The sequence below is a fragment of the Phyllobates terribilis genome, unplaced genomic scaffold (assembly GCF_046119375.1).
Source record: "Phyllobates terribilis strain yellow unplaced genomic scaffold, ASM4611937v1 Scaffold_1__5_contigs__length_1240528914, whole genome shotgun sequence".
NCBI lineage: Eukaryota > Metazoa > Chordata > Amphibia > Anura > Dendrobatidae > Phyllobates > Phyllobates terribilis.
In genome coordinates this window covers 313,319,144-313,391,232 of record NW_027362761.1, presented here as the reverse complement: position 1 = coordinate 313,391,232, position 72,089 = coordinate 313,319,144, and the positions used below count along the sequence as shown (strand labels likewise).

The window sequence follows — 72,089 nt, the reverse complement described above, 5'->3', positions numbered from 1 at the left end:
CATAAATAAATAATAAAACAAAAATGACATAGCGCTCCGCAGAATTTTTGATTCTCAGCGCAGATAAAGCAGACAGCTACGGGCTGCCACCTCCAGCTGCCTGGCTTTACCGTGGCTGCTGATCAAAAGTCAGGAAAGCCCAATGTTTTTTTAAATGTAAAAAAAAAAATGCGTGGGCTCCCGCTATATTTTGATCATCAGCCAGGTAAAACAAGGCAGCTGGGGGCTGGGATTCTCAGCATGGTAAGGCCCAAGCATTCTGGGCCCCCCACGCTGAAAACGGCAGCCCGCAGCCATCCCTGGAATTGCCGCATTTATCGTAGCGCCATTTCCAGGTGCTTTATCTGGCTCTTCCAATGGCCCTGGTGGGGGGTGGCACACTGGGTAATAATGGGGGTAGTACCAGCTTTGTATTATCAGCTGGCACTAAGCCTGAAATTCATCTCGTCACGCCAAATTAGCCATGGCCACCATGAATTTCTAGTAAACAGAAAAAAAAACACAAGAGAAATTTTTTTTTAAATAAAAATAAGACACAAAACACATGTAGGGACTCCATCTTTAATAAAAAACAAAATCCTCGCTCCGACGTAATCCACGGGTCTTCTGTCTTCAGCTCTGCTACATCTTTGTCATCAGACAAATATGCCTGCTGACAGAGATGAGCAGGCACAGAATAACACTAGAACACAGTTGAGAGAGAAGTGCTCAGCTGGCCTCCAGCCGCCGACCATGTTTTCCTGTGCGTTGCAAATTATGCATACTTTCAAACGCATGCCTATTTTTGCAATGCAAGTCTACAGTACATTGCGTCTGTGCTGATATACAACAGATCCGTTGTAACGCACAGCATAAACGCAATGTTAACCCAGCCTAACAGCAGCGAGAAGGGGAGACGGAGCCCTGGAGATCGCCTAGTCAGTCTACTGGTGGTACTATCATGCCCATTACCCAGTATGTCCTCCCAGCCTTTGTGGTACTATTATGCCCATTGCCCAATATGTACTGCCAGCCTCTGTGGTACTATCATTCATGCTCACCCGGCATGTCCTGCCAGCCAGCCACTAGTGTTAGTACTAGCATGATAGTACCACACCACCAGTGGCTGGCAGAACATACTGAGCAATGGGCATGCATGATGGTACCACCAGTGGCAGGCAGGACATGCTGGGCATGATAGTACCACAGAGGCTGGCAGGACATACTAGGCATGATTCATGCCTAGTATGTCCTGCCAGCCTCTGTGGTACTATCATGCCCCCCCCAACATGTCCTGCCAGCCAATGGTGGTGTGGTACTATCATGCTAGTGCTAACACCAGTGGCTGGCAGGACATGCTGGGTTGGCATGATAGTACCACAGACACTGGCAGGACATACTGGGCAATGGGCATGCATGATGGTACCACCAATGGCTGGCAGGACATGCTAGGCATGATAGTACGACAGAGGCTGGCAGGACATACTAGGCATGATTCATGCCTAGTATGTCCTGCCAGCCTCCGTGGTACTATCATGCCCACCCAACATGCCCTGCCAGCCAATGGTGGTGTGGTACTATCATGCAAGTACTACCACCACTGGCTGGCAGGACATGCTGGGCATGATGGTACCACAGAGGCTGGCAGGACATACTAGGTATGATTCATGCCTAGTATGTCCTACCAGCCTCTGTGGTACTTTCATGCCCAGCATGTCCTGCCAGCCAGTGGTGGTACCATCATGCATACTCATTGCCCAGTATGTCCTGCCAGCCACTAGTGTTAGCACTAGCATGATAGTACCACACCACCAGTGGCTGGCAGGACATGCTGAGTGGGCATGATAGTACCACGGAAGCTGGCAGGACATACTAGGCATGAATCATGCTGCCGATATGATTAGCGAACCGGGGAGCCCTCTGTTCTCTGTTCTCTGTACAGGACCCAGCGGGGGCTAGGGGGGCATGGCCATCGGGACCCGGGGCCCACCAGGGGTTTTCCCGATCCTCCGGTGGGCCAGTCCGCCCCTGCCCTTTAACATAAAAGGGAATTTATTTGATTCATACCACCTGAACCAAGGTACGATTGCAAAGAGGTATTTTTATTCTGAAACATCATTTGAAAAGCCAGTCGGGATCTATAGGAAGAAACTTGACTAGTCCAGCATCTCCCAACCCTGCACACATGGGAGAGACCTATCAATCAACTAATCAACTAGAGTGGGGAGCTTATAAAACTATGGCCAATTTATTAAGACTTGCATTTTGCACACCAATCTTAATGAAAGGTGTGCTAGAATAAGAAATGCCAAGTTCATTAAAAGCTACATGCCTCTTAATGAATTTGGCACATCTTACAACAGCCATGCACCGCCACCAAAAATGGTACTGCAGTCACGGGCTGGCGCACATTTCTAGCATAATTTACACCTTTTTTGAGTCAGGTGTGTACCACTAAAAGCAGCAGATCACAAGGCCATTACCCCCCTCCCCATGCATCCTGGATGCAGATATAGTTAAAACAATAATGGATCATGGTGCCAGTAGCTTCCTATTCCGTCATTTTCCTTGTGCATTTGAGCTCTCAGTGGAATGTAGAGTTTAACAACACACCCCGTAGACAACGGAGCAGCAGTGGAACGGGCAGAGGTGAGTCGTTTTTCTTTCTTTATTTTATTAATGAATGTGGAGCTGTCATTCTCTGTGTAGGGATGTACTGTGTGAAGGTGCTGTGAGGGACATTTTATTGTGTGTGGGTGCTGTAGAGATGAGAAGGACTGGGGAAGCAAGGTGTCACGGGTATGTCGGAGGTGACACACAGTCGCCCTGCAGTGGCCTGTAGGAGATCTCCACGTTTGACATTGCAGTCAGCTTCCTAGATAGGAGGCTGTCTTTAGGACCCAGCGACTACCTCCCTCTGGCCTGGGTGTATATATACCTGGTCTCTCTAGGTGGGCGTCGCCGGTTATACTCATTCCTACTTGGATCTTGGCTGAAGTAGCATCACTTCCTCTTTGGAGTCTTGAGGCCGTGTGCCCTGTTGGAGTTTCTTCTAAGGCTGTGTGCCCACGATGCGTTTTTTAAGCATTTCCGCAGTGGCAAAAACGCTGCAGAAATGCTTAAAAAACGCTTGGTAGAAGGCCTGCCATGTTCCCCAATGATAATCCGCATGTGCTGTGCACATGCTGCGGAAATTTCCGCTGCGGATTATCATTGCGGAAAAAAACGCAGCACTACCAATTATTTTGCGGAAGTGCTGCGTTTTTGCCGCCTTTGACTTGCATTAGATCGCATGGATTACGCATCACTGTATATGTAGATGCGCATTCCATGCGTTCTAATGTGCGGATGGTACCCGGGTGTGGAGGAGAGGAGACTCTCCTCCGGACCTGGGTACCATAGAAAACTGTAAAAAAAAAAGAATAAAATAAAAAATAAATATATACTTACCTTCTGGCGGCCCCCGATGCGCTCCTCCTCGCATGCTGGCAGTTCGCGATGGACTGAAGGACCTGCGCTGACATCATAGTCATGTGACGGGTCACGCGACGCTGACATCGGCAGGTCCTTCAGTGTACCGCTGCCAGCAAGGGAGAACGGAGGGAAGCAGGACACCGGGGGCCATCAGAGGGTAAGTATATATTTATTTTTTACATTCTTTCGGTCACAGTATATAAATCCATGCCGTTTGCATGGATTTATATAGTGTGACCAAGTTGACAAGCACTTTCCAAGTGATGCTAAAATCGCTTGGAAAGCGCTTGTCAACCAGCATGCGGAAATGCAAGTGAAGAACGCTTCACTTCCGCATGTCCCTGGCAGGAAAACGCAAGTACAATCCGCATGCGTTTTTTTCTGCCAGGGAGATGCAGAAACGCTCAGGAAAAAATCCTGAGCATTTCTGCATCGTGGGCACATAGACTAAAGCTAAGTTGTAATTCCCCTGTGTTGTCTTCCCCTTTTGTCTTTAGAGTGCTAGCAGAGGTTGACTAGTGCTCATCTCCTTCAACCCTCAGCTATAGCCTTATGCCAGGGATAGTAGGGCGAGGCACGTGATCGGCGACAGCTGCAGAGGCTGTATAGGGACGGTAGGGGAAGACAGGGTGATGCTAGTTCAGTTTAGGAGGTCACCACTTCCCTGGTTCCCAGGCAAGAAATAAATTAGCACACGTAGATACATTGAGCATGCCCATTGTACCAACTGACTGGGTATACCGCTCATCACTGAACTGACAAGCATTATGGGAGTACGAAGATTACTCCATGACAGACAAAATCAATATGTTGGTTAGTTCAGTTAGTTTTTACAAGAGCGAAGTGGATCTACTCCATCCCCAAGGCATGAGGAATCAATGTACAGGGACTATCTAGATCTATGGCTTATAATATTGTTAAGAAGCTTCATTTTATGCTCTTAAAGACTTATTTGTATCGGTATATTAATTGTCACCTTGTGTTAAAGCCTATACCTGGGACAATGGGGATGCTTCATTGTCTTCCATATATTAGTGAGGAAATACCTCATTTTCATTTTTGGGTGCATGGGTATAGTCGTTCGGAACTCTTAGACAATCAATGAACCTTTTCTGCCCCATTTCACAAAAGAGATTGCAACCATTGCTGAAACTTACTAGTGGTATCATTAGTTCATTTTTGGTTGGAACAACATTCAGCTGCCTGATTCTGTAAGGTGATTTTATTTTGTCGTCAGGGTGTCATTCTTTCTCTTATCCGTCTGCATAATAATAATGAATGAAGACTGAAGTCATTGCAAAGCTTCTGCTGGTTTCAAATTAGGAGGACCAAGTAGATAAAGGAGGGTTTTGATGTCCGGCATGACCTTTGGAAAAAAAAATAAGTCCAAACTTCCTTTGGACTTATTTTTGTGCTCATGTGACCTTGGATAAAATTTTATTCAAACTTTTGGAGGTGAGGTGACCAATAAACAATTCCAGTTTTGTTTTATGCTTTGTTTATTTTTTATAACATTCACTGGTCAGGCTAAGTGACATGCTAGTTTTATAGGTTAGGTCATTATGGATGCAGAAATACCAAATATGTACAGCTTTTTTAAATTTTTTTTCCAGTAATATAGGATGTAAAAAGAGAGAAATTGTGATTTCCAATTTTATTTTTCCGTTTTCAAAGACTTTTTTTTTAAACTTTTTCTTATATGTTAATTTTTACACTGACACGATGCCTATCAGACTCAGCTGCTGGCAGGGCTTACTAGGGTTCCGTAGACTGCTAGCCTGGAGACCATGGTTAGGCCTCCATATGCTTTAACAACCACTGGTATCCCACGATCGCACAGATGGGATAAAGAGGAAGCTCACTCCTTTTGTGAAGTTTATAGATGCTGTAGTCACTATTGACTATGGCATCTAAAGGAAGTAAAGGGTCGGGATCAGCCATTGCAGCAGCGCATCAGCTGTATGAAACAGATGACACCTGCTGTCGATGGTGTGGTGGTGCGATGGTGACCAGAATTGCCAACCGTCCATGAATTCCTGGACAGTCCTTAAAAATTGGTCACTTCTTTGCCCTGCCCATAATTTTTTTTTAAGATGTCTGTGATTTTTTGAGGCTTAAGTAACTAATACAGATTATTTTGACTGTAATTATCATCATTTTACAGATTACAGTGACTGCAGTTGATGTCTTCATATCAGAATTATGGGCTGTAAACATGTACCACTTACAGTGGGGAAAAATAAGTATTTGATACAGTACCGATTTTGCAAGTTTTCCCACCTACAAAGAATGGAGAGGACTGTCATTTTTATTGCAGGTGCCCCGCAACTGTGAGAGACAGAATCTAGAAAAAAATCCAGAAAATCACATTGCATTATTTTTACATAATTTGTTTGCATTTTATTGCGTGAAATAAGTATTTGATCACCTACCAACCAGCAAAAATTCTGGCTCTCACAGATCTGTTAGTTTTTCTTTAAGAAGCCATCATACTCTGCACATATTACCTGTATTAATTGCACCTGTTTGAACTCGATACCTGTATAAACGAAACCTGTCCACACACTCAGTCAATCACACTCCAACCTCTCCACCATGGTCAAGACCAAAGAGTTGTCTAAGGACACCAGAGACAAAATTATAGACCTGCACAAGGCTGGGAAGGGCTACAGGACAATAGACAAGCTGTTTGTTGAGAAGGCAACAACTGTTGGTGCAATAATTACAGAATAGAAGAAACACAAGATGACTGTCAATCTTCCTCAGTCTGGGGCTCCATGTAAGATCTCACCTCGTGGGGTAAGGATGATTCTGAGAAAGGTCAGGAATCAGCCCAGAACTACACGGGAGGTCCTGGTAAATAACCTGAAGAGAGGTGGCACCACAGTCTCAAACATTACCATTAGTAACACACTACGCTGTTATAGATTAAAATCCTGTAGGGCACGTAGGGTCCCCCTGCTCACACCAGAACATGTCCAGGCCCATTTGAAGTTTGCCAATGACCTTCTGGATGATACAGAGGAGGTATTGGAGAAGGTGATGTGGTCAGATGAGACCAAAATAGAACGTTTTGCTATCAACTCCACTCGCTGTGTTTGAAGGAAGAAGAAGGATGAGTACAATCCCAAGAACACCGTCCCAATCGTGAAGCATGGTGGGGGAAACATCATACTTTATGGGTGCTTTTCTGCAAAGGGGACAGGGCGACTGCACCATATTGAAGGGTGGATGGATCTGGTCATGTATCACCAGATTTTGGCCAATAACCTCCTTCCCTCAGTAAGAGCATTGAAGATGGTAGTGGCTGGGTCTTCCAGCATGATGAAGACCCGAAAAACACAGCCATGGCAACTAAGGAGTGGCTCCGTAAGAAACATTTTGATGTACTGGAGTGGCCTAGCCAGTCTCCAGACCTGACCCCAATAGAAAATCTTTGGAGGAAGCTGAAACTCAACGTTACCCAGCAACAGCCCCAAAACCTGAAAGATCTGGAGAAGATCTGTATGGAGGAGTGGGCCAAAATCCTTGCTGCAGTGTTTGCAAACTTGGTCACAAACCCCAGGAAACGTCTGACTTCTGTAATTGCAAAGGTTTCTGTACCAAACATTAAGTTCTGTTTTTCTATTGTATCAAATACTTATTTCATGCAATAAAATGCAAATTAATTATGTAAAAACCATACAATGTGATTTCTGGATTTTACCTACGATAAAAATTACAGACCTCTCCATTCTTTGTAGGTGGGAAAACTTGCAAAAGTGTATCAAATACTTATTTTCCCCAATGTATAATAATAATGATTTACTATGGTTTTCCAATGTGTTTGTAAATAATATTGTCTGTCTGTGATTTTTTGATTAACTGTTCAGAAAAAAAAAAAAATCAACTTGGTGACCCAGCACCATACATGTATGCGTAGCTTACATATATGGAGCTTTGCATTGACTAACTTCTTGTTGCAATGTAATTATACAGGCAGGAAGGTGTTAATAGTTCCTCTTCTCTGCTCATTGCATGTGCTTATAGCAATGGAAGGATTATATTGCTAGGTCATTAAGGCTTGTACTGAAATCCTTACCTGGTATATAGTTACCTTTGTCTGCAATTACACCTTTAACTATTTTTTAACCATTTCTTTACAGTCATATTCAAATTTTTGGCAGCGAATCCAAATTCCATTATTGCTATTAATGTTTGTAGGAGATCGTGTGCTAAAAGCTTTAGCATTGCCAAGGGCTCTAATCCATTGACTTTAATGACAAATAGCTGACAGATAATTTCCATTTGACTATTATGGGTTAATGAGTCTTGTTGAAGAACTTCCGCATAGCCTTTTATTGTAAAGAAAACATCACAGTGCACATTGTCCAGCGTTTTTCCTTTCTATGAATGTACATTGAAATGGTGTGTGTTATTCTATACGGACATTGGATGCCTAGTTAAGTGATGCACATGTGTCTCTAACCAAATCCCACAAACATAGCATCTACAGAACCATCTGTATTTCTCCAGTTTATTTAATTGTTAAAGGAATTTCCATGACTTACATATAGATGACCAGTATATATGAGATTCTTCAGGGTCCAACACCCATCACAACTCACAAGTGAATGGGAGATAAACTGTAGTACTCATCAGTGGCCACAAAACAATGGATGGAGCTTAGAGGTCCTCTCCGTACACTGGTTACATCTGGTTACTGCCTGGTACTGGGTGTTGAACCCTACAATGCTGTGCTTGATGATAGGTTGTCAATATGTAAGTCAAGGTCAAACTTTTAAAGGGAACCTGTCAGCAGGTTTTAAGATCCCAAAGTAATGTCATCTCAGTAAAGTGCCTGTAATGATGGTTACTTCCAAGACTTTATCTTATAAGTCTGTATCTTCATTGTTTTGTAATCCATTGCCAAATTGTTATGCAGATGAGCTTGCATAGGGGCTCAGCCTGCACTTTCAGCTATCCAGCCTCTCTCCCTCTCTCTCTCTTTCTCTACCCAGCGCTGGCCTCCTGCCAGTGATTGACAGATCACTCTTCTCTGTGACCGGTTTCCGCGGCCGACATCTCATGCAGGCGCCATTATTCCCAGGTGGAGCATGCATAGATGGATAGTCCTGCTTGTCATCAGGATGGTACTGTGCATGCTCCTCCCCCAGGAATGACAGTGCTTGCATATGATGTCGGCCGAAGGAGCAAGTCACAAAGAAGAGTGATCTGTCAATTACTGTCAGGCAGTCAGCACCGGGAGTAGGAAGAGGGAGAGAGGCCGGAGAGCTAGGATTACAGATCATGTCAATGCATTTGTGAGCTCATTTGCATAAGGATTCGCCAATGGATTACAACACAATGGAGACATGGATTTATAATATAAGGAATGGAAGTAATCATCCTTACTTTGCTGTGATGATGTTAATTTGGGGTCTAAAAAACTGCTGACATGTTCTCTTTAATTATATTCCTTGAAGAATAAACCCAAGGCAGCATTTTATTTGATTATTACAACAATTTTATAAAGGAAAAGAAGTTTACAAAACAAAAAAATGTAGACTTGGTGACTACACATACAGTGGGATGTAAAAGGTTTGGCACCCCTGGTCAAAGTTACTGTTATTGTGAACAGTTAATCAAGTTGAAGATAAAATGATTTCTAAAAGGCCTAAAGTTAAAGATGACACATTTCCTTTGTATTTGAGGCAAAATATATATACACTGCTCAAAAAAATAAAGGGAACACTCAAATAACACATCCTAGATCTGAATGGATGAAATATTCTCATTGAATACTTTTGTTCTGTACAAAGTTGAATGTGCTGACAACAAAATCACACAAAAATGATCAATGGAAATCAAATTTATTAATCAATGGAGGCCTGGATTTGGAGTCACCCCCAAAATTAAAGTGGAAAAACACACTACAGGCTGATCCAACTTTGATGTAATGTCCTTGAAACAAGTCAAAATGAGGCTCAGTATTGTGTGTGGCCTCCACGTGCCTGTATGACCTCGCTACAACGCCTGGGCATGCTCCTGATGAGGTTGCGGATGGTCTCCTGTGGGATCTCCTCCCAGACCTGGACTATAGCATCCGCCAACTCCAGGAGAGTCTGTGGTGCAACGTGACGTTGGTGGATGGAGCGAGACATGATGTCCTGATGTGCTCAATCAGATTCAGGTCTGGGGAACGGGCGGGCCAGTCCATAGCTTCAATGCCTTCATCTTGCAGGAACTGCTGACACACTCCAGCCACATGAGGTCTGGCATTGTCCTGCATTAGGGGGAACCTAGGGCCAACCGCACCAGCATATGGTCTCACAAGGGGTTTGAGGATCTCATCTCGGTACCTAATGGCAGTCAGGCTACCTCTAGCGAGCACATGGAGGGCTGTGCGACCCTCCAAAGAAATGCCATCCCACACCATTACTGACCCACTGCCAAACCGGTCATGCTGAAGGATGTTGCAGGCAGCAGATCGCTCTCCACGGCGTCTCCAGACTCTGTCACGTCTGTCACATGTGCTCAGTGTGAACCTGCTTTCATCTGTGAAGAGCACAGGGTGCCAGTGGCAACTTTGCCAATCCTGGTGTTCTGAGGCAAATGCCAAGCGTCCTGCACGGTGTTGGGCTGTGAACACAACCCCCATCTGTGGACATCGGGCCCTCATACCACCCTTATGGAGTCGGTTTCTAACTGTTTGTGCAGACACATGCACATTTGTGGCCTGCTGGAGGTCATTTTGTTCCTCCTTGCACAAAGGAGGAGGTTACCGTCCTGCTGCTGGGTTGTTGCCCTCCTATGGCTCCCTCCACATCTCCTGGTATCTTCTCCATGCTCTGGACACTGTGCTGACAGACACAGCTACCCTTCTTGCCACAGCTCGCACTGATGTGCCATCCTGGATGAACTGCACTACCTGAGCAACTTCTGTGTGTTGTACTGTAGACACCGCCTCATGCTACTGTACCTCTAGGGGTGAGAGCAGTGGCAAATGAAAAAGTGACCAAAACAACAGCCAAAAAGGAAGGTATCTTGCTAATTGCCTATCTTTTATACCACTTGTCTGTTCCATTTGCTCAACAGCAGGAGTAATTGATTCACAATCAGTGTAGCTTCATAACTGGACAGGTAGATTTCACAGAAGTGTTATTGACTTGGAGTTACATTGTGTTGTTTAAGTGTTCCCTTTATTTTTTTGATCAGTGTATATATATTTTCATTTCTTATTTTAAAAATTACAAAAAGGAAAATGGGCTGATGCAAAAGTTTGGGCACCCTGCATGGTTAGTACCTAGTAGCCCCCCTTTTGAAAGTATCACAGCTTTGTAAACGCTTTTTGTAGCCAGCCAAGAGTTTTTCAATTCTTGTTTGAGGGATTTTCATCCATTCTTCCTTGGAAAATTCTTCCAATTCTGTGAGATTAGCCACAGATTTTCAATGATATTCAGATCAGAGGACTGTGAGGGCCTTTGTAAAACCTTCAGATTGTGCCTTTTGAGGTAGTCTATTGTGAATTTTGACGTGTGAATAGCTTTTCTGCAGCTAAATCTGCCATATGCACAAGGCTTATCTATAACTTTAACCGGTTCCCGACCGCCCACTGTAGATAAACGTCGGCGCTTGCCGGGCTCTGTGCAGTGCCGACGTTTAAAAACGGTGGGTGGTCTCGCAGTGCTCAGGACCCCCAGGGTCCTGCAAGCACTGCGATTCCGGTGCAGAGCGTTAGCTCTGACAGGGTACATCATCGGGACCTGATTAGATCAGGTCCCAGTGATGTTAACCCTTTGCTGTCTTCTATATGCTGTGATCTATAGTGATCGCGGCATATAGGAGACAGCAGGAAGAGAGGGGGTCGTCTTACTTACATCCGAAGACCTCCGTTTCGTTTGAGGACCTGGGGTTGCTATGGCAGCTGGAGGTCACATGACCGCCTCCAGCTCTGCCATATATGGTGTCCTTCCTGTCTGACTTCAGCCTGTATGTAGCTGAAGTCAGACAGGAGACTCTGACTGAAACAGTCCGTGAAGATCTCATATAATGTAATATATGTGTATTACATTACATGAGATCAGTGATCAGAAAAATAAAAATTAATGTCCCATACAGGGACTAAGTAAAAATGTAAAAAAAAGTAAAAAAAAAGTTTTTAAACTATTAAAAAAAAAATCACAAAATAAATAAAAATAAATAAATAAAATATTAAACCAATAAATCCGTAAATTATTACAAAACCAAAAAAAGTACACATATTTGGTATCGCCGCGTCCGAAACAACCCGAGCTATAAAACTGTCACACTAATTAACTCCTTCTGTGCACACCGTAATAAAAATAAATAAAAAACGGAGCAAAAAAATATGCTTTTTCATCATATCGCCAAACAAAAAGTGGAAAAAAATGCGATCAAAAAGCAGAATAGAAATAAAAATGGTACCACTGAAAACGTCATCTTGTTCCGCAAAAAAAAGCCGCCATACAGCTCCATCAGCCAAAAAATAAAAAAGTTATAGCGCTCAGAATAAAGCAATGCAAAAAAAATATTTTTTTTTCTATAAAATTGTTTTATTGTGTAAAAGCGCCAAAACATAAAAAAAATACAGTAAGTGTAGTATCGCTGTAAACGTACTGACCCGAAGAATAACGCTGCCTGATCACTTTTACCACACGCAGAACGGCATAAAGAAAAACTCAAAAAACAATTCCTGAAGTGTTTGTTTTTGTTAACTTTACCTCCCAAAAAACGGAATAGAAAGCGATCAAAAAATGTCACGTGCCCAAAAATGGTTCCAATAAAAATTTCAACTCGTCCCGCAAAAAACAAGCCGTCACATGACTCTATCGGCCGAAATATGGAAAAATTATAGCTCTCAAAATATGGTGATGCAAAAACTAGATTTTGCAAAAAAAGCGTATTTTAGTGTGTGACAGCTGTCAGTCATAAAAACCCGATATCAATCTGGTATCTCTGTAATCGCACCGACCCGAAGAATAAAGTAATCTAATCAGTTATATCACACTAGGAACGGCATAAAAAATAAATAAAACAAATATTATTCACCTGCTACTGATTTGTTTATTATGTCTCCCAAAGATCCCAGTAAGGCTCTGCTCACATTTATCCTGTGCTCTGCGCTGAGCACTTACACCAGAGTTTCCGTGTAAATCTCTGAAATACGTGATTCAGCCAGAACCCATGATGGAAGATTCCCTGTAATGAGGCAGATATAGGCCACTGTGGATGCCGTCTAGCCTGGGATCCCACGGTGTCATTTGTTTTAGGCGTGCATAAAAGTGCGGTTGGCCACAGTTTTGTGCACTTCTGAAAAAAAGGACACCACTAAACAGAGGCCAGACGGAGTCCAGAGTAACTCTGCTGCCTCATTACAGTGAATGGATCCTGCAGGGGTTTCATCTGAATTACATCACTTGGAAAATTAGATGGAAACCCCGATGTAAGTGCTCAGCCTAGAGCGCCGGATAAATGTTACGTAAAATGTTCCCAATAAAAGCTTCAACTCAGTCCTCAAAAAAAGCTAGTCCCCACTCAGGTCCATCATCTGTTAAAAATATAAGGGACTTCCAAGTTACTGGTAGCAGAAAGGCTCTGGAAAAGCAAAATGGTCCTTGCCCCCCAAAAGAAATTCAGAAAATTTTGTGCTCCCAAATCCAAATGCCTATTCTACAATAATTTGTTCTCCAATTGTCAAATAGCGCTCCTCCCCCCTCAAATCTCACCGTATGGCTAAGTGGTACGATACAGCCACATATGGGGTATTGACACTTTTAGAAGAAATTGTGTGACACATTTCGGCACCATTTTTACCCATTGCCCTGTGTGAAAATGTAAAATCTGAGGGTAAAACATTTTTTTGTGGTAAAAATATAATTATGCTTTTTTCACTGCCCAATGGTATAAATTTAAAAATTAAAAAATGCTCACTACTTCCCTAGATGAATTCCTTGAGAGGTGTAGTTTACAAAATGGGGTCACTTGTGGGGGTTTCTGCTGTTTTGGCATGTCAGCGACTCTTCAAATGTGACATGGTGTCTGCTGCCTATCCCAGCCAACATAGCGCTTCTTTCTCTTCCGAACCCTGCCGTACACCAAAGCAGTGGTTTTCCCCCACATATGGGGTATCGGCGTACTCAGGAGAAATTGTACAACAAATTTCATGGTGCAATTTATCCTGTTACCCTTATGATAATGCAAAATTAGGGAATGAAAAACATTTTTTATGGGAAAAATGTGAAAATTTTATTTTTACGGCTCAATATTATAAACTTCTGTGAAGCAGCTGGGGGTGCAAGGTGCTCACCACACATCTAGATAAGTTCCCTAAGGGGTATAGTTTCCAAAATGGTGGCACTTGTGGGGGGTTTCCACTGTTTAGGCACATTAGGGGCTCTCCAAACGCAACATGGCGTCCGCTAATTATTCAAACAAATTTTACATTCAAAAAGTCAAATGGCGCTCCTTCCCTTTCAAACCCTGCCATGTGCCCAAACAGTAATTTGCCTCCACATATGGGGTATCGGCGTGTTCAGGAGAAATTGCACAACAAATTTCATGGTGCAATTTTACCCTTATGATAATACAAAATTAGGGAATGAAAAACATTTTTTGAGGGAAAAATGTGAAAATTTTATTTTTACGGCTCAATATTATAAACTTCTGTGAAGCAGCTGGGGGTGCAAGGTGCTCACCACACATCTAGATAAGTTCCCTAAGGGGTCTAGTTTCCAAAATGGTGGCACTTGTGGGGGGTTTCCACTGTTTAGGCACATTAGGAGCTCCCCAAATGTGACATGGCGTCCGCTAATTATTCAAACAAATTTTACATTCAAAAAGTCAAATGGCGCTCCTTCCCTTTCAAACCCTGCCATGTGCCCAAACAGTAATTTGCCTCCACATATGGGGTATCAGCGTGTTCAGGAGAAATTGCATAACAAATTTCATGGTGCAATTTATCCTATTACCCTTATGATAATGCAAAATTAAGGGATGAAAAACGGTTTTGTGGGAAATATGTGAAAATTTTATTTTTACAGCTCAATATTATAAACTTCTGTGAAGCACCTTGGGGTTCAAGGTGCTCACCACACATCTAGATAAGTTCCCTAAGGGGTCTAGTTTCCAAAATGGTGTCACTTGTGGGGGGTTTCCATTGTTTAGGCACATCAGGAGCTCTCCAAACGCAACATGGCGTCCGCTAATTATTCAGACAAATTTTACATTCAAAAAGTCTAATGGCGCTCCTTCCCTTCCGAACCCTGCCGTGCGCCCAAACAGTGGTTTTCCCTCACATATGGGGTATCAGCACGCTCAAGAGAAATTGCACAAAAAAATTTGGGGTCCATTTTTTCATGTTACCCCTGTGAAAATAAAAAAATTGGGTCTAAAGTAACATTTTTGTGAAAAAAGTTAAATGTTAATTTTTTTCTTCCACATTCCAAAAATTCCTGTGAAGCACCTGAAGGGTTAATAAAGTTCTTGAATGTGGTTTTGAGCACCTTGAGGGGTGCAGTTTTTAGAATGGTGTCACTTTTGGGTATTTTCTGTCATAAAGACCCCTCAAAGTGACTTCAAATATGATGTGGTCCCTAAAAAAATGTTTTTGTAAATTTTGTTGGAAAAATGAGAAATCGCTGGTCAACTTTTAACCCTTATAGCTCCCTAACAAAAAAAAATTTGGGTTCCAAAATTGTGCTGATGTAAAGTAGACATGTGGGAAATGTTATTTATTAACTATTTTGTGTGACATATCTCTCTGATTTAAGGGCATGAAAATTCAAAGTTTGAAAATTGCAAAATTTTAAAAATTTTCGCCAAATTTCTGATTTTTTCACAAATAAAAGTGATATCGAAGAAATTTTACCACTATCATGAAGTACAATATGTCACGAAAAAACTATCTCAGAATCAGGGGAATACGTTGAAGCGTTCCAGGGTAATTACTTCATAAACTGGCAGTGGTCAGAATTGAAAAAATTGGCCAGGTCACGAAGGCAAAAACAGGCTCTGGCGCGAAGTGGTTAAAAAATGTTTTTACTTGAGGGCTTCAAGTATCTTAATTGCTAATTAATTCAATACTCCTAATTATTAATAAGAAATAGCTGCAAAAACTCCATTCAAAAAATATTTTAAAATATGGTAGCCATCCAATCTATGAATCCGGCAAATGTAAAATGGCTCAAAAAATCCTAGCCTCCTCCCACCCACTTTTCAAAAATTTGACCAGGATTGCCATAAAAACACCAAAAGTCGCAAACAACGAGTTGCATAAAAGATTGGAGATATTTCAAACTGTTTTATGCCAGAAATCTGGCAAAAGCTGTCTGAAGAATCGGACCCAATGTGTAACCCAGGTCTCATGCAAAAAGTCTTTTATAGAGAACTTTGGGCATATACACTGTGTGCAGAATTATTAGGGAAATTAGTATTTTGATCACATGATACTTTTTATACATGTTGTCCTACTCCAAGCTGTATAGGCTTGAGAGCCAACTACCAATTAAGTAAATCTGGTGATGTGCATCTCTGTAAGGAGGAGGGGTGTTGACTAATGACCTCAATAGGACCTCAATACCCTATATAAGGTGTGCTTAATTATTAGGCAACTTCCTTTCCTTTGGCAAAATGGGTCAGAAGAGAGATTTGACGGGCTCTGAAAAGTCCAAAATTGTGAGATGTCTTGCAGAGGGATGCAGCAGTCTTGAAATTTCCAAACTTTTGAAGCGTGATCACCGAACAATCAAGCGTTTCATGGCAAATAGCCAACAGGGTCGCAAGAAGCGTGTTGGCCAAAAAAGGCGCAAAATAACTGCCCATGAATTGAGGAAAATCAAGCGTGAAGCTGCCAAGATGCCATTCGCCACCAGTTTTGCCATATTTCAGAGCTGCAACGTTACTGGAGTATCAAAAAGCACAAGGTGTGCGATACTCAGGGACATGGCCAAGGTAAGGAAGGCTGAAAAATGACCACCTTTGAACAAGAAGCATAAGATAAAACATCAAGAATGGGCCAAGAAATATCTTAAGACTGATTTTTATGTACTGATGAAATGAGAGTGACTCTTGATGGGCCAGATGGATGGGCCAAAGGCTGCATTAGTAAAGGGCAGAGAGCTCCACTCCGACTCAGACGCCAGCAAGGTGGAGGTGGGGTACTGGTATGGGCTGGTATCATCAAAGATGAACTTGTGGGACCTTTTCGGGTTGAGGATGGAGTGAAGCTCAACTCCCAGACCTACTGCCAGTTTCTGGAAGACAACTTCTTCAAGCAGTGGTACAGGAAGAAGTCGGTATCGTTCAAGAAAAACATGATTTTCATGCAGGACAATGCTCCATCACATGCATCCAACTACTCCACAGCGTGACTGGCCAGTAAAGGTCTAAAAGAAGAAAAAATAATGACATGGCCCCCTTATTCACCTGATCTGAACCCCATAGAGAACCTGTAGTCCATCATAAAATGTGAGATCTACAGGGAGGGAAAACAGTACACCTCTCGAAACAGTGTCTGGGAGGCTGTGGTGGCTGCTGCACGCAATGTTGATCGAAAACAGATCAAGCAACTGACAGAATCTATGGATGGAAGGCTGTTGAGTATCATCATAAAGAAAGGTGGCTATATTGATCACTAATTTTTTTGTTTTTTGTTTTTTCATGTCACAAATGTTTATTTCTAAATTTTGTGCACTGATATTGGTTTACCTGGTGAAAATAAACAAGTGAGATGGGATTATATTTGGTTTTTATTAAGTTGCCTAATAATTCTGCCCAGTAATAGTTACCTGCACAAACAGATATCCTCCTAAGATAGCCAAATCTAAAAAAAACACTCCAACTTCCAAAAATATTAAGCTTGGATATTTATGAGCTTTTTGGGTTGATTGAGAACATAGTTGTTGATCAATAATAAAAATAATCCTCTAAAATACAACTTGCCTAATAATTCTGCACACAGTGTACAGTGGCATGTAAGTTTGGGCACCCCTGGTCAAAATTACTGTTATTGTGAACAGTTAAGCAAGTTGAAGATGAAGTGATCTATAAAAGGCTCCACAGTGCAGAAGAACAGGACAGGTGCTCTACTCCTGAAACACTCCTCACTATGGAACATATGGTTGAATTGGTTTGCCAGAGAATTAAATCTGTATACCTCCCTATGAAAGATACATAAGGGGGTTCAGTAGTGCATAGGGCCATACTATAAGTCTGTATTTTGTACATATCATGTCTAGTAAATACATCAATAGCAACTTAATTGGTCATAAGTGTTTGGTTATCATTAGCATCCCAAATAACTTTTAATTACTTGGCTGCTGCAGGGACATTGAGCTTTTTTTATTTTAATGATTATGTATCTACTTATCTCCCTAGTACACTACCAAAACTGGTGATTGCCATTGAGATTTTGGATCCTCATGCAGGGGACAATGTGCCCACTGCATACATAAGTGGTGAAGATGTTTCTATAGATGTTCTTCTAATAATGAAAAAGAAATGACTTATGACTGAATTTCTAAAATGTATTTTGGCTATTATCCTAAGTCATATTGCAAGACTCGTTCAAGGGTCGATTGTGACTTGTAGGATTGCTGCTTCCAATAGGTGGCGCTATAGAGTTCAAGTCCTCTTTCTCTCTGAAAAGGCAATTTGCATATAAAACATTGTATTCCTTCATAATAGGTATTAATGATGAATATTCCAATAAAGAACAATAGTATATGTAATATAGATGAAATAATATAATAGTATTTAGTAATAAATGATAATTGATGGATAATACGATGATAATACGTGCAAACTCAGAGCAATAATAACCTATACTGGAGCTGGTCAGACTGGAACAAGCAGCCTTTCAATCATTGTTCAACAATGGACAGTCCCAGGTAGAGTTACCTCAGCATCCCAGGAGGAGCCAGGCTTAATGTTCTGGAAAGAGTTAATTTAAAACTCAGCCCTGATCTTTACAGATATATATATATTGATGTCATAGCTGTATGGGACTGTCCAGTCTACCTGGTGGTGGGGTCAGTTCCTGCTCAGATCTGCTGCGTAACTTTCCAGAATCCAAAGTCAGCATGGACATCTTTCATCTCTGCGTGACCTTAATAACTTTTCCCGTCATTAGACAGGTGTCTGGAGGAGGTGAGAATAACTTAATATAACGATTGTGCTTTTATGTGACTATATCTACACATGGGCACTGCCGCTCTTTCTAACACTAGGTCATTCCCCAATGTACATAATGCATTGCTTTGCTCTTTAGTCCAGCTAGATGCTGTGTATGAAATACTTGTATTAATATTTTTCAACTACAAAGAGGAAAGTAACACCAAATGCCCTGTCAGCAGATGCATGTGAAATTCGCCTTTTTCTGTGTTAAATCAAATTTCTAATTATATAATTTATAGGGAAATCCTCAATGGATTTCTCAGTAAACTGATATTCTAAAAGAAAACCAATAAAACGTTATTAAAATTTTGTTAAAATTAATATTTACATACCTCCTATACAAAAAGGTAGGTAGCCAAGAATACATACAATACATACAATTGTAAATGTATATTTTTTGTATTCTTGTCCATCTACCTTTTTGTATAGGAGGTACAGTTTACTCACCTCCCCTTATGTCCCCATGTGGACTTTATCTATCTGCACGCTATCAATGTTATTGAAAATCTTTGATGCTTAGATGCTCATATTCTTTAGATACATTTAATATAGCATATAGTTTTATATACCTCACCAATGTAGGTTAGTGAAAAATTGATTTTCTTTTTTATTAAAGCTTCATACAGAAGTTTTCAATATCTCTGCTACTTTCAGTATAATAAGGCGTGCACTTGTGTGTCCATCACAAGAACAGCCTGTGAAAAAAATAAAGATCTTGGAATCTATATGGAATTCATTCAGAAATGTCATTGGAAAATTGGCCATTTAAAAGTGAACTGTGCTTTGAACAAACTTTTCATACATCAATAGAACAGGCGATTATAAAAAAACTTTGCAATGTATTCTATCAGAAAAATCAACTTCCTTGCCCACTTACCAGAAATATCTTCCCCTCCCCCTCCCTCGTGATCTTGCCATCCACTGGAAAAAAGCAGCTCAAGTCCATCTTGCTCAGATGAGAAGGATAGCAAGTCTCATGCAACACAGTCCATTATCCTCTGTGGAGAGGGGATGGAGAGTGAGGAGCAGGGAAAGGAACAGACAGAAGCAGAGCTCTATAACAAGTGTTTTACCTTTCCTAAGAGATTGACTTGGATAAAGCAGCTCAGCTCTACTGTATAATGTTCTCCATGCTGCTGCTGCTTGTCTCTGACCTAAAAAGTGAATGAAGGGCAAGCATTCCCCTCCATTATATGCTGTCTATGGGAAAAATCACTGCAAGCTCTTCTCCTCCAGTTCCCAGTGGATTGCAAGTTACTGACAGCATGCAGAAGGGGAAACTGGTGAGAATGCAGGATATAAATCATATAATGGCCAGAAATATTATCCCTCATGTACTCACACAGGAAACCTTATTCACTGAAAAGTTACTTGAAAGCACTGTTACCCTTTAAGAATAAGCTTTCTTTGCTAAAACCTGAATACAGCTATGTTCACATTATCAGTATTTGGTCAGTATTTTACATCAGTATTTGGAAGCCAAAATCAGGAGTGGGTAATAAATCCAGAAGTGGTGACGTGTTTCTATTATACTTTTCCTCTGATTGTTCCACTTCTGGTTTTGGCTTACAAATACTGATGTAAAATACTGACCAAATACTGATAGTGAGACCTAGCCTTAAAACATTATCCGTCACCAGATTTCACAACATAAACTACATACATTACTGAATAGGTGTCTCAGTCCTGATAAAGATGTTGTACTTACTTTCAATATCCATGTCAGAAGAGCTGTATATCTCTTTATGAAAGAACGGCCCCACTATCAGTATTTGGTCAGTTTTGGTCAGTAGTTTTTCTCAGGAGTGGGAGTCAAAACCAGGAGTGGGTGATAAATATAGCACTTATTTCTATTATACCTTTTCTCTGATCTGATTGTTCCTCACCTGGTTTTGGCTCCCACTTCTGAGAAAAAATGCTGACCGAATACTGACCAAATACTGAGAGTGGGGCCGTGAGCTAAAACTCAATTTCTGTCCACCTGGCCGGATTGACATCTTCTCAGTGTCCCTTTTCATAAAATGCTCATCTTAATATTAGAATTATACAGCCATTCTGACTTGCAAAGCAAATATATCAACCACATCAGGTCTATGATATCTATTTATTAACATATACAGTTTGTATTGTGAAATCCGGTGACAAATCCATTTTAATAACTTTCAAGACTCTTAAAAGGAACCTGACAGGTGATAGATGCTGCCCAAACCATGAGCTGCATGTGTCAGCCACTGGCTGTACGATCACAGCCATGTATGTTTGACTCTGAAACACTTCAGCTTTTAATACTTTAATAGCTGCCGGGGACCGAGCCCATTATTTAGAAGAATAAAATAAAAATGGCCCATTTGTCAAGAAGACATTATTCAGCAGAGGAGGCAAGTGCTTTCCTTGCCTCTGACACCGATTCAGGCAGTGAGAAAGGTGCCACATTCCTCTTTTATTTATTTTTGTCCTCCTCCTCATCTAGTGAGAAGGGACCCCAGCAAGGCGCCCTAAGACTGAGGCAATCCCTACAGCAATTGATCCCATATGGACTGCACTTCCGAAAATTATCAGCCTGTTATTCCGGATTTCATGGGCAGCTCAGGAATCTAATTTGATGCTATAGGCCTCACTGAAATTTACTTTTTCAATTTCTTCTTCAGTGAGGATATAATAAATCTTACAGTGGCCCAAACAAATGTATTTGCGCACCAACTTTTCACTCAAGATCAAACATCCTCATATTCCAGATCTAAATGCATCAGAAATTAAGACTTTTTGGGGCATTGTGCTGCTGGGATAGTGAAAAAAACAGCAATTCGGCAATACTGGAGTACTGATAACTATACAGCACACCGGTATTCCGTATGGCCATGACAAGGACACGATTTGAAGCAATTCAAAAAGTTTTGCATTATAATGATAATGCGCAGTGTCCTCCCCGAGACTATCCTAACTTTGTTAGTCTATATAAATTTTGGCTAGTAGTTGAACACTTCAGCAGAAATGTGCTGAGGCATACAACCCCCAAAGGGACATCTCTAGATGAATCTCTGGTTAATTTCAAAGGGAGGCGCTAGAATTCCGACAATGCCTGCCCAGTAAGAGTCCAGGTACGGAAGTAAACTGTACAAGCTTTGCGAGAGTACTTCAGAGTACACCCACAGATTTAGTGGAGCGGATGTTAGTGATGTCTGTTTTTCCATTGCAGAAAAAAAAAAAGTTATTACCGATTACCTTCATGGGTAGGGCATTAAGGGAGCGAACGTTGCAGTGTTAGTGATGTCCATTTTTCTTTTGCAGAAAAAAAATAATAGTACCAGGTAGCTTCATAGGTTTAGGTACATCAGGGACTCTGCAAATGCGACATGGAGTCCTCAATCTGTTACATCGAATTTTGCGCTGCAAAAGTCAAGTGGCGCTCCTTCCCTTCCAAGCCTTGCTGAGCGCCCAAACAGTAGTTTTCCACCATATGTAGGGTATCAGCTTACTCAGGAGAAATTGCAAAACAAACTTTGGGGTCCATTTTCTCCTGTTATCCTTGTGAAAATGAAAAATTTGGGGCTAAAACAACATTTTTTGGGGAAAATGTATTTGAATTTTTTCTTTCCACATTGCTTTAATTCCGGTGATGCACCTAGAGGGTTAATAAACTTCTTGACTGTAGTTTTGAGGACTTTCAAGGGTGCAGTTTTTAGAATGGTGTGACTTTTGGGTATTTTCTGTCATATAGACCCTTCAAAGTCACTTCAAATGTGATGTGGTCAAAAAAAAATGGTTTTGTAAATTTTGCTGGAAAAATGAGAAATTGCTGATAAACTTTTAACCCTTCTAACTTCCTAACAAAAATATATGTTTCAAAAATGATGCTGATATAAAGTAGAAATGTGGGAAATGTTATTTATTAACTATTTTGTGTGATATAACTATTTGGTTTAAGAGCAGAGAAATTATAAGTTTGAAAATTGCAAAATTTTAAAAATTTTCACTAAATTCACAATATTTTCACAAATAAATGCAAAAACTATAGAATTAAATTCACCACTACCATAAAGTACAATGTGTCATGAAAAAAGATTCTCAGAATCAGGGGGATCTGTTGAAGCGTTCCAGAGTAATTACCTCATAAAGTGACAGTGGTCAGAATTGGAAAATTCAGCTTGGTTGGGAAGGTAAAATAGACTTCGGGATGAAGGGATTAATGAACCTTTCTGATTGCCAGCAAGGCTTATGAGCAGCTCCTTACATGACTGTTGGACCAATGGCTGGAATAATCATAAAATCAAGCCACCTGTGACCAGCTTTTAGCATCAAAAGTCAAGTAAAAATATTGTGCTGACTTTTAAGCATTGACATTATACATAAGCAAAATACACAAAAAGTAATGACACATTATAGCTAAAACTTTTAGTACATTTTAACAAAGAAAATGTTTTTCACATATATATTTTTTAATACAGGCCAATGGTGTTACACCTCTCAAAACCCTGTGTGTGGTAAGTACAAAACAGTTATTTGGACAAAAAGATGATGCTATTTTTACCCCGATTATTGGACAGATGACTATATACTCAAGGTGTGAAGCTTTAGGATATACAGCAGAAACCTTCACACATTGGCATTGGTGCCTGAGGGGCCCCATGACCACTCTGCCACATCAGAGGACCTTGTTATACACTGTTACATTTACGTACAGGAGCTTCAAATTACAGCTACAAGGCCACTTTGGTCACAAAGTACTGTAGGTCGTGCAGCTAAATATTGCTGGGTGTTGCAACTACATTGAAGCACAATTTAAGTGAATGTGGTAGCATTGCGACTCCAAGGATACTATGACAAGTAAGTCGCAAAAATATCCAGCTGGATACAAGTTTTTGCGACTTGCTTGACGTGGTACCCCCTGGGTTGCAATGCGACCCCATTCACTTGTATCGTGCTGTGATTTAGCAAGGACACTCGTACCAATCTTTGGTTGCTTGACCGGTGTCGCAGCCAAAGTCACTGTGTAACCCCAGTCTACATCTCTGCTTTCTTTACTAGTTATTATTCTACAATACTTTATCATGAAATATAAATGTACTCCAGCACATCAATAACCTTTAGTGGGAATGGAGAATAGATGTCTATAGGAGGCTGACGTCAATGATCCAGGACTCTCCTCTTTCTCTTGGGCAGGACTATGGTGTGTAGGGGTGGACACTGACAGCTTGGGGCCCTTGTGAAAAAAATGTGTTTGGGCCCCCCTCCTTTTATGGCAACCAAGCTATAAATATATATATATATTGCATAGTCTCCTCTCATTATGCAAAATATATTACACGGTGCACTCTCTTGTTATGTACTGCACCGTTCCTTACATATCGGATTCTCATTATTTTAGTTATTTATAGTACGCTCTCTTTATTACATCTCTTGTTGGATATAAACTGAAATGACGGCTGATGGAGCATGGGAAAGCTCCTATTCTGATGGAGGAGCTGATGGACTGGTCTGGTCAGATGCTGCCCCATCAGCAGTCATTTTAAATCTAACAAGAGAGGACTCTATGTAATAAAGAGAGGGCGCTGTGACTAACAAAAATAACGAGAATACACTATGTGAGACACAGTGCTATATATAACAAAATATAATACTATGTAATACGGGACAGCACTGTACATAACAACAAAGGATGCTAGATAACAAGGGGCCGCACCATACATAACTGGCTAGGATGATATGTAATAGGGAAGGCCCTTTCCAGTAATAATGTCACCCATACTGGGCCCCTTCCTGGGATAAAGTCTCCCAACCTGGCTTTCTTCTTGGTATAATGTCCCCCATCCTTGTCTCCTTCCAGTTATAATGTGCCGTATCCTGGGCCCCTTCCTGGGATAATGTGCCCCATTCAGGTGTAATGTAGCTTATCCTGGTATATTTGTCCCCCATCCTGGTATACATGTCCCCCATCCTGGTATACATGTTCCCCACCAGCTGCAACAGCAATATGTTTGCCCATGATGGTGTGATTTCTGGAGAAGAACAGCATTTGTTTATTGTTTTTAGTGATAGGTATCCCTTTCCTTCTGATAACTAGAGCTGGTCATATGTAACATAGGCAGTTCTGCATATTTTAGAGAGCGTGTGAACTAACAGAAAGCTTAAAGGGGTTGTCCGGTCCAAATTGATAAGTCTGCAATTACTCTGTGTGACTGTACAGTGCACACTGTGCGCTGCGGGGTTTTGCCGGTTTCTGACCCAGGACCGGAGGGTATGTATGAGATATATATACTCCCGGCCAGGGCCCATCTAGCGGGCATGGGCTCGCTCTATACACTTGTATAGTGCAAAGCCGCTCCCCTTCTAGTGATGCGGTTGGCCAGTGGGCGTGGCCGAATAGATGGCGCAGCCTCTTTCCGTACAAGGGTATACATTGGCCGGGAGTATGTATAACGCATACATACCCTCCGGTCCTGGGTCAGAAACTGACGAATCCACGCAGCGCAGAGTGCATCTGCTGGGGGGGATTCATAAGTCTGCAGTCACAAAACTGCAGACTTATCGATTTGGACCGGACAACCCCCTTAAAGAGGTTGTCCAGGTTTGAGAGGAAGTCTGTAGTCACTTTATGTGACTGCAGACTGTTGCATCATGACAGGATGCAAATAGCACGCTGTCTAGATTTCCTGGTATTGTTGGTGCGAGTGAGCGGTCACATGTCTGCATATATGTGACGCGCCCCTGGGCCTGTGTCGCGCTGCGTTGCGCACGCGGGAGCTTACCCGGAGCCGGATCTGTTTAGGGTTGTAGTCTCGTGGCGGTGACCCGGTCCGTGCCCAGGGAGTCAAACTGGACGGCAGTCTGTTAGCGGTAGAAAACGGTTGATGACTACGCCACCCGTTGAATGCAGCCAGGGGGCTGCTGCTGCAGGGCAGACCGCTGAGGCCGGTGGAAGGATGGTGCAGCGTGATAGTATAACCCCCAACGGGAGGGGTACGGCCTCAGGGCAGCCGACGTGGATGATGGGGGTAGCAGGAACCACTCAGAGACGGTATGGTAGCGTTCAGGGTCTTTACTGATAACAACGATAGACCCTCCCGGAGTACTTGCTAGCGAACGGGGCCTGGTCAGTCCTTGAGCAGATGGGATCTCCCCTGGCCAGGCGTAGTTGTAGGCCTCCCAAGCTGACTGTACTCTTCTGGCTACCTTGCTAGAAGCTGATGTAAGTAGCCCACGTCCCTGAGTGTACCGTGTGGTGCTCACCCGTATGGCCGGTGACTCGGGGCCTTCGGGCTTCTGGGCCAGGGGACCTGAAATCCCCTGCCTGACGGATTCTGCTGCTGGGTAGAAGTTAGTCCCCACAGCCTCGGACTCCGGGTCCGGTAAAGAATCTTCTTAGTCAGGGCGAGCTCTTTAGCTGCCAGCCCCTGACTCCTTGTGACTCTGCTGCTTCCTATGCTGCTCTTGTCTCTGCTCTTCCTGGACTCAATCACTCTGCCTCAGCCCCGGGTTTATACAGGGGAAGTTCTTCCCCTCCCAAGGCTGGGCAGGAGGTGTGGCATGCACAGGATCCCTGACCAAAGGACCTCCCACCTGCTCTCAGACGTAATATCTCTATCACTGTGACAACCAGACCCCTGGGGTGTCACACTCCCCCCTAGTGAAATTTAGTACTCCGGGACTAAACATTTTTTTAGAAAAATATAACAAGGTATATCAAAGAACAATAAAATACAATAAGGAAACACAATAAGATGGTCACGGATGTCCGCAACCGGGTGCAGTCTTTGAAGAAAAGCAAAGGTGTCCATTTCACCAACACAGGGAGACGTAACCAGGTAGGGGTCTGTCCTACCCCGAGTCCTTAACAGTCTCTAGTCCATCCTGGGTTACGCTCCAACTATATACAAAGGATTCCCGGTAAATCCACCGAAGACTCCTAAAAACAACTAGAAACACAAAATTACACACAAGCAACAATAAACAGGTAAACATTGTAAAACAACTTAAACATTTAGATCCTCCAACGTGCGGGTAACTGGCCTCTAGTGGCCCTAGTGGACCTACGGAGCTGACTGTCTGGCCCTGAACTACAGGGTGTAGGAGCTGTCAAGGGTAAACTGGGCAGCTGTCTACCGGCTCTTTGTCTCACTAGGGGTACGGCAGGCTCACTATAAGCAGAGGGTGGATTCTCCCGTTCCGCTTGGGTGGAGTCTTCTGCCTCCTGGACCGGCTGCTCTTCCAGCTCTACCCGTTGCTCCGTAGGTTCTTGGGATGATGGTTGGAGGAAGGTGAGTACGGGTACCACAACTGCACCATTGACTTGAGTCCAAGACCGAGGGAAGTCCCCGAGCACGGTACTAACCATATCTTCCCTTTCTTCCACGGGTCGATGGTCTTCCTGTTCCTCCTCAGGGTTCCTCAGTTGTTCGGGGCACTTCTTCAGGTGGTCCCGGGATACAATGGCTGTGGTTTCCCCTCCGTCTTTACTGATGGTACAGACCTTCGGGTTCTCGTGGCTTGAGGGCAGTACGGTGTACGGGTCCTTCTCCCACTGGTCGTCCAACTTGTGGAGCCGTCTCTTCCTCTTCAAGACCTGCTCTCCGGGTACCAGGGGAACAGCGGGAGCATACTGGTTGTAAGTCTTCTCTTGTCTTTCCCTAGCCTGACAAAGACTTCGCTCCACGCTCTCCTGTACTTTCCGGTACTGCTGCTGCCTCTCTGTGTCCCAGTCTGTTTCTGGTGAAGTGTCCTCGGGCGTCAGGACTCCCATTTCCAGGTCAACAGGTAACTTACCAGGTCTTGCCCTCATTAGGTAAGCCGGGGTACAGTTGGTGGAACCTACCGGGATGTGGTTGTATAGGTCCACCAGATCGGGCAACTTCTCAGGCCACAGACTGCGTTCTTCCAGGGGCAACGTTTTTAGAAGATCCATTACCACCTGGTTCATTTTTTCACAAAGTCCATTAGTTTGCGGATGGTAGGGTGTCGTCCTTATCTTCCGGCAGCCATACAGATTACAGAATTCCTGGAAGACCTCCGCTTCAAAGGCAGGTCCCTGGTCCGTCAGCACTTGGTCCGGGTACCCGTGTGGGCGGCAAAAGTGCTGCTGGAAGGCTCTAGCTGCTGTTCGAGCCGTTAAGTCCTTGACGGGGACGACAACCAGAAACCGGGAGTAATGATCCACGATGGTTAACGCGTAGACGTAGCCACTTCTGCTGGGGGTCAGTTTTACATGATCCAAGGCCACCAGTTCCAACGGTTGCCGGGTGACGATGGACTGCAGGGGAGTCTTCTGGCTGGCCCGGTCCTTCCTTCTCAGATTGCACGGGCCACAGTCTCTGCACCACTTCTCGATGGTTCCCCTCATGCCTACCCAGTGGAACCGCTCGCGCAGCAGGAACTCCAGCTTTTTCCACCCGAAGTGTCCAGCTCCGTCGTGGTATGCCTCCATCACCATGGCTGCGTCTCTTCGTGGCACCACTACTTGCCAGAGTAGTTCATGCGTCCTGGAGTTAACCATTCTGCGGCACAACTTCCCCTTGTAAAGGAACAGTCGACTCTTCTCTGCCCATAGTTGTTTGGCTTCCTCTGGAGCGTCTGATTCCAGGCTAGCCTCCGGGCGAGTCAGCATCTCCTTCACCAGTCGGACGGCAGGGTCGCTGTCTTGCGTTTCCGCCCAGTTGTAGTGAGGTAAGGGGTTCAACGTAGCAGCCTGCTTACTCCTTACCCGGTGGGAATACTGGATAGTCCCATGACGGTGGAACGCAGGGAGTTCAACTTCTTCCAGTCCCTCCGGATCTTCTCCTCCGTCCGGCAGGTTGGGCATCCTGGACAGGGCGTCCGCGTTGGTATTGGAGCGCCCTGCCCGGTATTTAATTGTAAACTCGTAGTTGGACAGACGGGCCATCCACCTCTGCTCCAGGGCACCGAGTCTTGCCGTGTCCAGGTGTATCAACGGGTTGTTATCCGTGTATACGGTGAACCGGGAAGAAGCGAGGTAATGCCTAAAGCGCTCGGTGACTGCCCATACCACGGCCAGGAACTCTAGCTTAAATGAGCTGTAATTCTCGGGGTTCCTTTCGGTGGGTCGCAGTTTTCGGCTGGCATAGGAGATCACTCGTTCTCTCCCCTGCTGAATCTGGGATAGTACGGCTCCTAGCCCGATGTTACTGGCGTCGGTGTAGAGGATGAAGGGCTGGCTATAGTCTGGGTACGCCAAGATTTCATCCCCCGTGAGGGCCATCTTCAGCTGGCGGAAGGACTCTTCTTCTAGCTCTTCCCATTTGAAGGGCGGCTTCTGGTTCTTGGCCTTCCGGGACTGGCCTATCAGGAGGTCCTGCATAGGCGCTGCCTTTTTGGTGAAACCTGGAATAAACCTTCGGTAGTAGCCTACCAACCCTAGGAACTGCCGCACTTCTTTTACGCTGGAGGGGCTTGGCCATCCCTTAATTGCGGTGATCTTATCGGGGTCGGGAGCCACTCCGTCAGCGCTCACCACGTGTCCCAGGTATTGCACCTTTGGTTTCAGGAGGTGACACTTGGAGGGTTTCACCTTTAGGCCATAACTCGCCAGAGCTTCGAACACCTCCGCCAGGTGTTTCAGGTGGTCCTCGTAAGTTTTGGAGTATACGATGACATCGTCCAGGTACAACAGGACCGTCTCGAAGTTTCTGTGGCCCAGACAGCACTCCATTAATCGTTGGAAGGTTCCTGGGGCGTTGCAGAGTCCGAACGGCATGCAGGTGAACTCACTAAGTCCCATCGGGGTGGTGAATGCAGTCTTCTCCCGGTCTGCCTCTGCTACAGGAACCTGCCAGTACCCGCTAGTGAGATCCAAGGTAGAGAAGAAGTTAGCAGATCTTAAAGCAGCCAATGACTCCTCTATCCTTGGTAAGGGGTACGCATCCTTGTGTGTGATACGGTTGATTTTCCGGTAATCTACACACATCCTCATGGTGTTGTCTTTCTTTTTGACTAAAACTAGTGGGGCTGCCCAGGGGCTACAGCTATCCCGGATTACCCCAGCCTCCTTCATGTCTCTAAGCATCCCCTTGGCGTGTTGGTAATGTGCAGGGGGTACGGGTCGATACCTCTCTTTTATGGGAGGATGATCTCCCGTGGGGATGCGGTGTTCTACCCCCTTGACTCGCCCGAAGTCTAACGGGTGTTTACTAAACACTCTCTCATACTCTTGAACCACCCGATAGACTCCTTGTTTCTGGTGTGAGGGAGTGGAGTCAGTACCCAGATGTAGTTGCTGACACCAGTCCTCCATGTCTTTCTTAGAGCCGTTACCTTCCTCCGGGTGAGATGGAGGCAAGGGTTCCACAAATTGTATAGAATTTTGATTAGTGGTATATAATTTGGCTAGCGTGGCATACCGGGGCAGGTACACTTCCCTCTCCCCGATATTTATTATGCGAACGGGCACCCTCCCATGGCGTACATTGACCACCCCCCGTGCTGTCAAAATGGTGGGCCTACTATCTGAGTAAACTGGTTCTACCATTGCCTGGTAATCTCTACCTCTCAGACCAATAGCTGCCCGGCACCAAATCATCATTTCACTTTTTGGGGGCATGGCAATAGGAAAAGGGTCACACATTCTTACGCTACCAATCTCACCGCCGGAGAGTTCCACTTGTTGCCGTTGCATCAGTGCCCGGATCTCTTTCTGGAGCACCCGCTGCTCGCCGGAGCTGGCATTCTTGGCAACCTGCTGTAAAAGGAAAATCACCTCTGCAAGACAATTTTCAATTACATTAGTTCCTAGAGTTATCTTTGGGTGACTCTCATGTTTGTCAATGTCTACAATGATCAGTCCCTGTGCGGCCAGTTCGACTCTACCAATTTTGATGGTCACCTCTTTAAATCCGATCTGTGGCACGGGCTGACCATTGCTGGCGATGATACTCAAGTCGTCGTCAGGGTAGCGGGTAATATCCGAGTCATTCCAGTACTGCTTGAAGAGCACGTACGGGATGGTGGTGACCTGTGACCCGGTGTCCAGTAGGGCACTCATGGGAATGCCATCCAGTACCACAGGCAAGACTGGACGTCCTCCCACATATCTGTCGCGCCAGTTCGATGGGCCTGGTGATCTTTTTCCTGGGGGTTGGCCCTCTACCCCAGGTTGTGCCCGTTTAAAGAACAGTACCTTTCCATATGTCCGGGTTGATTGCAGCGGCGGCAGATGGGTCGTCCGTCCTCGCTGTATCGGTCACTGGGTCTTCCTCTGGCCGGTGGGGTCCTCCTTGGTCGACGCCACGGGATGTCCTCCGGTCCGGATGCCAGCTGGATCTTCCCTGGAGTGGAAACCTGTAAAGACTGCACAGTTCGGGTTAGCGCAGCAACGCTCTTAACTAGCTCTTGGACCTGATGGTGTAGGTCTGGAGCCGGGTCATTGTCCAAAGCCTGCGCATCAGCTCCCACAGGCCCTGCCGACAAGGGCGCCGCCTCCTGGTGGTAAGTAATAGCTGGGCGCCTGTGGGTCACAACGCCACCCGGTGCTGGTTCTCGGAGCACCCGGATAGCTCTATCCTTGAACTGTGCAAAGTCCAGATGGGGATCCTGTAAGGCCATTGCCCGCAACTGGGTTCGGTGGGCATTGCAATATAAACCCTCTATAAATTGTTCAGTCAACAGCCTGTCCTCGTTTCCCACCCCATCAGGGTCGGTCTGCTTTATGGCCCTCAGGGCCTCTTGTAGGTTTAGTGCATAGTCCCTTATACTCTCATGCGCTCGCTGCTTGCACCCGTAGAATCTAAGCTTGATCTCGGCTGAGGTGCGGGTATCGAAGGTGTCCCTCAGCCGGGTTAGTATCTCTGCGACAGTCCTCCTCCCAGGTGGCCAAGATTTTACTTCTCTTTTGGCTGCCCCGATTAGTTGGGCCACCAGGATGCTCACTTTTTGCTCTTCTGTGAGGGGGTACACCTGGAAGAGGCTATCCAGCTTTTCTCTAAAGTCATGCAGGGTATGTGACTCCCCTGAGTACTGGGGTAGCCAAGCTGCTCCCGGGATATATGGCATGGTGAAGGGCATAACTGCAGCAGCGGTGGCGCTGGCGGGGGTCGAGGTAGTGAAGCTCTCCTCCGTATCCGACATCTTCCTCCCCCCTAGTGGACCGTGGCCTACCTTGCGATGATCCTCTTCCGTAGGCCGCGGCTCCGCAGTGGATCGTCAGGGTTGAGGACCTTCCGTCGCGCTCCTGTGACGTCGGCGTCTGCTGGGCTCCTTCCAGGACCTTACGCAACGTCCGGACGTGAGGCGGGGCTTCAGTTCTCGCGCGCTTTCGGAGTCCACGCCCCTCTTCTTCCCGCGCGGCGTCCTCAAGATGGCGTCCAATGGCGGGAAAACTCCACGGATGGCGGGAAGAAGGCTGAAGATGGCGCCGGATGGCGGGAAACTTCACCGATGGCGGGAAGAAGGCTGAAGATGGCGCCGGATGGCGGGAATCTTCACCGATGGCGGGAATCTTCACCACTGGTAAGTTTGAACAGTCTTTGCTTTTCAGGCACGCAGTACCCGGTGGTTGCGGGCACGTGATCCTGCCGACTACGCCAAAGTTGACGCGCCCCTGGGCCTGTGTCGCGCTGCGTTGCGCACGCGGGAGCTTACCCGGAGCCGGATCTGTTTAGGGTTGTAGTCTCGTGGCGGTGACCCGGTCCGTGCCCAGGGAGTCAAACTGGACGGCAGTCTGTTAGCGGTAGAAAACGGTTGATGACTACGCCACCCGTTGAATGCAGCCAGGGGGCTGCTGCTGCAGGGCAGACCGCTGAGGCCGGTGGAAGGATGGTGCAGCGTGATAGTATAACCCCCAACGGGAGGGGTATGGCCTCAGGGCAGCCGACGTGGATGATGGGGGTAGCAGGAACCACTCAGAGACGGTATGGTAGCGTTCAGGGTCTTTACTGATAACAACGATAGACCCTCCCGGAGTACTTGCTAGCGAACGGGGCCTGGTCAGTCCTTGAGCAGATGGGATCTCCCCTGGCCAGGCGTAGTTGTAGGCCTCCCAAGCTGACTGTACTCTTCTGGCTACCTTGCTAGAAGCTGATGTAAGTAGCCCACGTCCCTGAGTGTACCGTGTGGTGCTCACCCGTATGGCCGGTGACTCGGGGCCTTCGGGCTTCTGGGCCAGGGGACCTGAAATCCCCTGCCTGACGGATTCTGCTGCTGGGTAGAAGTTAGTCCCCACAGCCTCGGACTCCGGGTCCGGTAAAGAATCTTCTTAGTCAGGGCGAGCTCTTTAGCTGCCAGCCCCTGACTCCTTGTGACTCTGCTGCTTCCTATGCTGCTCTTGTCTCTGCTCTTCCTGGACTCAATCACTCTGCCTCAGCCCCGGGTTTATACAGGGGAAGTTCTTCCCCTCCCAAGGCTGGGCAGGAGGTGTGGCATGCACAGGATCCCTGACCAAAGGACCTCCCACCTGCTCTCAGACGTAATATCTCTATCACTGTGACAACCAGACCCCTGGGGTGTCACATATGCGAATTGTATACATGTGGTCACATGCCGACTAGTCTCACTTGGCTGCCCTCAATAGAAGTGAATTGAGAGAAGCCGAACACATCTAGGACTCTGCAGTCATACAGAGCAGTTGCTGACATGCTCTCAAATCTGGACAATCCCTTTAAAGTTTCTCAATGGACCAATTTTGAATGTTGCCTTTTAGGAATGATTGGAGTGATCTTTGGTGAATAGAATTCAAGTTGAATTTCCTGCAATTTGCAGTTTTGCGACAATTCTATCACTTTCTAATTTGATTTGCGCAGATTGTAAAAAAATAAATAAACAAAATTCTCGGCGCCATTTCTCAACAGTTTAAGAGACACAGAGCGGGCTAATGACGAGTGGCCAGGCGGACTTCACCAAAATCCCTTGCAGCTATCACATAACATAGTATGGATCATGGTGGAATATCACAGCCAGTATAAATAGATGGAATCTGGCCAAGCAGGTTCGATTCATGCTTTTACAGCAAAGGGATAGAAATCAAAATGCACAGAAAAAAAGATATGGCAAGTGGCAGCAGTGTAATTGATTAACCCTTTAACAACCAAGGAATTTTTCAATTTTGTGCTTTTGTGTCGCCCCTGCGGGTCCAGTCGCCACAGAGGTACTACATCTCAACCAGAGGTGTGGTACCCCACTCTCAGGTAAGGAGGGAGCACGACCCGGGACCCACACACCTACATCCAACACTACACCACTCCAGACCAGCAGGCGGGGCAAGAAGCACTTGGTCACTGCTGAGCCCTGTCCCTGGCTGGAAGGGGGGGGAACCAAAAGAGAGGGAACCATGTAGTGGGTGTGGGTGGAGGAAGAAGTTCAGGGGAGCACTGAAATAGCAGTATATAAGCAAGGGTGGAAAGATCTAGAAGGAGTTCTGCTCAGGTGAGCAGTTGAGTTCAGTCCTGCTCAGTAGAGCAGAGGAGTGGGGCCCAGTGAGATAGGCCCAGGAGGAGAGTGAGGAGAGAGGACAGGAGCAGTGTGAAAGGCCCCAGATATAGAGGGAATCCTAGGGGCACGGCGAGTGCGGAGTCCACCCGTGCGCCCGAGTTCACGCTGACCGTGGAGGGATCAGGCTGCAGTAGGGGACTGGCCCCAGACTAGTGGAGTACTTCAAGTCTCAGCTAGCAAACCGGAGGTTGCGGTATCTTCAAGTGCCGTAGCCACAATCCACACATAATCGTTGAAAAGGTGGCCATATAGGACCAAGGAGACTCAGAGGACGTCGCCCTGTGTGTGAGGCGCAGGGCAGGAGGGAGAGAGCTAGCGCAGAGATACGACCTGGAGAGGTACACAGACAGGGGTCCCGTTCAAGTGCACCCAAATTATCTGAGAGCTGGCTGGATCACTTCCCCGGAGGACACAGGACGACGTGGGCGGTTATAATCTGGCAGTTGTAACCTGGAGCAGCGTGATAACTGTGAGTAAAAGCTTGAAGACTGTACCCCACTGTGTCCTTGCCTAATTGCTGCGCCACCTGCCTTGCACTACACTAGCAACATCTACAATATCTATCAAATATACTGCCCTGGGGCCTAGCTTTGCCCGTGGAGAGCTGCACTATCTCAGCTGCGTCACCATCAGCCCCAGTGGATCTGCACCGCAGCGGCGGCCCCATATAGCCGCATACCACGGGTGGCGTCACAAACTTATTCCTAAACACTTTATTTCCCCAAATTGACTTTCACTGTTCTTTATTTGACCGCCCTGGGCCACGGACCGGGTCAATGCCACCGTGACTACCCCAATACAGGACCGGACCGGCTACCGAGTACCCCACGGCCCAGGGGGCGAGTCACTTTAGTTTTTATTTTTTTCTCCTCATCTTTCAAGAGCCATAACTTTTTTTTTACTTGTTGTCAACATAAATGTAGGAGGGCTTGTTTTTTCGCCCGATGAGTTGTAGATGTAGTACCATATATTGTACTGAAAATGGGAAAAAAATTACAACTGGGATAAAATGGGGAAGAAAATGCAAATGATGTTCCTTCTGTGATAAAAATGGCCTGGAAACGTGTTTGTCTAGGTTAGTACAATTACGACGATACCAAACATGCATTTATATTTTTCTATTTGATGAATTCAGAATATTGTACATTTTTTTTTGAATTGCGTTGCCAACTTCCGAGTCCCATAACATTTTTATTTTTCTGTTGATGGGGCTGAGTGGGGGTTTGTTTTTTGTGTGTGATGAACTGATGTTTTTATATATATGAATTTTGTGTACAGACGATGCTTTGATTACTTATTATTACATTTTTGTAGGGACGTGAGCTGACCAAAAAATTGCAATTCTTGCAATTTGTTTTTTTTTCTTTATGGCGTTTACCTATCGGGTTAATTAATTCCGCATTTTAATATATTTAACGTTTATGAACGTGGCTATACCAAATGTTTACTTTTTTACTTTTCTTCTTTATTTTTAACGGGGAAAATGGAGTGAATTCAGTTTTTACATTTTTTGTGGGGGATTTTTGAAACTTTTTAAAATTTTTTTTAGTATCTTTAGGGGACTTGCATCTCCAGTCATTTGATCGCTTATGCTATATACTACAATACTACAGTATTGGAGTATATAGTGAAAATCTCTGTCTCCAATGGAGCTCATCTGTGGCTGAACTTAACAGAAAGACTGAGATTACAGCGACAGGAGCCTTAGCAGGTCATTGGCTGTCAGAGTAACCTATCAGTCCCCCGCTATTGCATCACATTCTGTTTCATAAATATTATATATTTTCAGACTGTATAGACTAAGTCTACATTACCATAAATTGGCTTACTTTGTGTTACAAAGCAATGCCCAAAAATGTTAACGAATTGTGTCACATTAGAAACATCCATTCAGAGAGGCCATTGTTGGAAAAGGTACAAAAATTGTCTAAAACACATAAAAATATGGTGCAATGTGTGAAGAACAGCTAACTGTACATCCTGCTGCTCTACATGTCATTATATTCTGTATTTCTGGCCAGGTCCTGATCACTGGAAGGACATTAGTCACAATTGTGGAGGCGAGCATCAATCTCCAATCAACATCGAAAAGACAAAAGTAAAGAGAGATGACCACCTGGACGGTATCACTTTCCAAGGATTTGATCATGCTCCGCCTGGCCAGTGGAAGCTTATGAATGATGGACATTCAGGTTGGACCATTTCTTTATGACATTTTCTGTCTTTTTTTGTAGCCTTATTTTAATACTTATTAATTAAAGTTGTAAAGACTCTAATTTATCACTTTTTTCAGTCTTGCTGAGTCTATCGGGAGACATTTCTATCAGTGGAGCAGGACTACCAAATACTTACAAAGCATTACAATTCCACTTTCACTGGGGAAGTCCCAACAAGGACGGATCAGAGCATACACTGGACGGGAAGCAGTTTCCTATTGAGGTATATTTCTTCTTAGCACAAGTTGTGAAATACGATGTTCAAACATTTGCTTCATATTTGTGTTAAGATCATTGAGTGGTAAATGTCAATGTCATAGTCACCCATTAATATGTATCATGCAATTATAGGAATAATATCAACTTGGTGTTTTGTCACAATATGTATAATAAATTAAAGGGGTTGTGAATTAAGAAAAAGTCAGCAGTCCATCCTCCGGGATGAACTCTTGTTCTTTATTTAAAAATCACGTGAATAGACAAAGTTTAAAAAGTACGTATCAAAACATCTTCTTAAGTGTTTCGAAATTAAATTCCTTAATCAGCTATGATCTCTAAGCTTTGAGCTCATCTCTAAGGACTTTGGGAAGCCCTGGTTTGGAGAGATCGGCATTCCCTAAGAGCTTCAAGACGGCATTTCTGATTATTCGGGACTCAGCCCAGCAAGGAACCTTCTACTTCAGTCTCAGGACGTATCGGTACCATCTTACATCTGAATATATATGCGCATATATAAATAGCCTTAAAAAAGTCTAGTTAGTTAGGAGAAAAGGCCTTTTCTGCTCCAAATAGGCAATTACTAAAGTACTGGCACAACACTGTCGTTTTATTGATTTATGCATATAAAGGGTTGTATTTTGCTTGCATATAACTGTTAATTCTGTTTAACCCCTTAAGGACTGAGCCACTTTGTATGTTAATGACAAGGCCTCATTTTTTAAATCTGACCACTGTCACTTTAGGAGGTAATAACACTGGAACGCTTCAATGGATCCCGCTAATTCTGAGATTGTTTTTTCGTGACATATTGTCACGGGTGTGTCAGAAGTGACAGACAGTCGCCCTGCAGCTGTTTGCAGGAGATCTCTACGTTTGGCATTGCAGACACCTTCTTAGAGGCTGTCTCTAGGATCCAGCGGCTACCTTCCTCTGGCTAATTAACACCCTGGCCTGGGTGTATAAATCCCTGCTGTGTTCCAGAGGGAGGTGTCGGCGATATTCATTACTCCTTGTGAAGGCTTTAGCAAGAGCAGTACTTCTTCCTCTCTGATGCCTGAGGACATGTGCGCATTTGTCTGGAGTCGTCTAAAGCTAAGCTATTTCCCCCTGTTTGTCCTCCCTTGTTGTCTTTAGTGTTCAGTGGGGATCGACTAGTGCTCATCTCCTCCTTTCCCTAGCCTTAGCCAACGCCAGGGAAAGGCAGGGCGAGGATGGTGAAGACCCAATATAGGGACGTTAGGAGAGACAAGGTGATATTCTATCAGCCAGGAGGTCTCCACTCCCCCCTTTCCCTAGAGTCTGGTTTTCCTTTCCCTCTTCCCTTTGTGTTGCACTAAGTCTTTCCCGCACCTTGCGTGACACATGTTGTACTTCATGATAGGGGTAAAATGACTTGCAATTATTTGTGAAAAAAATCAGACATTTGGTGAAAATTTTTTAAATTTCACAATTTTAAAACTTTGAAAAATAGTTAATAAATAATACGGCAGAGCTCGGAAGGGAAAGAGCACAGTTTGACTTTTTGAATGCAAAATTGGCTGGAATCGAGAGCTAATGCAATGTCTAATTTGGAGAGCCCCTGATGTGCCTAAACAGGGGAATGACCACACAAGTGACCCCATTTTGGAAACTAGACCCCTCAAGGAATTTATCTAGATGTGTGGTGAGCACTTTGAATCCCCAGGTGCTTCACAGAAGTTTATAATGTAGAACCGTGAAAATAAAAAAATCACATTTTTCCCACAAAAATGATCTTTTAGCCCCATTTATATTTTCACAAGGGTAGCAGGAGAAAATAGACCCCAAAAATTGTTGTGCAATTTGTCCTGAGTAAACATTTGGTATAGCCACGTTTCACAAAAATGATCTTTTTGCCCCAATTTTTTATTTTCTCAAATTTAACAGGAGAAAATGGACCCCAAAAATTGTTGTTGATACCCCATGTGTGGGGAAAAAACACTGTTTGGGTGGACGGCATGGCTCGGAAGGGAAGGAGCACCGTTTGACTTTTTGAATGCAAAATTGGCTGGAATTGAGAGCAGATGCCATGTCGTGTTTGGAGAAACTCTGATGTGCCTAAACAGTGGAAACCCCCTACAAGTGACCCCATTTTGGAAACTGGACCCTTCAAGGAACATATCTAGATGTGTGGTGAGCACCTTGAACCCCCAGGTGCTTCATAGAAGTTTATAAGATATAGCTGTGAAAATAAAAAAATCACATTTTTTCCACAAAAATTATCTTTTAGCCCCATTTTTTTATTTTTACAAGGGTAACAGCAGAAAATGGACCCCAAAAATTGTTGTGCAATTTTTCCTGAGTGTGCCAATACCCCATGTGTGGTCGAAAACTACTTTTGAGGCACAGTGCAAATCTCAGAATGGAAGAAGCGCCTTATTGGAGTTCAGATTTTACTGTTAAGGTTTGAAGGTGTCATGTCACATTGGCAAAGCCCTTGAGGTGGCAGAACAGCAGAAACCCCCATAATTTAAGTCATTTACAAACTACACCTCTCAATGAATTCATGTAGGGGTCCAATGATCATAGTGACACCACATGTGCCTCACAGAATTTTATACCATTGGGCAAGGAAGAAAGAATAATTACATTTTTTCCACTAAAGTGTTGTTTTAGCCCCAGATTTTATATTTTCACAGTGGGAAATGGATAAAAATGGCACCAAAATTGTTCACACAATTTCTGCTGAACGTAGCAATTCCCCCTATGTGGCTGTACATTACTGCTTAGCCACACTGTGAGACTCTGGAGGGACGGAGCGCTATTTGCCTCCTGCAGCGTAGATATTCCTAGAATAGTTTGCGGACTCCATATATAGAGCCCCTAAGTGCTAGAAGAGCAGGATACTCCCCTCAAGTGACCTCATTTTGGAAATGAAACCACTGCTGAACATGTGGTTGCTAAATGTGTTTTAGGCACATTGTGGGGCTCAGAAGGCAAGGGGAGCATTTGGATTTGGGAGTGCAGATTTCACTGGATTTCTTTTGGGGGGCAAGGAGCCATAGCTTTTATGCTACCAGTAACGTGTAAGCCCCCTATATTTCCGTTAACAGATGACGGACCTGAGTGGGGGCTTTTTTTCGTGGATTGAGTTGCAGCTTTTATTGGGAACATTTTACATAAAATTTTGGATTACATTTGTTCTGTGCTCTATGCTGAGCACTTACATTGGGGTTTCCATCTAAATCTCTGAGTGACGTGATTCAGATGAAACCTTGAGGGATCCATTCACTATAATAAGGCAGCAGAGTTACTCTAGACTCTAGCTTCAAAACTGGATATCAATATATATAAGAATCTCACTTCAAACAAATTCATAATCCACCAATCCTGTGCTACATTACTAGTGCAGAGAAACAAAGAGATCCTTAAATATAAAACAATCAATTTTATTTCATCAATCAATAAAAAAATCAGAAACATGATATTAAAAATATACGGCTAAAAAACAGAGTGCCCAGTATGAGGGACTAGCTCCTGACCAGGAATCCAATTATAATAAAGGCTCATAAATTATTAAACTATCATGATACAATAGATCAAAATATTATAAAAAAAACTCCCTGGAAACCAAATATAACAGCATAGTATATATAATGTAATTAATTAATGGCCATCTACAGTATAACAGGTGTAATAAAGGATCTTATAATGGGACACAAAATAACCCTATGTTCAGATCCAAATGAATATTGGCCAAACATTAAAGAAGGCCGCAGTGTTGGTAATAGTAATAAACACAAGGTTGAAGGGGAATAAAGAGAAAGCATATATACCTGATAAGATTGGTGCCAGAAAAATAGTATATACCTGATAAGATTGGTGCCCCTAGGATGCCGTCTCTCTTCGCCCTAGGGGGCGAAGAGAGAAGGCATCCTGTACTGGGTCCTGGTCACCTTCTGTTTTGGCTCTTTTATTCATTTGGATCTGAACATAGGGTTATTTTGTGTCCCATTATAAGATCCTTTATTACACCTGTTATACTGTAGATGGCCATTAATTAATTATATTATATATATATACTATGCTGTTATATTTGGTTTACAGGGAGTTTTCTATAATATTTTGATCTATTGTATTATGATAGTTTAATAATTTATGAGCCTTTATTATAATTGGATTCCTGGTCAGGAGCTAGTCCCTCATACTGGGCACTGATGAAATAAAATTGTTTTATATTTATGGATCTCTTTGTTTCTCTGCACTAGTAATGTAGCGCAGGATTGGTGGATTATTACTCTAGACTCTGTCTGGCCTCTGTTTAGCGGTGTCCTTCTTTTCAAAAGTGCACAATACTGTGGCCGACTGCGTTTTTATGCACGCCTAAAAAGATGGACACCGCCAGATCATAGGTCAGACGGCGTCTCCAGTGCCTCCATCTGCCTTATTATATGAAACCTGGGTTTCCGTCTGAATCACTTATTTCAGAGATTTACATGGAAACCCCAGTGTAAGCTCTCAGCACAGAGCGCTGGATGAATCTGAGCCGAGCCTTACTGCGATCTTTGGAAGACAGAATGAAAAAATCAACAGCAGGTGAAGAATTGGTTTAATTTATTTTTTACTCCATTCCTCGTGCGGTATAAGTGATTAGACAACTTTATTTTTTGGGTTGGTGCGATTACAGTGATACCAGATTTTTATTGTTTTTTATGTTTGGCAGCTGTCACACACTAAAAGACGCTTTTTTTTGTTGCAAAATAGTCTTATAATTTTTCCATATTTCTGCTGACAGAGTCATGTGAAGCTTGTTTTTTGCGGGACGAGATGACATTTTTATTGGTACCATTTTCGGGCACATGACAACTTTTGATCGCTTTCTATTCCGATTTTTAGGGAGGCAGAATAAACAAAAACCAACAATTCAGGATTTTTTATTTTTTTTATTTATGACGTTTCGCATGCGGTAAAAGTGATAAAACAGCTTTATTCTTTGGGTCATTACGATTATATCGATACCACATTTATGTCATTTATTTATGTTTTGGCGCTTTTACACAATAAAAACTTTTATAGAAAAAATAATTATTTTTGCAACGCTTTATTCGGAAAGCTATACATTTTTTATGTTTCTGCTGATAGAGCTGTATGGTGGCTTGTTTTTTGCGGGACAAGATGAAGTTTTTCAGCGATACCATATTTATTTACATTCGTCTTTTTGATCGCGTTTTATTCCACTTTTTTCCAGCGGTATGATGAAAAAGCATAGTTTGCCCCTTTTTTTAGGGCATACATTGAAAGGGTTAACTATTGTGACACTTTTATAGATTGGGTCGTACTCAACACGGCATTACGAAATATGTGTACTTTGTTCTGTTTATTTTTTTTTTTACATAAAAATGTATATTTATTAGTGCAATATATATTTTTTATTATTATTTTTTTTACATATTTTTACTTTTTTTTTTTTTTACTTTTTTACTTAGTCTCTCTATGGGACTTTCACTTTTTTTTACTTTATTTGCAGGTATAATGCATTGCAATGCATAATACCTATACTGAAAGCTTCTTAGACCATGCTGTGAGCATCATCTAAGAAGCTCTCTGTAGCTTGGGGACCCAGAGTCAAGATGGCAATGATCAGGCCCTGCGATGACTTCGCGGAGGCACAGATCTGAAGGCAGAAGGAGCTCCCATCCTTCTACCTGACTCCTAAATGCTGCAATCGCTCACGATCACAGCCTTTAGAGAGTTAACAGCCAGGGGCAATGATGGTACAGCTCCTGGGTGTTAGTGCAGGAGCCCGTCCATTGGCAGCGCTGAGCTCCTGCTTTGATCGGGCAGGAGGTGCTGATATTTCAGCTTTTCCTGCGCGATCATGCCATGATCGGTCAGTCAGATTGACTGACTGATCACAGCCCTCTGAGTGTGGGGACAGATGGCATGGGTCCCTACACCTGCTCCCGTGTCGCTCAGCTGTCAGTGACAGCTGTTGACACTGAACTGTCACTGCGTGTTTACACGTAGTGACAGTTCAAAGTCATGACAGGTATAGCATGTGATGGTGCGGGAACTGACACCCACCCATGACGTGCTATGTCCGTCATTAGTCGTTCAAGGGTTAAGGGTACCTGCGTATACCCTTAGTCGGTGTTATTGAGAGGAACTACTGTCATTGTACAAATTAGGTATTACTACATCTGTGAAAGTCTGACAAAAAAAAAAATCGAAATTGCAGAATTGCTGTTTTTTGAATGTCGCCCTTCAGCAAAACAACTGTAATGAAAAGTGTGCAAAACATCTTATGCATCAAACTGTATCAAAAAAATTGCTAGTTTGCCCAGCAAAAAGCAAGCCCTCACACAGAACTACATACTTAAAAAAAGTAATGAGTCCAGAAAAATGTCAAAACAAACTAAATCCTTTCCATACTCAAGAACAGATAGGTTTTTTAAATCTATGGTTTACTACTCTTTGCCTAAGTTATCGACCAATTCAGATTGATCGGTTGCCTAGACAAAAACAAAACTTACAAGTAGTTTGCTTTACAGCTTGCAAGTGCTGCTCTAAAATTGGCCAGATTGCTTGATCAGGTCCGCCTCAGTGTCCCTGCTCTCCTCCGATGCTGCGGAAGTAAAGCTACCTCTGCTAGCGGCATCAGAAAGCAGTCAATTCAGATCAGAAGCACAACAATGCTGCTCCTCTGAACCGTCAATATTCAAGAGCACACCGCCTACGGAAAGCAGGTAGTTGAGAGGCAGAGAAGCGGTGCGCTCCTAAGGCCACGGCCCCACTATCAGTATTCGGTCAGTATTCTTTCTCAGGAGTGGGAGCCAAAACCAGGAGTGGGTGATAAATGCAGAATTGGTGACTTGTTTCTATTATACCTTTTCTCTGATTGTTCCTCACCTGGTTTTGGCTTCCACTCCTGAGAAAAAATACTGACCGAATACTGACCAAATACTGATAGTGGGGCTGTGGCCTAAAGAAGGAATTTGAGCACACAAACACCCTTAAGTTTTAAATATGTGATTCTTTATATCTCCCTTTAGTTGCATATTGTTCACATGAATACTAAATTCTCCAGCATCACAGAGGCCAAGAAGGATCCCCAGGGCCTGGCAGTCTTAGGCATTCTCATCACGGTAAGAGCTACGCAAAATGTAGATAAATAACATTTTTGTTTATCCGGCCGATTTTAATATAGCTTTGGTGTTTAGGTAGGAGAAGCTGAGAACCCCAATTATAGTACATTGGTGGCGGCTCTGAAGAATGTGTCTCTGGAAGGTCAGTATAGGCAATAAATAATCTATAGACATAAGCTGTGTTTGTAACTTTGTCTTTCAATAATATAACTGAATTGTTATTAAAATGTTATTAATATGTAACTGCTATGTAATTATCTATTTTGTGCATTATTTTTAGTAACACGTCATGCATACCTCCAAAGTTTTACAAAAGGAGATGGAGAAGAAAATGTCTCCATCTTCTCCATTCTGTCAGTCTGTGAAAATCGGACTGCACTCAAATGTCTTCCGTGTGCAGTCCGATGATTTCCATGGACTCATTGACTTGCATGACCAAATATTGGATCAAACTCGGGCATGCTGCAAATTTTTCCTCGGACCGGCTCCACTGTTTTCTACCAGCTTCACCAGAATGGACGGCATGGTGTGCGGCCGGGGCGAGACTTAACAGCTCGATCCATTCAGGGACTGGAGTAAGATTTGTGGAGTTGCGCACTGAGGCACACGCCGCTTGTCAGATGTCTCTTCATGAATCAGGACTACCTGACTTCTCCTTCATCAAGTCAGGTGATTTTCTTGATGAATCGGGGCCTATGTATCACCAGGAATATAATAGTGCATAAATTCATTCTTTTAAAGTAAAAGTTAAAAGCATAATTCTTTTTATTTCTGGTTTTGTAATATATCATATCAATTTCATCACATTGCTCATGTATTTCCAGGAGACTTTACTGAGATACCAACATTTCCGCTGGAAAACCTCCTCCCCCCCAAGAATAAGTTGTCCCAGTACTATCGATACCAAGGCTCTCTCACAACTCCTGACTGCTCCGAGGCCGTGCTTTGGACAGTTTTTGAGCTTCCAATTTCTATTAGTCAAACACAGGTAAAAGAAACAAAAAACGTCTACATCATTGCTTAACTACAAAAAAAAACTGAATTAGCTGCTAATACTATCTGACTAGTAGGCATTAGGTCATTATTTAGCTGTTTACTTCCCAACCATATAGACTACAATCAGAACATGCTTATTAGATCAGGTCTACGCATGAATCTTTGATTTTGAATAAACCTAGGATACTCAAGAACTTGTCAGCCTCAGAAAACCCTTTATTATAATGACCGCGTAGAGAAAAAGAGAGAAATGCAGCGACTCCTAGTGCAATAACTTTAATATGGGTTTATAACCATAGGCTGCTTACTTTATGGTGATGTGCAGCAATAACATTGAGGTCAGCAATGCATATACTTGTAATTTGGTGCTTGCTTTTATATTGCCATTAATTCCAGAGCACTTTACAGATATCATGACTGTCCCCATTGGGGCTGACAATCTAAATACCTTATCAGTATGTCTTTGGAGTGTGGGAAGAAACCCATGAAAACATGGGGAGAACATACAAACTCCCTGTAGTTTTAGTCCATGGTGGGTTTTGAACCCAGGACCCCAGCACTGCAAGGCTGCAGTGCTAACCACTGAGCCACCGTGCAACTACAAGAAGTCATCTCTTTCCCTAACCCTAAGCGCCGCCCACTATGGGCTAGTGCCTACACTTAACTCTATCCTTACTCTAATGTCGCTACCTAACTACTGTCAACTACCTTATGCTACCTACCTTATGTCCTAAAGCCTAAATTATGTCTTACCCTACACATATCCTACACTGTACAGTACCAACATTACGTATACACAATACAGGTAAACATATTACACTTCACATGACACAATATATATATATTTATATATACAAAAAATGCAGGACACAATACACACGATGTAATTGGTGTCTTCATGGGTAGGAACGTGACAGTCCAGTCCACACCCCTTACAAATACACAAACACAGAGCTCTGGTACATGCACATACAGGGAAGGAAATAATTATTTGATCCCTTGCTGTTTTTGTAAGTTTGCCCACTGACAAAGACATGAACAGTCAATAATTTTAAGGGTAAGTTAAAGGTGTATTCCCATCTCCAAGATCCTATCCCAATACATAGTAGGTGTAATAATAGTAATATTATCAAATATCTCCAATTAGAAATGTAGTATAGTTTTTCTGATTCGCTATCTCTCTTTCCTCATGTGCAGGTATTACAGGACCTTAGGTATCCATGGTTACGTCCACTGATAAAGTCACAGTTAGTTAGCTAGCTTCTAGTGGTCGTAACCGTGGATACCTAAGGTCCTGTGATGCCTGCACATGAGGAAAGAGAGATAGTGAATCAAAAATACTATACTACATTTCTAATTGGAGATATTTGCTAATATTATTAGTATTACACCTACTACATATTGGGATAGGATCTTGGAGATGGGAATACCCCTTTAATTTTAACATTGAGAGATAGAATATCCCCCAAAAAATCAAGAAAATCACATTGTATAAATTAGATACATTTATTTGCATTTTGCAGTGAGAAATAAGTATTTGATCCCCTACAAACCATTATGAGTTAGAACTGAATTAGACCAGTTAGACGCTCCTAATCAACTTGTTACCTGCATTAAAGACAGCTGTCTTACATAGTCACCTGTATAAAAGACTCCTGTCCACAGACTCAATTAATCAGTCAGACTCTAACCTCTACAACATGGGCAAGGCCAAAGAGCTTTCTAAGGATGTCAGGAACAAGATCATAGACCTGCACAAAGCTGGAAAGGGCTACAAAGCCATAAGTAAGACCCTGGGTGAGAAGGAGACAACTGTTTGTGCAATAGTAAGAAAATGGAATAAATACAAAATGACTGTCAATCGACATTGATCTGGGGCACCATGCAAAATCTCACCTCGTGGGGTATCCTTGATCATGAGGAAGGTGAGAGATCTGCCTAAAACTACACATGGGGAACTTGTTAATGATCTCAAGGCAGCTGGGACCACAGTCACCAAGAAAACCATTGGTAACATATTACGCCTTAAAGGTTTAAAATCCCGCAAGGTCCCCCTGCTCAAAAAGGCACATGTGCAGGCCTGTCTGAAGTTTGCCAATGAACACCTGGATGATTCTGTGAGTTATTGGGAGAAGGTGCTGTGGTCAGATGAGACAAAAATTGAGCTCTTTGGCATTAACTCAACTCGCCGTGTTTGGAGAAGGGAAATGCTGCCTATGACCCAAAGAGCACCGTCCCCTCTGTCAAGCATGAAGGTGGAAACATTATGTTTTGGGGTTGTTTCTCTACTAAGGGCACAGGACTACTTCACCGCATCATTTTTTGGATATTCTATCTCTCAATGTTAAAATTAACCTACCCTTAAAATTATAGACTGTTCATGTCTTTGTCAGTGGGCACACTTACAAAGACAGCAAGGGATCAAATACTTATTTATTTCACTGTATAGACACACACAGCTTTGCTACACATGCACATATACACACACACACAGCTCTGCTATATGCACATATAGAAACACACAACTCTGCTATATGCACATATAGAAACACACAACTCTGCTACATGCACATATAGCTAAACACACAGCTCTTCTACCAGCACATTTACACACACACTCTCACACTATACATTATCACATCTTGCAGTTCCTTCCAGGCATAGTCAGCAAGGTGGCTCAGTGGTTAGTATTGTTGTTTGCAGTGCTGGGGTGCTGGGTTTAAATCACACCAAGGACAACATCTGCAAGGAGTTTGTATGTTCTCCCCGTGTTTGCCTCGGTTTCCTCCAGGTTTTCCGGTTTCCTTCTACACTCCAAAGACATACTGATAGGGAATTTAGATTGTGAGCCAAATTGAGGGCAGTGATGATAATGTTTGTAAAGCACTGTGGACCATGATAGTGCTATAAAAGCAAACCATAATAATGTGACTGATCACATGACCTGAAAGGGAGACCAGGTGATGATGATGAGAGTTGAATTCAGCACCCGGCACCTGGGAACACTGCTAACTGTACTGTTTTTCCCAGTACAAGAAATATTAGGATGTGTGAAAGAGGCCTAGAAGGGCTATCAATTTGGTGGAAATGGTTCCTCTATACATTACGTGCAGGGACGTAAATAGAAATCATGGGGCCCCATAGCAAAAGTCATTATTGTGACCCCTCCCTCCAAACAAAATTGTTGGAGTAGACGGAGTCATGGCGTATAGCCATAGTCACAGAAGAGCATATCTTCCAAAGGGTTTGCTCACACTAGCATATAAATCGGACGAGTGCAATCCGATAAAAAATCAGATTGCAATCAGACCAATGTTACTCAATGAGGCAGTGCAGATCTGCATATTTTTTCTCAACTGTATTCGGCATGAGAAAAAATTGCAACTTATACGGACCATCAGTATAACATCTGATTTGTACAGGTACATTACAATTCTATTAAAATCTGAAACTGTAAATGGTCCTGTAACTGCTGGATAAAAAAACTGATTGCACACGGATGACATGTTAGAAGAAATCGTCCCACTCTCTTGGATGGGAAGGGGACAGATTTTTTTTTTATATGCTAGTGTGAGCATACCCAAAGACAGAGAGAAGGACATGTATTGTGCCACTTACAAAGTAATTTTGCCTCTATTAAAGCCCAGTAGTGTTCTCACCCACTATGGTACCCCTTTCATGGACCCTTTAAAGTATTTTGTTAACATGTTAATAAAAACTGCCCCCCAAACACAGTATGATACCTCCACGTGTGAATTTTTTCACAGTACCCTCCACACGCACCATATGATGATGTCACAGTAGTCCATCTTCCTCAACAAGGCATGATGCCCCCACAGTGCTCCCAAAACAGCATTGTACTTCTTTCACAATGATGTCCATACACAATTTCAGGCCCCCAGTGACCCCAACACTGTATGATAGCCCCCATAGTCCCACAATACAGTATGATGGCTCCCAAAGTCCAAAAACACAGAATGATAGCCTCCACAGTCCCTCAACACAGTATGGTAGCCCCCAACAGCCATACAACATGCTATGATGGTTTCTAACAGCCCCACAACACAGTATGATGGCCCACACAAAGCCTTCCACACAGTATAATGCCCCCCATAACCCTCCACACAGTATAATTGCCCCCTATAACACTTCACACAGTATCATGGCCCCCATACAGCCCTTCACGCAGTATAATGGCCCCCACACAGCACTCTACATAGTAAAATTGCCCCATTCAGCCCTCCACACAGTATAATGGCTCCCACCCACAGCCTTCCATACAGTATTATGACCCCCCACAGCCCTCCACACAGTATAATGGCCAAAATAGGACACCCCCCACACACAGCATGATTGCCCCCAACAGCCAAGGTCACAAAATTGGGCGCAATTGTTGATTTTATTTATGCCAATTATTTTGGCGCATTTTTGTAACATTTTGTGAAACATGTGACTTTTCCCTCTAAAAAGTCGCAAGACCAGTTAAAAATAGAATATAAAGACAATTTGGAGCTTTGCGCAAAATCCATGAATTGCGTGCACCATTTTGATAAAGTTGGTATAAAAAACATCTGAAAAACAACAAGTCAAAAAGGAAAATAATAACTTAAAAAGAAGCAAATTATGAATCGGGCCCTATAAGATGTACAGTAAGTAAGAGATTTTGATGATAGGTTGTGGCCATTATTAGGAAACAGATCATGTGTTGAATTGCAAAGGGTGAGCAAGGACATATTGGAAAGTACATTACATAGATATATAGGAAAGTACAGAACCGTAGATCGTTTTGTGGATGGAAACTAGAATACTCAACTATATTTTATTTTGTATAAGCAGATATATTGGAGTGACTGTCATACCTGGCCAATGATCCAGTTATAAACTTGTTATATATGTAAAATAAAGATAGAAAATGACCTTAAAAATACAGTAAATTCTTCAATTCCTTTAATACCCTGTCATGTCCGGGAAACACTCAGGTTTTTGCACTTTAAATTTTTTAGTCCCTGTCTTCCATGAGCCATAACTACTTTATTTGTCCATCAACATAGCCAAATGAGAGCTTGATTTCTATAAGACAAATTGTACTTTTGAAAGACAACATTTATTTTACCATTTAATGTACAGACAAGAGAGAAAAAAAAAATTCAAGTTATGTGAAATGGGGAAAAAATACAATTCCACCATAGTTTTTTTTGGATTTTACAGCATTCATTAGGTAGTAAAAATCACCTGTCTGTATGATTAGTCAGGTCAATACAGTGATACCAAACTCATAAGGTTTTTTTTTTATACGTTAGTGGTCGAAAAATTTCAGAACTTTGTGAAAAAAAAAATTTTCTTTGTGTCATCATTTTCTGAGACCCATAACTTTTTTTATTTATTCATCACTAGAGTTGTGTGAGGGCTTATTTTTTGAATTTTGAACTTACATTTTATTGACACTATTTCGATGTGCATATGACATTTAATCGTTTTTTAATGCATTTTTTGTGGGGAGTACTGTACAGTGCCGAAAAAAAAATCATTCTTCGATTGTTTTTTCTTTTTGGCATTCAAGAGTATGGTTAAAATAATTATATAGCTTGAGAGATCAGACTTTTACAGATGCTGCAATACCAAATATGTTTCTTTTTTTTTTGTTTCTTTTTTTCTATTACTTGTTAAATGGGAAAAGGGGGATAATTAAAAAATATAAAATTTTATATTTTTATTTTCTATATTTTTAAATGACAGTTGCATTGAAATGGTCAAACAGCAATGATCAGAGCTAGCTCCAGCTGCTGCTTATACAGTCAGATGCTGGCTGTGTAAAACAGCCAGCATCCTTTTGGTATAGTGCCAACTCAAATCTCGAGTCCGCTCCATACCCTCACCACAACCTGATGATACTAATCATTTTATGCAATCTGATTCTGAAGGGTTTAATTAGCAAATCAAATTAATTGTGTCTAGGGGGTGTTGAGGTAAGAAGAATCTGCTCACAATTCTGTTTACCTTGTCTATCTGATCTAATACCACCCTATTTTTCTAATCTAATACTTGAGATACCAGACGTGTTGAGTTAAGAATAGGCTGCTCACACTGCTGTCGACCCTGTCTATTTGATCTAATACTGAAGATACCAGGATGCTGAGGTTAGATGAGGCAGCTCACACTGCTGTCCACCCTGTCAATCTGATCTAATACCGAAGATACCAGGATGCTGAGGTTAGATGAGGCTGCTTACACTGCTGTCGGCCCTGTCAATCTGATCTAATACTGAAGATACCAGGATGCTGAGGTTAGATGAGGCTGCTTACACTGCTGTTGACCCTCTCAATCTGATCTAATACCGAAGATACCAGGATGCTGAGGTTAGATGAGGCTGCTTACACTGCTGTCGGCCCTGTCAATCTGATCTAATACTGAAGATACCAGGATGCTGAGGTTAGATGAGGCTGCTTACACTGCTGTCGGCCCTGTCAATCTGATCTAATACTGAAGATACCAGGATGCTGAGGTTAGATGAGGCTGCTTACACTGCTGTTGACCCTGTCAATCTGATCTAATACCGAAGATACCAGGATGCTGAGGTTAGATGAGGCTGCTTACACTGCTGTCGGCCCTGTCAATCTGATCTAATACTGAAGATACCAGGATGCTGAGGTTAGATGAGGCTGCTTACACTGCTGTTGACCCTGTCAATCTGATCTAATACCGAAGATACCAGGATGCTGAGGTTAGATGAGGCTGCTTACACTGCTGTCGGCCCTGTCAATCTGATCTAATACTGAAGATACCAGGATGCTGAGGTTAGATGAGGCTGCTTACACTGCTGTCGGCCCTGTCAATCTGATCTAATACTGAAGATACCAGGATGCTGAGGTTAGATGAGGCTGCTTACACTGCTGTCGGCCCTGTCAATCTGATCTAATACTGAAGATACCAGGATGCTGAGGTTAGATGAGGCACATTAGAAGATACAAGTGGGAAATTGTAACTACAATCTGTGATATTTAAGTGTTCTTCTCAGGCTAAATTAAGGACATCTATTAAGCTTTATTCTATGCCACATAATGATTCTTCTGTATTGTGTTTCCAGCATCGAATCCTGACAGACACAGCCTATTTCTCTGCTCAAGGAGAAGTGCGTCAAAAAATGTCAGAAAACTTCCGACCACCTCAGCCACTTAAGGGTCGCAAAGTATTTGCTTCTAAAGATGTCACTGTCAGTTCTTCAGCTGCGCTCCAGGCCTCAGTATTAACCCTGACTCTCTTTTACACAACAGCCAAGATATTTCACGACTAGGATTTGCTATCTTAGTGGTTATTGCTGGCTGAAATTTCACAACTGCACTGAACGTATTGAAAAATGAAGAGTAGGTGGAATGCATCACATATAAATAATGGGTCTGCATGCAAGTGATCACACATCGCTGAATCCACTGGATAAACTATGGAACTGTTACACCACCAAGTAAATCAGGTATCACTGAGACTGTCCTCAAGATTAGGAAAAACATGTATGCATTTATAAAATGCATTGTGTTGCATCTGTTTTTTTTTTTCATCTCTTTTGCTTCACCTGGAGAGATATGTTTATTCCCAAGCAAATATAAAGACCCCTGGATAGTTATTTATTTTTTAATCAAAATACGTTCAAATTGATCACTAAGCAATGGATCTGATCTTTGAGAAACAGAAGCAAATGTAAGCTAATTGGAAGTGTACTGATTACATCTGTGTTTAAAGGGAACCCGTCAGCAGGTTTATGCTATGTAATCTGAAGACAGCAGGAGATAGAGGCTGAAACACATAATTCAGGGATATGTCACAAGCTGTGTTCTGTTGTTTCCTTACAGTGAAAGTTTTATCACCTGGTGTTGATCATTGTCCGGACTAGCTGGCATGCCCATACTAGACCGACCATGCCCCTCCTGTAACAAGCAGCTCACTGTTTATAGACAATGTACATAGAGAGCCTGGTGTGGGCGGCGTTAGCTTTCTGGCCTCTGCTTCATGCTAAATCTAAAAACTCTGTGTCACAATTGCTGCACCCAGTAAACTAAGTGATACATTTTGGATTCTGGGTCTTTTTTCCTACAATATGCTGCTCTCAGATTAGGTGAGCTGTTAAGAACTATGACTGGACAATGATCTGCTTTAGAACCTGCCTCCAGAGAATATTTTAAATAAAAGAGGGAGTTATCAGTGTGCTGTGTAATGGCCGCTCTCGGCTCTCCTGATCTCTCTGCAGAGCTGTGTGTTATTATACCTGACACATCTGCAGCTTCCTCTCAGCTCCAGCTTCCATCTCATAGGCAGACAGGGCTGCAATACAGCAGAGCTGTGAGCGCTACAGCTGTAAATGTGTTTGTAAGGAGACAAAGTTCATTTCTTCTGTTCTGTATTAATTATACGTCTCTCATTGGTAATGCCTCCTTTCATTTAAAATAAGCTCTGGGGCAGATTCTCATGCAGATCTGTGTCTGGCCCTTTGCCTGAAACAGCTCATTTACACATAATAAAAACCTGGATTTCTCTGGAATAAGACACTGGATCACAGATATCAAGATGTCATTTTATTCTATGACTTACATACCCATATAGATGGCTTAGGGGGGTTGATTTTACTGAAAGATGCCCTTTAATCAATTGCACAAAATGCAAAAATGTAAAAAATTGTATAAAGTTATCACAGATAAAAGCAATGGGAATAATCCTTTGTTAAATCATAAACATTTGATATAATATGTAAGTATATAAGAAATAAATATTGAAAACATTTCTTACTGATACTTTGTGAAATTCAGAGTACATCATTTGTATCTAAGGCAGAGGATTATCATCTGATTTGTCCTTAGATTATGTGTACGCGCTGAATATTTGTAGCAAAAATATCTGCCCCATATATACGTCTTTTGACAGGAAAAACTCAGGAAAAACTGTGTAGAATATGCACTTTTTATTGCATTTTTAACTTGATTTTCCATACAAATTTAGTGTGTTTCTTTCCACCCATTTATTTGAGTGCATAAACAACACTGCCAAAATTCTGAAATAATTTACATGCAGCGGATTTGAAACTGCTTCATATCTGAAAAATACTTAATGTGTGCACATATGTTACACACACGCCGACTAAGTTCAGATAGGGGCGAGACCAGTTACATGAATTCGTTGAAATCCTGGGGGCACCGTTATTCCGGGCGACCATAGGCTGCAGCTTCTCTCAGGCACATGACAGATTCAATTGCTGACCAGACACATTAGACAAGAGTCTAACATTTAATGAGGCACGGCCAGTGCAATGTAAATGTCTTTTTGAGCAACAGGCTCCAGTAATAACAGTACAATCTCCTTTGCAGCACAGCAGTACACAGTCTATTATCCTGTAGCACAGTGCAGCACAGTTTTAATGCATACACAACCGCAGGCTTTTCCTTCACAGGGACTCAATTGTACACAGCATTCTTTATCCTGCATGGAGATGGAGGGGGGGGGAGTTTGATGAGGGAGATGATCCCTATGACAAGATTCCTTCCAGTCCTTATCTTCCTGGCCAACAATACTCCACACTGTTAGCTCGGGGAGTCTAACTGACCTTTGTTTAGCTTCCCTCCTGACCTGAATTCTGTTCCCTTGCGTTCTGTGATATGCAGATCATACACCACCTTTCTCTTCGGCTCCAGACAGACATTAAACAACTTCCCCACAACCCCCCTGGGGCTGTGCTAAAACACTCCCTGTCTCCTGTGACTGTTAACCCCTCTAGTTGCTGGATGCTTCTGGAGCACAACACTTCCTGTCTCCTGTGCTTGTGTTACTTCTAATAGTTGCTGAATGCTTTTAAAGCAACAGCACTACTTCTGTATGTCACACTCTTCCCTCCTTTTTTGAATGTAGTCCTCGACATTCGTCTTAATTGATCAATCTGACCAATTCTGAGACAGTGGTGAAAGTTGGATAGCTTTATACACAAATTGGCATTGTCAAATTGGTATAACGTTCATAAACGTTGATAACAACCTATTCTTACGACATTTGTCTTGTAGGGCGCTTGTAAGAAATAAACAGTTAACACCATTAAAACAATCAGCATATCTTCAGCTGGAACTTTTCGTACGTCTTCAACCAGCTCTCTCTCTATGCTTTAACAGTTCTTTGTTTCTACAAAGTCTTTTAAGAAAAATAAAAGCATGAAAACAAGTCTTTCCACCAGGCAACATCTTCCATACTGCCTCTCGGTGGTGACTACCACTCAAGTGGGCTTACCTGGTCCGCAGGCAGAGATACCTGTTTCCAGTCATCAGTCCTTGGCACTTGACTCGGTTCACCAAGTGTCTCATACGTCAGCATCACAGGCCTCCTCACTTCTCGAGTCGACATCTTCCTGGGATGGTACATCCCTATCCTTGGTGGTCCGAGAAATACAACGGTGTGTCCTTCTCCATCGGAACTTTCAAGATCACTATCCACCTCCGGACCTTCAGTCTGTGGTGGTCCCTTAGTCGACCTCGGACAATGTCGGTCTACTTCTGGGAAGTTTTGTTGTGATGGGAGATAATCACAGGTTAGTAGTAAATTCTGATAAACTATTCTGGTTTTCTTATCTCCCGTTTCCAAATGGATTTCATACACTGGGCTGTCATCAGCTTTCCTCCTTACGACCACATACACCTTGTCTTCCCAGTATGAACAAAGTTTTCCTGGACTGCCTTTCTCACATATGTTCTTGACTAGCACCCGGTTTCCCGGTGCCAATTCTGCTCCTACATTTTCGATCATAGTACTCCTTACTCTTGCTCTGTCCTTGCGTAACCACTTTTTGTATGCCTCTGCCATCCGTTCATTCCATCTCCGAAAGTACTCCGGATAGGTTCTCTAAGTCTCTCACACCAGAGTATCAAACATGATGTCGATTGGCAGTCTTGGCGATCGTCCATACAATAGGAAAAAGGGTGAGTAACCCGTTGCATCGCTCTTTGTACAGTTATAGGCATGTACCACTTTTGACAGAGAACTCTTCCAGTCTTTCTTCTCATCAGCTGTTAAAGTGCACAACATCGACAATAATGTCCGGTTAAAACGTTCCACTTGTCCATTACCCGCTGGATGATAGGGCTTTGTGTGGGATCTCTGAATTCTACAGTACTTTCCTAGCTTGGCTAAGAACTGGTTCTCAAATTCTCTTCCTTGGTTGTGGTGTAACCTTGTAGGGAACCCAAACCTCAAAGCAAAATCATTGAAGATCTTCTCTGCCGCTGTTCGACCCGATTTATTGGTGGTGGCATATGCTTGAGCAAATTGAGTGAAATGGTCCATCACCACCAAGATGTATTCGTAACCACCCTTGCACGTCTCGAGATGTAGAAAGTCTATTGAGACCAATTCAAACAGATACGTAGTTTGGATGTTGCCCATAGGTGCCCGGGTTGATGTGTTGGGATGTTTATCTTTCAGACACCCACACTCCCTGGTCACGTACCTCTCAATATCTCACTGAATGTACGGCCAGAAGAAACATTCACGGATCTGATTTGTTGTCCTTTCCACTCCCAGGTGTCCCATGTTTTCATGGAGTTCTTTGAAGACCAACCTACGGAATACTCTGGGTAGTACCAACTGCCGGTTTTGTCCTCCTTTACGATACAGTCTTCACTGAGGTAGAGCTTCGTCCATTCTTTAATTAAAACAGCTACTGTTGGTGACTCATTGTCTCTCTCCCGTTTACTTGGAAACCAATTTTGGTCCACATAAAGTAGTATTCTACCAATTATCTGATCATCCCGTTGTGCTCTACGGATTTTCCCTTTTGGTAGTTGTTGAATAGACAGGGGGTGATCTTGTTCTCTCGCTTTTATGATGGTTTCCACCGTCAACGGACACCACAATGGTGTGTCTTTCTCCTGATAAGCTTGTACTGCTTGGGTAGTGCTCTCAATTGCTTCCAGACTGACTTCCTCCGAGCATTCTTGCATGAACTCCTCAGACTCTAGTGGCATTCTCGACAATCCGTCAGCATCCGCATTGTATTTTCCTGGCCTGTACTTGATGCTGAAATTGAAGTCAGCTAGTTCAGTGACCCATCTCTGATCCGTTGCATTCAGTTTGGCTGTAGTAAGGACATAAGTCAAAGGGTTGTTGTCAGTGTATACCTCAAACTCTTTGCTGTAGTAGAGATAATCTCTAAATTATTCACAGGAGGCCCATTTCAGTGCCAGGAACTCCAATTTTCCGGAATGTAGATAGTAATTTTTCTTGGCGTCTGTCAATGTTCTAGAACCGTAACCAATGACTCTCAATTTTCCATCTTGATGCTGATACAGGGCAGCTCCCAGTCCAACTTGAGAAGCATCACAATGAAGAACAAATGGTAAATTGAAATCAGGATATCCCAAGATGGGTGGTTTTACCAAGTAGTCTACTAGTTCTTCCAATACCTCCTGGTGGTCTGCTGTCCAGAGAATGGGCTGTTGGGACGAAACGGCGTTGTTTCTTTTAAGCCCGGTCCTACCCGCGTTCTTCTTTTTCTCCGTGGGTGTTGTCGTCCCTGTCGTCCCCCCCCAAGAGAAGGTATAGTGGGGCGGCAATCCTAGAGAAGTTCCGAATGTAAGTATGATAGTAGAGGTATCCTAATATCTGTCTCAACTCCCCGACGTTAGAGGGCTGCTTGTCTTTTAAGACCAGTACCGGAGCGATTTCTGCTGGGTTCATGGTATATCCTTCTCTGTACACAATTTTCCCTAAAAATTGAACTTGCCTTTTGAACAGTTCAAACTTCTTTGGGGTCAACTTAATTCCATGTTGTTGATACTGTTGTAATACGGTTTGTAGCATCGGCGTCTCTGCCCCCTGACAGGCAGAGACGCCGTTCCCCTTACCGTCGCGCTCCTGGCCCGGCGTCTTCCGGCCCTCCTGCTGTTGCCGCTGCCGGCGCACGCAGCTTCCCGAGCACTGTGCTTATGGCGCGCGCTCCCTCCCTCTTAAAGGGGCCGCGTGCGCCGTCTTAAGGAGTCCCCGGCCAATGGCCGGAAGACCTCTCATATAAAAGGCACCTCCTCCAAAATGGAGGTGCCCGTGCAAGGTTATAGCTCTGTGTTCTTAACTCTGCTTCAGCCCTCAGGTCCCGCTGCTAGTCTGACTACCAGTCCAGTCTGCCAGCCTGACTACCAGTCCAGTCCGCCAGCCTGACTACCAGTCCAGTCCGCCAGCCTGTCTACCAGTCCAGTCCGTCAGCCTGTCTACCTGTGTCCGCCAGCCAAGTACACTGTCCAGCCCGATAGTCTGCCTACGGTCCAAACCCGCCAGTCTGTCTATGGGCCAGGCTTGCCTGCCTACCCGGAGAACATACCAGTTACCTGCCGTGCCTACCAGCCAGCCTACCTGGAGGCTCCTGCCAGTTACCCGTGGTGTCTGCCAGTCCGTCTTCCCGGATCACCCGTCAGCCTGCCTGCCGTGCTCATCTGCTGTACCGGTCAGTCCCTGCCTTCTGACCTGTGGGAGTCACCTGCTCTCATACAAGGACTGGTCCAGAGTAGCACCTGGTCCCTCTGCTCGATCCTTCCCTGGTTCACGGAGTCAATTGAGCCGCCGTGTGACCTTGGTCAGTCTGAGTTGATACCTAGTTACGCCCCTCTGGTCCCTCCTTGCACCGCAGCACAGAGGTTCCTCCACCCGGATCCGTAACACGGTCCTCACGTGTTCAACATGCTCCCGGAAAGTTTTGCTGTGTACCACATTGTCATCGAAGTATGGCTGGCAGATATCGTCCCTCAATCCTTCTAAACATGTCTCCATGCTCCTCTGAAATTCTGCTGGAGCTGAACTCAGCCCAAACGGTATGCGCATCCACTCATATAACCCCCACGGTGTGATGAATGCTGTCAAGGGTCTACTGGACTCTTTAACAAACCCTTGATAGTATGCTTTACCCTGATCAAGGACAGAGAACCAGGTACTTCCTGATAGGCTATCCAGCATATCTTGGATCTTTGGTATTGGGTGTCGATCAGGTATTGACTTTCGATTTAGTTCCCGGTAATCACAACAGAGTCTAAACGTACCTTCCTTCTTCCTAACACAGACAATAGGAGAGGAATAAGATGACTTCGACTTTTGGACCCAACCTCTGTTGATGAGATATTCTACGGACGGAGATTCCTGCTTTTGGTAATTGGTGCCGCCCCTCCATCCTCCAACTTCAACCTGGTTAGAAACTGTGTTAGTTCCTGGAGGAATGTCCCCATGATGTCTTCAGCTTCTTTCTCCCCTAGCTCATCCATTTTTGCATTAATGGCAGCTAACAGTTGCCTGCGGTTGTGTGCTTTGGAAATCTGTTCTTCTGACATCTTTATATGTTCTTCTACTGTTCTCAATTCTTCACAGGTTAACTGAAGAAGCAGCTCACTAATTCTGTCCATTTGTATTTCCACATCCATTGCTGCTAGTGAGTTTTCTTTAGGGCTGGTCCTCTTTAACTGGTGTAGCAGAGTTGAGTTGAGGTGCTGTGCTGCTATGTTTTCCCAGACACTTTTCCTCTTCTCCCTCTACGCGCTAATTTCCGCTCAGGATTCCCCTTATGGGCCACCAATGTTACATGCACGCCGCTTAAGTTCAGATAGGAGCAAGACCGGTTACATGAATTCATTGGATTTCTGGGGGAATTGTTATTCTGGGCGACCATAGGCTGCAGCTTCTCTCAGGCACAGGACAGATTCAATTGCTGACCAGACACATTAGACAAGAGTCATCATAAATGGTAGAACAGTAACATTTAATGAGGCACGGCCAGTACAATGTGAATGTCTCTTTGAGCAACAGGCTCTAGTAATAACAGTACAATCTCCTTTGCAACACAGCAGTACACAGTCTATTGTCCTGTAGCACAGTACAGCACAGTTTTAATGCATACACAAGCACAGGTTTTTTCTTCACAATGACTCAATTGTATACAGCACTCTTTATCCTGCATGGAGATGGAGGGGGGAAGGGTTTGATGAGGGAGATGATCCCTATGACAAGATTCCTTCCAGTCCTTATCTTCCTGGCCGACAATAATCCACACTGTTAGATCAGGGAGTCTAACTGACCTTTGTTTAGCGTCCTCCTGACCTGAATTCTGTTCCCTTGCCTTCTGTGAGATGCTGATCATACACCACCTTTCTCTTCGGCTCCAGCCAGACAGTAAATAACTTCCCCACAATCCCCCTGGGGCTCTGCTAAAATACTCCCTGTCTCCTATGACTGTGTTAACCCCTCTAGTTGCTGGATGCATCTGGAGCACAACACTTCCTGTCTCCTGTGCTTGTGTTACTTCTAATAGTTGCTGAATGCTTTTAAAGCAACAACACTACTTCTGCATGTCACACATACCCTTATGCTTACAATTTGGTCTAATGTCCTCTACTGTAACAAACAATAATTATAGGAATTGTGAAAGTGGGAGTTGTGTGCAGTCACACAACTAAAGTTACACAAATAGAAGAAATTTATATCCTCCTGGAAAAACAAAATGATATGCCAAGAACACATGACAATAACAATGAACATATGTAAGTGTTCACCCATCAATATGTTTGCAAATGTATTGTCTTATGATTTATCGCTTGCTACTCATAACCCTATAAAAGAGGGATCTTATGTATCATTAAATGAGACTCTGTTATAAGACAACTGGGTGTGTGTGTCTTTGATTGTTCTCCCAGCCAACCAAAAATCAAATCAGATCAATTAAAATATGTATTTATTTACTTTACTCACTTATATAGCACCATTAATTCCGTAGTGCTTTTTCAGACATTATCAGGGTTTCACAATCTAGATTCTCTATCAATATGTCTTTGGGGTGTGGGAGGAAACTGGAGATCCTGGTGGAAACCCATGCAAACATGGGGAGAACATACAAACTGATTGCAGATGTTGTCCTTGGTGGGATTTGAATCCAGGAACCCAGCGCTGAAGGACTGCATTGCTAACCACTGAGCCACCGTGCTGCTCATAAATATTCTAATTTTAATTTAGTCTTCATTAAAAGAAGCATCATACAAGGAAAGTGTCAAAAATCATGTTGACGGATTTTAACCATGAACTATCCTTAATTGTAACATGTGATATTCTTAAAAATACTTTAATTTAAAAGCATGAATCATTATCCTTCCGATGACATAACTGTGTGTACATATGCAACATGTATGAATACAAAATATCATAATACAAAAAGACCATTTCCATAAACTCTTTAATAATCCACTCAGAAATAGATCCTAGTGGCAAGTAACTGACAGGAAATCCTGGTGTCATGCGTCTGTGTTCAAACCATTGAGCCTGTCCTTTGTGGTTGGCTTCTCTGTCTATCGGGCCACAGCAAAAACACCTTTTCCCCTGGTGTTTAGTTTCTGTTATCCTTGCTGTGGTATTTTTGGGGTGACAGGTGTTTTCATTTACTCATTTGTTTGCCCTATCATCTTTCGGGTGCGGCTTTATATACCTTTCCCCTTCTTGTATTTCCTGCTGGTTATAGTCTCATTTTGATGTCCAGCCATACTGCTGTAGTTTAAGCCAGTCAGTGAAAGACCAGCTAGGGTTTATCTCTTTGCTGTTTATGTTCTTACCCTGAACCTATCTTCTGTTCCTTGTTGGGAAGTAGGTGGCTTATTTTCTAACAGTACGTATTTAATCCTTTATTTTGTATTTCATGATTTGTTTTACTCACTCTGGGATCTATATAGCCATCTGTGGCAAAGTTCTGGAGGGGAGATATGTGTTAATGAGGTTATTAGCTTCAGTGATATGAACCTAAGAATATGCTCCAGCACACTAAGTGCTAAGAGGGGTTTATCGGCCATTTTAAGGGCTAGGTTTAGTGAACAGCTGTAAAGTGGGTGGGAGGTTGTACACCATATCTATCTATCTAACTATCTATCTATGCATATCTATCTATCTATCTATCTATCTATCTATGCATATCTATCTATCTATCCATATCTATCCAGCTATGTAGATGTAAATGTAGATTTGATAAAGGAGGCTCTGTTTTTATTTCCAATAAAGCATTTTTTTCTGGCTGTGTCTTTATTTCACAAATTTTACTATGGGGTTAGTATTGGGGGCATTACTAACTTGGGCTTCATGTCAGCTGCCAATACAAGGCTGACATGAACCCCAACCCTATTACCCCACTTGCCACCGCATCAGGGCAAGTGGGAAGAGCCAGATTTGACGCATCATATTGATGGACCATTTCTGGGGCTGCTGATGGCTGATATTATTAGCCTCTGAGCATCCAAGGCCCCTTCCCTGGCTATTAATATCAGCTCACAGCTGTCTGTTTAGCCTTGCTGGTTAGAATTTATAGGGGGACCCCACGTCAATTTTTTTCTGGGATAATCTAGCCAGTAAAGTCTAATCAAACAGCTGTGACAGGTTTTCCTAAACTGACTAGGTCAAATAACTTGACCCAGTCCACACTTACTTTTATTTTGCATGGTAACCACAGCGTTGGCTGTGATTACAATACACTCAAGCAGTTCAGTATGTTTCTAAGCACATTCTAGAGGATACATTACGGCCCTCACATATGGCTCCCCTCACTGTCTCACAGGACGAAATCATGACGTTTTCTGATGTATATTTCTTTTGTTGCAAAATTTTAGCGCAACTCAGAAGTTGCACAGAAATGTCGCTACATTCAGCATTTTAATGCCAGATCCAGCCAGCTTAACCTATATAGGCAGAGAATAAGTGAAACGGGATGTGCTAAGCCTGCCCATATAATGAATAAAAATTGATGCCACTTAAGTGGCATATATTTTTCCTGTAATGTACTCCAGTCCCTGACGGAGGTGAAGGCCAGTTAAGAGATGAGTGATATTCATTAAGTGGCATACACCACTTTAATGGATTAGGCACAATGTATTCCAGTGAGCCTGTTCTGTTCCTTATGACTGGTATGTACAATGCAGGTCTTAATGACTCGGCCCGATAGTTTCTGAAGTAATCGTTAATCATTAAAGAGTTCAGGTGACTTTTCAGAATAAGCTGTCATGAGTATTTACATGAGGAATAACAATATTTCTGGCCATTTCATGACTTGTATCCAGCATTTCCACCAATTTACCCCATCTGCAGGCTTGGTTTCAAATTTTTATTACATAACATCCTCTCTTGCTAAGTACAGCGCCATCCCTTAGAACGTAGCATCCTCTAAAGTTGTTTTTGACACTGTCCCTTATTATATAGTGTCCTCTGTTATGTATAGCACCATCCCCTTACTACATAGCATCATCTCTTGTTATGTACAGCACCGTCCCTTACATAGTATATTCTTTTGTTATTTCTGTTATTAACAGTGCTCTCTCTTTATTACTTACTCCTCTCTTGTTAGATATAAAATGATTGTTGCTTAGCCCTATTCCTCCCATTCTGTATATGCTTTTTTTCAAGAAAAATGAAAAAAGCATATACAGAATGGAAGAAATACGGCTAAGCAACAGCACGTGTGAAAAAGACTTGGGTATACTAATAGATCACAGACTGAATATGAGTCAACAGTGTCTTGCAGCAGCCAAAAAGGCAAACACAATTTTGTGTTGCATTAACAGAGTCTAGATCACATGAAGCAATTATTCCCCTCTACTCCTCTTTGGTCAGACCTCATCTGAATACTGTGTCCAGTTCTGGGCGCCACATTTTAAAAAAGACATTGAAAAACTTGAGCAAGTTCAGAGAAGAGCGACCAGGATGGTGACCGGTCTGCAAACTATGTCCTACGAGGACAGTTAGAGGATTTCATCCCATTGGACGTGCACATTTGCACGTCCAATGGGATGAAACTGAAAGAGAGAAGATACAGATTAGATATTAGAAAAATATTTTTGACAGTGAGGGTGATCAATGAGTGGAACAGGCGGCAACAAGAGGTGGTGAGTTCCCCTTCAATGGAAGTCTTCAAACAAAGGCTGTATGAGAAAAACCTCAGCACTCGATATAGCTACTTTGAAACAAAATTTTTAATGCAGTCAAGGAAAACAACAAACGTTTCGGCCAACATGGCCTATATCAGTGTAATCTAAATTAAGCAACGTAGAACAAATGAAAAAAAAAAACTAAAATCATAAAACACAATATGTACATAAGAGATAATTATAGTGTCTGATTTATAAAAAGACCTAAAGACAATGCAGTAGAAATGAGACAGATAAAGCATCCATGTATTATAGTGTGGAATCAAGAACCTACCTAACCGCTGGGGAAATCAGGAATGGAAAAGGGAAGAAGGACACTGTGCTTCTAATGGTGAGGCACACTATAAATCAGACACTATAATTATCTCTTATATGCATGTTTTATTGTGTTTATGAATTTCGTTTTTTTTTATTTGTTCTATTTTATTTAATTTAGATTACACTGATGAAGGCCATGTTGGCCGAAACTTTTGTTGTTTTCCTGGACTGCATTAAAAATTTTGTTTCAAAGTAGCTATATTGAGTGCCGAGGTTTTTCTCATACAAGTTTGGTTTTGGACCCTACTAGAGCACCTTTCCGGTAGTGCGGCTGTTCTTTTCTGAGCAGGGGGGTGGACACGATGACCCTGGAGGTCCCTTCGACTCTAAGGTTCTATGATTCTATGACTGCTGATAGAGCAGCATTTGTCCAGAAGACCAGTCCATCAGCCTCCTCCATTAGAAATGAAACTTTTGCTTTCCTATATTACACCAGCTTTATTTTAATTTATATCTAACAAGAGAGGATGCTATGAAATAAAGAGAGGGCACTAAAAATAAAAAGAGAGTACGATATGTAATAAAGAAACGGCACTATAAATAAGAATAATAACAAGAAAATATGCTATGTAAGGGATAGTGCTATACATAACGAGAGGATGCTATGTAATAAGAGATGGCAATGTACATAACAATAGAGGAGGCTATGTAATAAGAGATGGTGCTATACATAATAAGAGAGGAAACTATGTAATATATGTAATATATAATATGTATATTCCCATTATTTCGGATGCATGAGGAATATCTGCAAAGTATTACAGGAAAACATCGGACTGTATATTCATGCTGCCCCTGGAAGAAGCAACGGTGAAACGTCAGACACTACAAGGTAATACATACTTTCACCGTATTATTGTTGTTTACAAATGTATATGGATTTGATTAGTGTCTGCATCATTCAGAGCCTACAACTATAATATCTTAGAGGTTTTCCAACATTGATCCATATTAACTATCATTTTGCACGGCTTATATATTTGGGAGAACCTATTCTCTTTGCTTCTGGTTCGATTTTTGTTGGTCTTATATCTTTTATACATTTTTATATAATGGTACTCTAATAAGTTTTCTTAATCATTGTAAAATGAACGTGAAAAAAACAATGATTGTACCCCCTTCATATTGTCTTTTGGATGTAAGGTGCTTTGCTATATACTTCCTTTTTATCTCTAATGTTAACATCCATTTTTTATCTTGTATGTATATTTTATATTTTTATTCAATAAAATTTTTTTTATGTATATGTGTGGTCACACTTGTAGGTTTTGTGTAATGTATATAATATATCATACAGTTATATGAAAAAGTTTGGGCACCCCTATTAATCTTAAGCTTAATGTTTTCTTAAAATTGGTGTTTTTGCAACAGCTATTTCAGTTTGATATATGTAATAACTGTTGGACACAGTAATGTTTCTGCCTTGAAATTAGGTTTATTGTACTAACAGAAAATGTGCAATCTGCATTCAAACAAAATTTGACAGGTGCATAAGTATGGGCACCCTTATCATTTTCTTGTTTTAAATACTCCTACCTACTTTTTACTGACTTACTAAAGCATTTTTTTGGGTTTTGTAACCTCATTGAGCTTTGAACTTCATAGCCAGGTGCATGCAATCATGAGAAAAGCTACTTAAAGTGGCCACTTGCAAGTTGTTCTCCTGTTTGAATCTCCTCTGAAGAGTGGCATCATGGGCTCCTCAAAACAACTGTCAAATGATCTGAAAACAAAGATTATTCAACATAGTTGTTCAGGGGAAGGATACAAAAAGCTGTCTCAGAGATTTAACCTGTCAGTTTCCACTGTGAGGAACATAGTAAGGAAATGGAAGAACACAGGGACAGTTCTTGTTAAGGCCAGAAGTGGCAGGCCAAGAAAAACATCAGAAAGGCAGAGAAGAAGAATGGTGAGATCAGTCAAGGACAATCCTCAGACCACCTCCTGAGAGCTGCAGCATCAACTTGCTGCAGATGGTGTCACTGTGCATCGGTCAACTATACAACGCACTTTGCACAAGGAGAAGCTGTATGGGAGAGTGATGCAAAAGAAGCCATTTCTGCAAGCACGCCACAAACAGAGTCGGCTGAGGTATGCAAAAGCATATTTGGAGAAGCCAATTTCTTTTTGGAAGAAGGTCCTGTGGACTGATGAAACCAAGATTGAGTTGTTTGGTCATACAAAAAGGCGTTATGCATAGCGGCAAAAAAACACAGCATTCCAAGAAAAACACTTGCTACCCACAGTAAAATTTGGTGGAGGTTCCATCATGCTTTGGGGCTGTGTGGCCAGTGCCGGCAACGGGAATCTTGTTAAAGTTGAGGGATGCATGGATTCCACTCAGTATCAGCAGATTCTTGACAATAATGTTCAAGAATCAGTGATAAAGTTGAAGTTACGCAGGGGATGGATCTTTCAGCAAGACAATGATCCAAAACACCGCTCCAAATCTACTCAGGCATTCATGCAGAGGAACAATTACAATGTTCTGGAATGGCCATCCCAGTCCCCAGACCTGAATATCATTAAACATCTGTGGGATCATTTGAAGAGGGCTGTCCATGCTCGGCGACCATCAAACTTAACTGAACTGGAATTGTTTTGTAAAGAGGAATGGTCAAAAATACCTTCATCCAGGATCCAAGAACTCATTGAAAGCTACAGGAAGCGACTAGAGGCTGTTATTTTTGCAAAAGGAGGATCTACTAAATAATGTCACTTTTCTGGTGAGGTGCCCATACTTATGCACCTGTCAAATTTTGTTTGAATGCAGATTGCACATTTTCTGTTAGCACAATAAACCTCATTTCAAGGCAGAAACATTACTGTGTCCAACAGTTATTACATATATCAAACTGAAATAGCTGTTGCAAAAACACCAATTTTTATAAAACATTAAGCTTAAGATTAATAGGGGTGCCCAAACTTTTTCATATAACTGTATATATTCGGATGCATAAGGTATATCTGCAAACATCAGACTGTATTTTATTGTATTATAGGCAAACATCAGACTATATATTTGATCTACTGTAATACAGATAGGCTGTCTGTGATGATGTAGGCTTAGCAGCTAACACAGCAACCTTACTGTAAACCTATCCCTGTCTTTATTAGAGTGAGACATAATGCCTGACTTCTTATACTTTTTCACATATTTTCCTATACCGAGGAAAGTCTTGCCGAGAGTTAAAATACCAAGACCATTGTTCCCACTTAATCCAGCCTACCAACCCATTCCATGCCAAACATGAAGGTGTTATGCAACTACTGAACATCTTAAAGGTTACCTACAGTAAATAGTAATATTGTGTAATCCCATAAGGTTCTGTGTCCTATTACTTAATGAGAAATTTAGATATCTGAAATAAAGACCCATTTGACGTTGAAAAGTCAATTAAAAAAGGAGCACATAAAAAATTTGTAATATACGAGCAAAACCTTCAAATGCATTACCAATGCTCTATTATTCTGCCCACTTTCTTAAAAAGCTTGCTTATCAATACATCTTAAAAAATATGTGTTATTACACACAGATATTTATTGCAAGATACAGAATAAAATATTTGTAACATTTTTTATAATCTAACATATTGGAAAAATACATTATAAATCTTAGGTATCCTTTATGAAAATAGTTACATTTCTAATCATCTATTTGTGTATACTGTAGAATAAAATTGCAATTAGGTTGTACACCAGCATTTGTGAGTTACAGCTAAACTATTAGCAAGCATATCTCTTTCACATATTACTTTGTTAACCATTTACAGCATGGCTAAAGAAGGTTTAGCTATATTAATAAAGTTGTTTTTCTTAAACCAAAGCATAACAATCACTTAAGGGGCAGATGCAGACAATAGAAGCTCCCCTATTCATAAAAGTGTATAAACCCTTTTCTTTCCAATAGCTGATCATAGATCATCCGCTTTATGTCTTTTCAAAAATCCATCTATGAAATTCATTAGCTCCTTCCTTTACGTGCAGTCTAATATACAGTAAGAAGAAGGTTGTCCATATGATAAATCCACCCATCAAACAACAAGACACTTGTGAGACAGAATCGCTCCAAGCAGATGAAAATCTTGTTACTGTATATTGTTGCATTCCAGTCTAGTACCAAAGACAGTCTTATCCATTTCACACACTGCATTATCAAGACATTTTCATTACATTATACAGCCTGCTAGAAGCCTTTAGTGAGCTTTACCAATTGAAATTCCATTTTGTGGGAGAGGGGCCACAGTTTTGCTTATCCTTTTCCCCCAATTCCCATTACTTTGTAAATGGGTGGGTGATTCTTCTGTCTTCTCAACAGATTTGTGGATCTGTTTTCCAGTAGTGTGTTGGATAGGGTCAGAATCCGATCTTGTCCCAAGTCTAGACACAAGGGCATTTTTAGCAGCAATGGTGGTCATTGCCTTTAAGAGTACCTGATTCCTGCTGGGACCTGAATGATGTACAAGTGATGGCACAGACCTTGCTTTGATTTGTCCATCCAGTTTAACAATTGTCTTTGCCTCTTCTGCTTCTTTGCTATTAACCTTTTTGAAGACACTTTTCCACTCAGGTCGTTTCACTGCTTCTTTTGGCACTTCTGCTTCCTTCGGAGGGCAGTGGTGACAACAGCCTGCAACATCTTTATGTAGTGCTTGGAATTCTTGGCCTAATTCCGTTCTCATAGCTTCAAGAGAGTTTCTCATCTCCAGTCGGAGCGCAGTTAGCTCAGTTTTCAGTTTTTCATCGAGCTCTGAAGCAAAAAAACAAGGACTGGAGCAGTGGCAATATTTGGTACTTTCTACAGTACCATTACGCTTGTTTCTCTCTAGAAGGTTCTTGTTATTTAGATGTCCATTGGCTACTTTATCAACAAGCTCTATCATTTGGTTTCTGGGGCTGTGCTCCCTGATTTGTGCCCGGATTTGTCCTCTTAGTTGAGCCAGCCTTGGATGGCTTTTCGTTTGGTTGAAATGTGCATTTTTCCCAATTTTGCTGCCATCATCCTGCTTTCCAGATTGCAGTGTCTTTGTCTCCTGCTCCATGTCATTTAGAGTTGTATTACTTCCTGCACTCTGAGGTGAGATGGATGGACTCTCACTCTGTGAGCCTTCTGAGATAGTGTAAAGGAAACCAATAGTGCTGTGGTTTGTCATCTTAGATGAAAAGCAGGGCTGAGTGTGTTAGCTTTAGAGTTTCACATACAAAGCATTGCAACTCCTATGAGAATTCATGTCACAGCTACTGTGGCAACCAGATAGCTCACCACATAATACAAAGACAAGTAGATCCCTAGGGAACAAGGGATTACTTGTTGTGCTCTACACACATTAAAGGATGGAATGCATCAGGGTTGGCAAGCTGATTATTTCTTTATTCCTGCACTATATATATATATATATATATATATATATATATATATAGTGGGGAAAATAAATATTTGATACACTGCTGATTTTGCAAGTTTTCCCACCTACAAAGAATGGAGAGATCTGTAATTTTTATCATAGGTACACTTCAACGGTGTGAGGCAGAATCTAAAAAAAATCCAGAAAATCAGATTGTATGATTTTTAAATAATAAAATTGCATTTTATTGCATGAAATAAGTATTTGATCAGCTACGTACCAACCAGCAAGAATTCTGTCTCTAACAGACCTGTTATTTTTTCTTTAAGAAGCCCTGCTACTCTGCACTCATTACCTGTAATAATTGCACCTGTTTGGACTCATCACCTATATAAAAGACACCTGTCCACACACTCAATCAATCACACTCCAACCTCTCCCCTATGGCCAAGACCACAGAGATGTCTAAGGACACCAGAGACAAAATTGTGGACCGGCACAAGACTGGGATGGGCTATAGGACAATAGGCAAGCAGCTTGGTGAGAAGGCAACAACTGTTGGGCACAAGTAGAAAATGGAAGAAGCCCAAGATGACTGTCACTCTTCCTCGGTCTGGGACTCCATGCAAGATCTTGCCTCGTGGGGTAAGGATGATTCTGAGAAAGGTCAGGAATCAGCCCAGAACTACATGGAAGGACCAGGTCAATGACCTGAAGAGAGCTGGGACCACAGTCTCAAACATTACCATTAGTAACACACTACGCCATCTTGGTTTAAAATCCAGCAGGGCATGCAAGGTCCCCCTGCTCAAGTCAGCACATGTTCAGGCCTGTTTGAAGTTTGCCAATGACCACATGGATGATCCAGAGGAGGCATGGTAGAAGGTTATGTGGTCAGATGAGCCCAAAATAGAACTTTTTGGTATCAACTTCACTCACCATGCTTGGAGGAGGAAGAAGGATGAGTACAACCCCAAGACACCATGATGGAGGAAACATCATGCTTTGGGGGTGCTTTTCTGTAAAGGGGACAGGACAACTGTAACGTATTGAAGGGAAGATGGATGGGGTCATATATCATGAGATTTTGGCCAACAATCTCCTTCACTCAGTAAGAGCATTGAGGATGGGTCGTGGCTGACATGCATGACAATGACCCAAAACACACAGCCAGGGCAACTATGGAGTGACTCAGTAAGAAGCATTTCAAGGTCCTGGAGTGGCCTAAGCAGACCTGAACCCAATAGAAAATCTTTGAAGGGAGCTGAAACTCAATGTTGCCCAGTGACATTCCCTTTACCTAACAGATCTGGAGAAGATCTGTATCGAGGAGTGGCCCAAAATCGCTGCTGCAGTGTGTGCAAACTTCGTCAAGAACTACAGGAAACGTCTGACCTCTGTAATTGCAAACAAAGGTTTCTGTACCAAATATTAAGTTCTGTTTTTCTATTGTATCAAATACTTATTTCATGCAATAAAATGCAAATTAATTATGTAAAAATCATGGAAGGTGATTTTCTGGATTTTTTTTTAGATTCTGTCTCTCGCAATTGAAGTGTACCTACGATAAAAATTACAGACCTCTCAATTCTTTGTAGGTGGGAAAATGTGCAAAATTGGCAGTGTATCAAATTATTATTTTTCCCACTGTATACTATTTTTCATAGTTCATGTTTTTCTATAATTATATAATCATGGTCTTCCTATGTTGCATAAAATCTTTGGTACTCTTCGGTCAGTAGGGTTACAATGTGAGTATCACCTCTACTCCTGGCTGAAATATTTCCTAACATATATATATATATAATTGGATTTTTTTCTGACTTGATAACTCTTACTATTATAGCTGCCCTATAATATATACTGTATATTATAGCCACCATTTGACAGATGTAAGTGAACATACATTTATAAAGCTAATATTGCTAAATGGTACCTGTACATCTCTGTATACAATGAGTTCCCCCTAGTGGCAGATACAAATAGCCGATATGACTAAGAAGACTCCCATTTTTCCCTTCACAATCCATTAAAGGTTATTTCTTTTTTTAAAAGGAAAACAAAAGGTTCTTCTATTGAATATGTACTATTGAATACCTGTACCATGATGCACCCACTTATTACCTCTGCAAGAATATGTTAGATTCACATCCTATGATAGTGACCACTGTATGTAGTCATGTTGTTTACGTGTGCTGGGATATTTTCTGTAATGTGTCTGGATTGTGCCTGTTTGTTCAGTTGGTTAAGGACAAACAGTTACAAGGCATTAATGATCTCTAAGGACTAATTAAACATGCCGCTGCTCATCTATGACCCATTCCCTAAAGATACAACACATGCATAGAGGTATTACATTTGTAAGCCTAAATACAAAAAAGATGAGACAACAGTAATATACAGCATTTAATATTCTATGTACTTAGAGAACCTAAGGTGGAACATAGATTGGAATGTACAACACATAAATCCACAATTATACCAATAAATAATACTACATGAGCTTTGTAACACCAGATTTACAACTCAATTCCTGAAAAACTTTTCATCTCAAGAGTATCTGAAATTAAGCAAATTCCTACAATTCATCCCACAAGTCATAATCTTACAAGTTTATGGATTATCCTGTCTGACACTTACAAATTCCAAATCGGAAATATAGGTGGTCTTTGAGATATCTACAGATTTCCACATTGATTGCCTCCACTAGAATACAAATAAAGAATGCATTCTCTGCATTAAGAAAATAGATAGCAGTAATACATGTAAAAAACATGGGGTACCTAATTGACATTTTTTTTTGTAAAAAAAGCGAACATACCATCCCACCGTGACAAGGTGTACCCAATTAGGATGATCCCTAACTGTAATAATTCACCTGTCTATGTG

At 42.5% G+C, this 72,089-nt stretch overlaps 1 protein-coding gene across 1 annotated transcript; it reads left to right on the top strand.

Annotated features, from left to right (window-relative positions):
* Positions 1 to 18,533: 18,533 nt before the first annotated feature.
* LOC141167085 (carbonic anhydrase 15-like) lies at positions 18,534 to 51,881 on the top strand. Its single transcript, XM_073654429.1, has 8 exons — positions 18,534 to 18,600; positions 23,073 to 23,108; positions 36,078 to 36,248; positions 36,350 to 36,495; positions 43,502 to 43,594; positions 43,670 to 43,736; positions 44,419 to 44,582; positions 51,675 to 51,881. Exons 1-8 carry the CDS (start codon positions 18,534 to 18,536, stop codon positions 51,879 to 51,881), a joined length of 951 nt encoding a protein of 316 aa, XP_073510530.1.
* Positions 51,882 to 72,089: the final 20,208 nt, after the last annotated feature.

Bases quoted from the DNA above. Each gene is read 5' to 3' on its own strand.
- LOC141167085 (XM_073654429.1), top strand. From the start codon at position 18,534: ATGGACATCTTTCATCTCTGCGTGACCTTAATAACTTTTCCCGTCATT. The intron at 23,109-36,077 runs GTAAGTACAAAA...ATTTCTGGCCAG, and splicing joins CTCTCAAAACCCTGTGTGTG to GTCCTGATCACTGGAAGGAC. The intron at 43,595-43,669 runs GTAAGAGCTACG...TTTGGTGTTTAG, and splicing joins TCTTAGGCATTCTCATCACG to GTAGGAGAAGCTGAGAACCC.